This window comes from Bos grunniens, chromosome 8 (genome assembly GCF_055505025.1).
Source record: "Bos grunniens cultivar Pamir isolate PY7600 chromosome 8, Bosgru_T2T1.0, whole genome shotgun sequence".
NCBI lineage: Eukaryota > Metazoa > Chordata > Mammalia > Artiodactyla > Bovidae > Bos > Bos grunniens.
The window spans coordinates 2,061,022-2,133,110 of NC_141172.1; positions in this window are offsets into that span (position 1 = coordinate 2,061,022).

Sequence of the window (72,089 nt, forward strand, 5' to 3'; positions counted from 1 at the left end):
TTTGTGTCATTTATTTCTAAGGAAATTTTTGTTTCTATTTTAAAAGCAACTATTTGCTCTTTTACTAATTTTGGCTCTGTAAATGAGGGATCATGAATTTCTACACAGGAGTCACTAAGAATATGGAAGGTAGAAACTTGATCATATATTTTCACTAAGAAGTTTTGACTTATAAAGAAAGTGAAGTCACTCAGTCATGTCTGACTGTGACTCCATGGACTGTAACCTACCAGGCTCCTCAGTCCATGTGATTTTCCAGGCAAGGGTACTAGAGTGGGTTGCCATTTAATATTGTACTACAGAGTGCATCATCATCAATTCCAACTCCATTATTATAATCCTTTCCATTATTAATAATCATAATTATCTGATTATGTTCCATGGCTAGAAACTATATTATCAAGAGGGCTTCCCTGGTGACTCAGTGAGAAAGAACCCACCAGCCAATGCAGGAGACAAGAGTTCAACCCCTGGAGGAGGATCCCCTGGAGGAGGAAATGGCTACCCACTCCAGTATTCTTGCCTGGGAAATCCCATGGACAGAGGAGTCTGGAGGGGCCACAAAAGAGTTGGACATGACGTAGAGACTAAACAAACATACAATTAAGAAATCGCCATCTAAATTAACCTGAAGCAAAATATCTATGGAGTTCAATGGCATAGACATTCACAGATACAAAAAAAAAAAAAAAAAAAAATCTTGCAAATAGTACAGCGTGTGTTTCAGTCCAGATATCTTGGATTCCAATGTTTGTATAATTCCAGTAAAATATTATCTGCTAGAAGAAAATGTTAGCAATAAATATTGGATTTCATCTTTATAATCAGTTTATCCAAACATTAACTTATAAACAATAAAAGCTTCATCCTCAGAAATGTTTAGAAGCAAACATAAAGGTATAGCTGGACTAAAAATTCTACAAGAAAATTTCTGCTTTGCTATTCCAATTGAGTAGAGAAGGGAATCAAATGCACTTTAGGGGAATAAAAAGAGTAAGAAGGGAGGTAAAACTGATTGAAAGGCTATGAGGCAAATTCAGTGTGGTCAGTCATAATATTGTCTGAAATAATTTGTATGCTAAGTATATTTATATACATATGTGTGTCTCAGTCCTCCTCAACTTTATTTGCTTCATATACAGTTATTTACAAACAATACACAATGTGTAAAAGTATTAAAAATCAGAAATTAGTCTTGTTTTGGTGCATCCCTTAAACCAGAATATAATCTAAATAAATAGCACTTCACAGTATTTTATAAAAGGCATATTTAACTCTGTGAAGTGTAGGATGTACCTAATATTGGGCCATTTACAAATCACCTTTGTACATTTATGTTTATATTTAGACTTTTCTACCACTTTGATTCTAAATTTTATGATTATGATTTTACAAAAATATCATTGACATATTTTCTGGAGAGAAAAGAGAGATTAGAAAAATAAGGCATTGTTTTGTTGCTCAGTCATGTACAACTCTTTGAGACCCCATGGACTGCAGCACACCAGGCTTCCCTGTCCTTCACTATCTCTTGGAGTTTGCTCAAACTCATGTCCATTGAGTTGATAATACCATCCAACTGTCTCATCCTCTGTTGCCCCCTTCTCCTGCCCTCAATCTTTCCCAGCATCAAGGTCTTTTCCAATGAGTTGGCACTTCACATCAGGTGGCCAAACTATTGGGGCTTCAGATTCAGCATCAATCCTTTCAGTGAATATTCAGGGTTGATTTCCTTTAGAATTGACTGATTTGTTTCTCCTTGCTGTCCAAGGGACTCTCAAGAGTATTTTCCAGCACCACAGTTTGAAAGCATCAGTTCTTTGGTGCTCACCGTTCTTTATGGTCCAACTCTCACATCTGTACATGAGTACTAGAAAAACCATAGCCTTGACTCTACAGACCTTTGTTGACAAGTGATGTCTCTGCTTTTGAATATGCTGTCTAGGTTTGTCTTAACTTTTCTTCCGAGGAGCAAGCATCTTTAAATTTCATGGCTGCAGTCACCATCTGCAGTGATTTTGGAGCCCAAGAAAATAAAGTCTGTCAATGTTTCCACTGTTTCCCTATCTATTTGCCATGAAGCGATGGAACCAGATGCCATGATCTTCGATTCTTGAATGTTGAGTTTTAAGCAAGCTTTTTCACTCTCCTCTTTCACCTTCATCAAGAGGCTCTTTAGTTCCTCTTCAATTTCTGCAGTTAGGGTGCTGACACCTGCATATCTGAGTATATTGCTATAGATACAATTTATTTGCCTTAACAATTCGGTGAGAACACTGATAAGGAGCAAAACATATTAATTGAAAGTATGTCGTTCAAGAAAGATTTTCAAAAAGGCTTTGGTGAAAACCACATGCATACATGAAGCACTAATGCTAAAAGAGAATTCTATACTAAAATGTAGGCTGAACTGATTCTAGTCAGTTTAAAAAGGATGAAGAGGAAATAAAAGAAATGTTGAATAAAAAGAGAGAAAACATAAATGTGAATTCTCTGTATAAGTAGATGAGGATCAAATTGTTGCCTAATGAACCCAATGCCTACAATTATTCCCAGATAATAAGAAGGGTTTTAGAGGCACATTAACTCTTTCAAACCACTAACCACCTAATTTGCAATTAGGGAATATTTCACAGAAGATATAACAGAAGCTGTTAAATATTTTTAGATATTTCTTGAAATTTGCACTATAAAACTTCATGGAAGACTGAAAAGCTGGGTTTATAGATGATTGTAACTATGCAAATTAAAATAAACCATGAAACACTTGGAATTTTAGTACTTAATAGGATATGTTTTCTTTGTAAGACGTGGGGGACTTTTAGACTTTATGATATTTCACTCTAGCAAACATTTTACTTTATGATCTATTTAAGTATAAAAATTTCTTGTTGTTTTTTCTTTCTTGACCTCAACTACATTTCAAAGCATCATTTGCATGTTATGGAGATAAACCTTAAGTACTTGAGTTGGATAGAGAGTTCTAAAGTAGAATATGAGATCCACTACTAAGACTCATATGTCATCAATGAGAATTCATGATATGCTAATCATTTAATGAGGACAACTTAAACAATATTTATAACTTAGTTAATGGATACTGTATGTTCAGTAATGTTATAACATAAGATTCTCTAGAGATAAAGAATAATAAAACAAACAAATATAAATTTATTTACTATTTTTTCCTTAATTTTGATTGTTTCTTCTTATTATTTTATGGCTTATAATTATTTTATTTACAAACCATCCATTATTCTGATGGTTTGCAATTATTTTTAAGACTATATTTAAGCTAGAAACAACACAGATTAATTTGAGTTTGAGTTTGAAGCAATGTCTATTAAAAACTAAACTTGTTTTCAACAAAACATGTTTTGTAAAATGTCTCCAGTTTTTCTCACATTTGAACTACCATAAGAAAGGTATATTCAAAGCCTTAAAATTGCTGCTTTCATGATATTTTCTCAGCAGAAGAGATTCATTTTTATTTATTCCAATTTCTTCAATATTTATTTTGAAATTTTAAGAAGACTTAGAATTTATTTAAGCAGATTTCCTACCACTTCATATTTACTAAGCCTTTGAAATATAATTTGAATTTGATTCAATCTTCTATATCTTAAGGAAAAAAATATTTTTAGCTGCTCAAATATTTTTTTTTCATACTGTTCATGGGGTTCTCAAGGCAAGAATATGGAAGTGGTTTGCCATTCCCTTCTCCAGTGGACCACATTCTGTCAGACCTCTCCACCATGACCCGCCCATCTTGGGTGGCCCCACAGGGCATGGCTTAGTTTCACTGAGTTAGACAAGGCTGCAGTCCTATGGTTTTTCCAGTGGTCATGTATGGATGGGAGAGTTGGACTGTGAAGAGAGATGAATGCCAAAGAATTGATGCTTTTGAACTGTGGTGTTGGGGAAGACTCTTGAGAGTCCCTTGGACTGCAAGGAAATCCAACCAGTCCATTCTGAAGGAGATCAGCCCTGGGTGTTCTTTGGAGGAATGATGCTAAAACTGAAACTCCAGTACTTTGGCCACCTCATGCGAAGAGTTGACTCATTGGAAAAGACTCTGATGCTGGGAGGGATTGGGGGCAGGCGGAAAAGGGGACGACAGAGGATGAGATGGCTGGATGGCATCACCGACTCAATGGACATGAGTTTGAGTGAACTCCAGGAGATGATGATGGACAGGAAGGCCTGGAGTGCTGCAATTCATGGGGTCACAAAGAGTCGGACACGACTGAGCAACTGAACTGAACGGAATATATTTTTGAATGAAAGAGAAACTCTGTTTTGTGTCCAATGAAATTAAAACATTGATTAATTTCTAGCATCTATCACAATGCTCTGAATATCCAGTAACTCCTTTGTCAATTGATCCAGAAGATAAGCATATGTGATTGTAAAACTGTATAGTGTAGCCCCTAAGAGTAGAAGCTCTAAAGTGACAAAAATGAGAACATGAACTTCTCCTTCTACCCTTCTCATTACTTATCTTAAAAATTACATTTCTAATTCTCAGTTCTCTCTCAGAAATTCCAACTATTTCTCAGAGGGTTACTCTCAACATTAAAATTAAATTTTTGCTAATAAAGTCTTACCTGCAATTCTTAGTAGAAATTGAATGTGAAGAAATAGTTATTATTTTCATTACAAAATTATTTTACTTCATTTTTCCCACTGAAAATATATGATTAATCTACCATAGAATTCTGTAACTTAGAAAATAAGATAAATATCTTTTAACAGAAATATTTTTTGAACAACAAATAAATTCAAAATTCAACTGGACATGATGCTGTCATCCTTAGTTTAAATTTGCTAAATTCAAGTGTCAATCCTCTAATATAAAGCATACTCTACTTTTTTTTACATCATTCTCAATTGTCAATGAAATTGATGTTCTATTTCGAACGTGAAGAATATTAGTCTGACAACATTTTCAATTATGTCGAGACAAAAAATTCTGATATTAATTCAAATGTGCCCATTCCTATTTTCAAACATATGCTTCTATAAACTCTTTTTCTTTGTTCTGTGTGGCATAGATACATATATATTGCACATTACATTTTTTTCAAACAATTTAAGGTTGATTTTTTTTTCCCCTTTGAGTGTAGAGCTCTTGCTAAAGTGAAATACAGTATAAAGGGTAAAATTCTAAGCACTGAGCTCTTTGACTTCATGAGATTTATATTTGAGTCATTTAGCTATTTGTACCCTTATTGGCCTTGGAGTACAGAATGAAGCAGGGCAAAGGCTAATAAAGTTTTGCCAAGAGAATGCACTGGTCATAGCAAACACTTTCTTCCAACAACACAAGAGAAGACTCTACACATGGACATCACCAGATGGTCAACACTGAAATCAGATTGATTATAATCTTTGCAACCAAAGATGGAGAAACTCTATACAGTCAGCAAAAACAAGACTGGGAGCTGACTGTGGCTCAGATCACGAACTCCTTATTGCCAAATTCAGACATAAATTGAAGAAAGTAGGGAAAGCCAGTAGTCAATTCAGGTATGACCTAAATCAAATCCCTTATGATTATACAGTAGAAGTGAAAAATAGATTTAAGGGACTAGATCTGATAGACAGAGTGCTTGATGAACTATGGATGGAGGTTCATGACATTGTACAGGAGACAGGGATCAAGACCACCCCCAAGGAAAATAAATGCAAAAGAGCAAAATGACTGTCTGAGGAGCCTTTACATACAGCTGTGAAAAGAAGAGAAACAAAAAGCAAAGGAGAAAAGAAAAGATATACTCATTTGAATCCAGAGTTCCAAAGAATAGCAAGGGGAGATAAGATAGCCTTCCTCAGTGACCAATGCAAAGAAATAGAGGGAAACAATAGAATGGAAAGACTAGGCACCCCACTCCAGTACTCTTGCCTGAAAAATCCCATGGATGGACAAGCCTGGTAGGCTGAGTCGGGCATGACTGAGCAACTTCACTTTCACTTTTCACTTTCATGCATTGGAGAAGGAAATGGCAACCCACTCCAGTATTCTTGCCTGGAGAATCCCAGGGACAGAGGAGCCTGGTGGGCTTCTGTCTATGGGGTTGCACAGAGTCGGACACAACTAAAGTGACTTAGCAGCAGCAGTAGAGATCTCTTCAAGAAAATTAGAGATACTGAGGGAAATTTTCTTGCAAAGTTGGGCACAATAAAGGACAGAAATGGTATGGACTTAACAGAAGCAGAAGATATTAAGAAGAGTTGGCAAGAATACACAGAACTGTACAAAAAAGATCTCATGAACCAGACAATCACGATGGTGTGATCACTTACCTGGAGCCAGACATCCTGCAATGGGAAGTCAAGTGGGCCTTAGGAAGCATCACTACGAAAAAAGCTAGTGGAGATGATGGAATTCCAGTTGAGCTATTTCAAATCCTAAAGGATGATGCTGTTAAAGTCCTGCACTCAATATGCTAGCAAATCTGGAAAACTCAGCAGTGGTCACAGTACTGGAAAAAGTCAGTTTTCATTCCAATCCCCAAAAAAGGCAATGCCAAAGAATGCTCAAACTACTGCACAACTGCACTCATCTCACATGCTAGTAAAGTAATGCTCAAATTTCTCCAAGCCAGGCTTCAACAATATCCAAACCGTGAACTTCCAGATGTTCAAGCTGGTTTTAGAAAAGGCAGAGGAACCAGAGATCACATTTACAACACCCGCTGGGTCATCAAAAAAGCAAGAGAGTTCCAGAAAAAAACATCTATTTCTGTTTTATTGACTATGCCAAAGCCTTTGACTGTGTGGATCACAGTAAACTGTGGAAAATTCTGAAAGAGAAGGGAATATCAGACCACCTGACCTGCCACTTGAGAAATCTGTATGTATGTCAGGAAGCAATAGTTAGAACTATACACAGAAAAACACCTGTACATGGAAAAACTGTACATTTGGTGACTGATTCCAAATAGGAAAAGCAGTATGTCAAGGCTGTATATTGTCACCATGTTTATTTAAGATATATGCAGAGTACATCATGAGAAATGCTAGGCTGGATCAAGCACAAGCTGGAATCAAGATTGCTGGGAGAATTATCAATAAGCTCAGATATGCAGATGGCACCATCTTTACGGCAGAAAGTGAGGAACTAAAGAGCATCTTGATGAAAGTGAAAGAGGACAGTGAAAAAGTTAGCTTAATGTGAAACATTCAGAAAATTAAGATCATGGCATCTGGTCCCATCACTTCAAAACAAATAGATGGGGAAACAGTGGAAGCTGCACAGACCATTTTTAGGGGCTCCAAAATCACTGCAGATAGTGATTGCAGCCTTGAAATTAAAAGATGTGCTTATTCCTTGGAATAAAAGTTATGACCAACCTAGACAGCATATTAAAAAGCAGAGTCATTACCTTGCCAACAAAGGTCCATCTAGTCAAAGCTATGGTTTTTCCAGCAGTCATGTATGGATGTGAGAGTTGGACTATAAAGAAAGCTGAGTGCAGAAGAATTGATGCTTTTGAACTATGGTATTGGAGAAGAGTGTTGAGAGTCCCTTGGACTGCAAGGAGATCAAACCAGTCAATCCTAAAGGAAATCAGTTCTAGGTGTTCATTCGAAGGACTGATGTCGAAGCTGAAAGTCCAACACTTTGGCCATGTGATGTGAAGTACTGAATCATTTGAAAAGATTGAGGATGGGGGGAGAGGGGACGACAGAGGTTGAGATGGTTGGATGGCATCACCAACTTGATGGACATGAGTTTGATGAAGCTCCAGGAGTTAGTGATGGACAGGGAGGCCTGGCGTGCTGCAGTCCATGGGGTCGCATAGAGTCAGACATGACTGACCAACTGAATTCAACTGAACCCTATTATAAAGTTATAGCCCTTTTCAGCAGATGCAAAGAGAATGGCACTTGAATTGTTCTGTTTTGCATTACCCTTCTGTGCAATAACCTATTAATCCCAGCCACAGTCTGCCCACACTATATCATGTCCTTCTCTTCAGAACTAACCCTGATTAATGAACTAGGTACATTTCCAGTGATACAAAAAGAAGGAAGAAAGATTTTGGGGTATGGATTTTGTTTGTTTGTTTGTTTGTTTTACTTTCGCGATTCACTAGTTGGTTTTATTTTGGGTATTTCTTTTTTTTTGGGGGGGGAGTTATTTTGTTTGTTTATTTATAGAATATTCCAAAATTACATCTTTGCTTTCACATGGATTGAAATCTTTATAAGTTTTAAGTGGCTAATTCATGCTGATGTACGGCAGAAATCAAACCAATATTGTAAAGTGAAAGTCGCTCAGTCGTCTCCTACTCTTTGCGACCCCATGGGCTATACAGTCCATGGAATTCTCAAGGCCAGGATACTGGAGTGGGTAGTCTTTGCTTCAGCTGTCCGAGCAAACTAATACACATCATCCATAAGATGGGCGAATCTTAATATCATCTTCACTTAGCTCTTAAGGTTGTCCTGAGTCAAACAGACATAAATTCCTTTGTAGACTATGAGGTACTATAAAAATGTAAGTAGTTGTTATTCACAGGGTCCCTGAGAAACCTGGAGGAATGGTGGCTCGGTGGTAAAGAACCTGCCTGCCAATGCAGGAGATAGGGGTTCAATCCCTGGTCTGGGAAGATCCCACATGCCTCTGAGCAACTAAGCCCATGTGCCACATTTATTGAGCCTGTGCTCTAGGGACCCAGGAGCCGCAACTACTGAGCCCTCGTGCTGCAGCTACTGAAGCCTGCTAGCCCTAGAGCCCATGCTGTGCAACAAAGGAAGCCACCATAGTGAGAAGCCCAAGTGCCACACCTAGAGAGTAGCCTCCACTCTCCACTACTTGAGAAAAAGCCTGCACAGCAACCAAGACCCAAAACAGCCCAAAACAAAATAAATAAAATGAAATTATATATATATATATGTATAAGCCTCTGATTCATGTTGATGTTTGACAGAACATAACAAAATTCTATAAAGCAATTATCCTTCAATTAAAAAAATTTTTTTTAAAGAGTCAGACACAACTTAGCAACTAAACAACAATCTTAACAAAAAAAAATTATCTTGTTAAAATGGAACTTTTTGGGAGTTTTGATCTTTTTTTAATTTTTAAATAAAATTATTTAATAATGATAATCAATTAATTAGTGATAAAAATGAGAACATAAATTCTGTGCTTTGGCCTATCTGTTATTTTTTTCTTTCATCAGAATTTCTATTTTCAAATTTTAAACTTTTTATTTTGTATTGAGTTATAGCCAATTAACAATATTATGGTAGTTTCAGGGATATGGATTTTAAAAAGGTTGTCTGATTAAAAAAAAAGAAAGACATGAAAAGCAATGGCATAAAGCCAAGGAATTCTGTTTTATGACTTAAATAAATGAGTTTGGGACTATTCATTAAATTAAATTTTCCCTAATGTATTTAATGATTTAGGATAAATTCAATATTTTGAATGAAAATAACCAACTTAAGATTTTTTATTCTTTGTTTTAAGGTTGTGTATTTGTTTAGACAGCATGCTCACTATCTAAATATCCCCAAATATTTCACAGAGAGGAAAAAAGCACATTTATCCTAAATAGCTCACATGTTTCAAAGATTCATTGTTGTTCAGTCCCTCAGTCGTGTCTGACTCTTTGCCACCCTATGGACTGCAGCACACAAGACTTCGCTTGACCTTCACTATATCCCGGGGTTTGCTCTGACTTATGTCCATTGAGATGATGCCATCCAACCATCTCATCCTCTGTAGCCCCCTTCTTCTCCTGCCCTCAATCTTACCCAGCATCAGAGTCTTTTCCAATGATTTGGCTCCTTGCTTCAGGTGATCAAAGTATTGGAGATTCAGATTTAACATCTTCCAATGAATATTCAGGGTTGACTTTCTTTAGGATTTACTGGTTTGATCTCTTTGATGTCCAAGGGACTCTGAACAGTCTTCTCCAGCACCACAGTTCAAAAACATCAATTCTTCAGTGTTCATCCTTCTTTATTGTCCGACTCTCACATCCAGACACGACACTGGAAGAACTATTGCTTTGACTATATGGACCTTTGTTGGCAAAGTGATGTCTCTGACTTTTAATATGATGTGTGGGTTTGTCACAGCTTTTCTTCCATAATAATCTTTCCAGAGATTATTAGGTGCTAAACATTGCACTGTGGACATTACATAGGTTATTTTATATAATCATTAACTTAATGGAATAATGATATTATCCCACTGTTATGTTTATTTTTAAATTAATAAACTATATTTTAGAGCAGATTTCAATTTATAGCAAAATTGACTGGAAAGTACAGTTTCCATAAATACCTTGTATTCCCCTCCCCTTTTGAACAACCTCCCAATATATCAACATTCCAAATCAGAGTTCTACATATGGCAACCCACTCCAGTATTCTTGTCTGGAGAAGTCCATGGACAGTGGAACGTTGAGGGCTACAGTCCATAGGATCACAAAGAGTCAGACACGACTGAGGGACTGACACTTTCACACACTTACAAATGTATAAAGTTCATAATTTATGATAGGTGTTCACTCTTGGTGTTATAATATATTTGTTTTTGGATAGGTTTATAATGCATCTATCCACTATTATGGTATCATAAAATATCTGCCTGATAATGTAATGCCATAAAAATCATCTGTGCTCTGATTCATTTCTGCTGACCCTCAACTCCTGGAAACCACTGATTTTCTTACTGTCTCCATAGTTTTGCTTTTTTCAGAAGTAGTGTAGCTGGAATCACACAGTACAGATCCTCTTCAGATTCACTTCTTTCACTTAATAACATGCATTTAAATTTCCTTTATATCTTTTCATAACTTAGTAGCTCATTTCTTGTAGGCATCAAATACTATCCCATGGTCTGGATGGACTACTGATGACCCACTATTCCTAGTGCAGGACATCCTGATGATTGTGTTTCTGTGTTCAATTTCACTGACTTCTGCTCTACATTTTTTTTTTCTTCCAATTTGATTGAGACACAATTGGCATACAGGGTTGTATACGTTTTAAGATATATAACATAATGACTTGATTTACATCATGAAGTGATGGTCACAGTTAGTTTAGTGAACATCCAACCATCCTATAAAGATACAAAGCAAAAGAAAAAATATTTTTCCTTGTGATGAGAACTCTTAAAATTTACTGTTGACAGCTTTAATATTTGTACATACATACATATAACATATAACAGTGTATGACTTGTGTTGAATCCATAGAACATATTTATATCATAACTGGAAGTGAGTACCTTTTGACAACTTTCATCTAATCCTCCCTCCCCCACCCTTGGTAACCAGCCACAAATCTGATCTTTTTCTATGGCTTCACTGGTTTGTTTGAAGCATAAGTGACCTATACCACTGTGTTAATTCCTGTTATACAACGAAGTGATTTACTATTTCTGTACATTACAAATTATCACCATGTTAAGTCGAGTTACCATCTGTATCTGTACAAAGATATTACATAATTACTGGCTATATTCCCTAAGATGTATATTTCATCCCTGTAATTTACTTATTTTGTAACTGGAAATTTTTGTCTCTTAGCTGTCATCACTTATTTCACTCATTCCACCCAGCTCCTCCCTTCTGGCAATCACCTGTTTGTTCTCTGTATTTATAACTATGTTTCTGTTTTGTCATATTTGTTCATTTGTTTTTGTTTTTTTTTTAGATTCCACATATAAATGAAATCATACAGTATTTGTCTTTCTTCTCTGTCTGACTTATTTCACTTTAACATAATACCCTCTAAGTCCATGCATGTTGTCACAAATGACAAGATTTCATTACTTTTATTGCTGAGAGTTATTCCATTGTGTATACCACATCTTCTTTATCCATGTCTTGATGAGGACTTATATTGCTTCAGTATCTTGGTTATTTAAATAAGGATGCAGTGAACTTTGTGTGTGGTATATATATGTCTTTTTTAAATTAATGTTTTCATGTTCCTTAGAAAAATACATGGAAGTTGAATTGCTGGATAGTGTGGAATTTCTTGCTTCTATTGTTGACTTCCACTCTTCCTCTGCATTTTGTGCTTTTAACTGAATATTTTGTATGATGCCATTTTCTCTCCTTTCTTAATATATCAGTTACTATTCCTTTGTGTTTTTGTTTCTTAGTGGTTTCTTTTTTGATTTTGAAATATATACCTACAATTAATCTGAGTCCAAATTATATACCACTATAGACTGTTTTGAGCATTCTTTGGCATTGCATTTATTTGGGATTGGAATGAAAACTGAGAAACCAATACGCAGGTCAGGAGGCAACAGATAGAACTGGACATGGAACAACAGACTGGTTCCAAATAGGAAAAGGAGTACATCAAGGCTGTATATGGTCACCCTGCTTATTTAACTTATTTGCAGAGTACATCATGAGAAACGCTGGGCTGGAAGAAGCACAAGCTGGAATCAAGATTGCTGGGAGAAATATCAATCACCTCAGATATGCAGATGACACCACCCTTATGGCAGAAAGTGAAGAGGAACTAAAAAGCCTCTTGATGAAAGTGAAAGAGGAGAGTGAAAAAGTTGGCTTAAAGCTCAACATTCAGAAAACGGAGATCATGGCATCTGGTCCCATCACTTCATGGGAAATAGATGGGGAAACAGTGGGAACAGTGTCAGATTTTATTTTTTTGGGCTTCAAAATCACTGCAGATGGTGACTTCAGCCATGAAATTAAAAGATGCTTACTCCTTGGAAGGAAAGTTGTGACCAATCTAGATAGCGTGTTGAAAAGCAGAGACATTACTTTGCCAACAAAGGTCCATCAGTCAAGGCTATGGTTTTTCCAGTGGTCATGTATGGATGTGAGAGTTGGACTGTGAAGAAAGCTGAAAGCCAAAGAATTGATGCTTTTGAACTGTGGTGTTGGAGAAGACAATCTTGAGAGCCCCTCGGACTGCAAGGAGATCCAACCACTCCTTCTCTTCTCTACCCAACTCTGTGAATCTCTGTGTGTTCCATACTGTGGAGAACACTCAGGGAACTGATTACTGGCTGAATCTGTCTCTCTCCTTTTGATTCCCCCCTTTTATCCTCCTGGCAACTTCTGTCTCCTTCCTCCCTCTTCTCTTCTCTGTATAACTCCATGAACATCTCTGAGCAGTCCAGACTGTGGAGTGCACATAAGCAAGTGATTACTGGCTAGCTTGCTCTCTCCACTTTTGATTCCACCTTAGAGTTCAGGTCACCTCTAACTCCCTCCTCCCTCTTCTGTTCTCCATGTAACTCTGTGAACCCCTCTGGGTGTCCCTCACTGTGGAGAAACTTTTCATCTTTAACCTAGATGTTTTGTCAACGGTGCTGTATAGAAGGAGAAGTCTTGAGACTACCGTAAAAATAAGACTGAAAACCAGAAGCAGGAGGCTTAAGTCCAAATCCTGAAAACACTAAAGACCTCCTGACTCCAGGGAAAATTAATCAACAGAAGCTCATCAAACACCTCCATACCTACACTGAAACCAAGCACCACCCAAGGGTCAACAAGTTCCAGAGCAAGACATACCATGCAAATTCTCCAGTAACACAGGAACACAGCCATGAGCTTCAATATACAAGCTGCCCAAAGTTACTCCAAACTCATTGGCATCTCATAACTCATTACGGGACACTTCACTGCACTCCAGAGAGAAGAAATCCAGCTCCACCCACCAGAACACCAACACATGTTTCCCTAACTCGGAAACCTTGACAAACCACCCATACAACCCCACCCACAGTGAGGAAACTCCACAATAAAGAGAACTCCACAATCTTCCAGAATACAGAAAGTCCACCCCAAACACAGCAATATAAACTAGATGAAGAGACATAGGAATACCCAGCAGGTAGAGGAACAGTATAAATGCCCACCAAACCAAACAAAAGAGGAAGAGATAGGGAATCTACCTGATAAAGAATTCCGAATAATGATAGTGAAAATGATCCAAAATCTTGAAATCAAAATGGAATCACAGATAAATAGCCTGGAGACAAGGATTGAGAAGATGCAAGAAAGGATTAACAAGGACCTAGAAGAAATAAAAAAGAGTCAATATATAATGAATAATGTAACAAATGAGATCAAAAACACTGTGGATGCAACAAATAGTAGAATAATGGAGGCAGAAGATAGGATTGGTGAATTAGAAGATAGAATGGTAGAAATAAATCAATCAGAGAATAAAAATGAATTAAAAGAAATAAGGACAATCTCAGAGACCTTCAGGACAATATTAAATGCTACAACATTCAAATCATAGGGGTCCCAGAAGAAGAAGACAAAAAGAAAGACCATGAGAAAATACTTGAGGAGATAATAGTTGAAAACTTCCCTAAAATGGGGAAAGAAATAATCACCCAAGTCTAAGAAACCCAGAGAGTCCCAAACAGGATAAACCCAAGATGAAACACCCCAAAACACATATTAATCAAATTAATGAAAATCAAACACAAAGAACAAATATTAAAAGCAGCAAGGGAAAAACAACAAATAATACACTAGGGGATTCCCACAAGGATAACAGCTGATCTTTCAATAGAAACTCTTCAGGCCAGGAGGGACTGGCAGGACATACTTAAAGTGATGAAAGAAAATAACCTACAGCTCAGATTACTATTCCCAGCAAGGATCTCATTCAAATATGAAGGAGAAATCAAAAGTTTTACAGACAGGCAAAAGCTGAGAGAATACAGCACCACCAAACCAGCTCTCCAACAAATGCTAAAGGATATTCTCTAGACAGGAAGCACAAAAATGGTGTATAAACTCAAGCCCAAAACGATAAAGTAAATGGCAAAGGGATCATACTTATCAATAATTACCTTAAACGTAAATGGGTTGAATGCCCGAGCCAAAAGACAAAGACTGGTTGAATCGATACAAAAACAAGACCCCTATATATGTTGTCTACAAGAGACCCACCTCAAAACAGGGAACACATACAGACTGAAAGTGAAGGGCTGGAAAAAGATATTCCATGCAAATAAAGACCAAAAAAACACAAAAAACAAAACAAAAAAACAGGAACAGCAATACTCATATCAGATAAAATAGACTTTAAAACAAAGGCTATGAAAAGAGACAAAAAAGGACACTAAATAATGATCAAAGGATCAATCCAAGAAGAAGATATAACAATTATAAATATATATTCACCCAACAAAGGAGCACCACAATATGTTAAGATAAATGCTAACAAGTATGAAAGGGGAAATTAACAATAACACAATAATAGTGGGAGACTTTAATACCCCATTCACACCTATGGATAGATCAACTAAACAGAAAATTAACAAGGAAACACAAACTTTAAATGATACAAAAGACCAGTTAGACCTAATTGATATCTATGGGATATTTCACCCCAAAACCATGAATTTCACCTTTTTCTCAAGTGCACATGGAACCTTCTCCAGGATAGATCACATCCTGGGCCATAAATCTAGCCTTGGTAAATTTTAAAAAATAGAAATCATTCCAAGCAACTTTTCTGACCACAATGCAGTAAGATTACATCTCAATTACAGGAGAAAAACTACTAAAAATTCCAACATATGGAGGCTGAACAACACGCTTCTGAATAACCAACAAATCACAGAAGAAATCAAAAAAGAAATCAAAATATGCATAGAAATGAATGAAAATGAAAACACAACAACCCAAAACCTGTGGGACACTGTAAAAGCAGTGTTAAGGGGAAAGTTCATAGCAATATAGGCATACCTCAAGAAACAAGAAAAAAGTCAAATAAATAACCTAACTCTACACCTAAAGCAACTAGAAAAGGAAGAAATGAAGAACCCCAGGGTTAGTAGGAGGAAAAAAATCTGTAAAATTAGGGCAGAAATTAATGCAAAAGAAACAAAAGAGACCATAGCAAAAATCAGCAAAGCCAAAAGCTGGTTCTTTGAAAGGATAAATAAAATTGACAAACCATTAGCCAAACTTATCAAGAAACAAAGGGAGAAAAATCAAATCAATAAAATTAGAAATGAAAATGGAGAGATCACAACAGACAGTATAGAAACACAAAGGATCATAAGAGACTACAATCAGCAATTATATGCCAATAAAATGGACAACGTGGAAGAAATGGACAAATTCTTAGAAAAGTACAACTTTCCAAAACTGAACCAGGAAGAAATAGAAAATCTTAACAGACACATCACAAGCACAGAAATTGAAACTGTAATCAGAAATCTTACAACAAGCAAAAGCCCAGGACCAGACAGTTTCACAGCTGAATTCTACCAAAAATTTAGAGAAGAGCTAACACCTATCCTATTCAAACTCTTCCAGAAAGTTACAGAGCAAAGTAAATTTCCAAACTCATTCTATGAGGCCATCATCACTCTAATAAAAAAAAAACGGATAAAGATACCACCAAAAAAAAAAAAAACAAAACAAAAAAACTACAGGCCAATATCACTGATGAACATAGATGCAAAAGTCCTTAACAAAATTCTAGCAATCAGAATCCAACAACACATTAAAAAGATCATACAGCACGACCAAGTGGGCTTTATTCCAGGGATGCAAGGATTCTTCAACATCTGCAAATCAATCAATGTAATACACCACATTAACAAATTGAAAAATAAAAGCCATATGATTATCTCAATAGATGCAGAGAAAGCCTTTGACAAAGTTCAACATCCATTTATGATAAAAAAAAAATAACTCTCCAGAAAGCAGGAATAGAAGGACTATACCTCAACATAATAAAAGCTATATATGACAAACCCACAGCAAACATTATCCTCAATGGTGAAAAATTGAAAGCATTTCCCCTAAAGTCAAGAACAAGACAAGGGTGCCCACTCTCACCACTACTATTCAACATAGTTTTGGAAGTTTTGGCCACAGCAATCAGAGAAGAAAAAGAAATAAAAGGAATCCAAATTGGAAAAGAAGAAGTAAAACTCTCACTGTTTGCAGATGACATGATGCTCTACATAGAAAACCCTAAAGATTCCAGCAGAAAATTATTAGAGCTAATCAATGAATACAGTAAAGTTGCAGGATATAAAATCAACACACAAAAATCCCTTGCATTCCTATACACTAATAATAAAAAAATAGAAAGAGAAATTAAGGAAACAATTCCATTCACCATTGCAATGAAAAGAATGAAATATTAGGAATATATCTACTTAAAGAAACTAAAGACCTATATATAGAAAATTATAAAACACTGGTGAAAGAAATCAAAGAGAACACTAATAGATAGAGAAATATACCATGTTCATGGATCAGAAGAATCAACATAGTGAAAATGAGTACACTACCCAAAGCAATCTATAGATCCAATGCAATCCCTACCAAGCTACCAATGGTACTTTTTACAGTTAGAACAAATAATTTCACAATTTGTATGGAAATACAAAAAAAAAAAAAAAAAAAAAAACCTCGAATAGCCAAAGCAGTCTTGAGAAAGAAGAATGGTACGGGAGGAATCAACCTGCCTGACTTCAGGCTCTACTGCAAAGCCAGTCATCAAGACAGTATGGTACTAGCACAAAGACAGAAATATAGATCAATGGAATGAAATAGAAAGCCCAGAAATAAATCCACGCACCTATGGACACCTTATCTATGACAAAGGAGGCAAGAATATACAATGGATTAAAGACAATCTCTTTAACAAGTGGTGCTGGGAAAACCGGTCAACCACTTGTAAAAGAATGAAACTAGAACACTTTTTAACACCATACACAAAAATAAACTCAAAATGGATTAAACATCTAAACTTAAGACCAGAACTATAAGACTCCTAGAGGAGAACATAGGCAAAAGACTCTCTGACATAAATTACAGCAGGATCCTCTATGACCCGCCTCCCAGAATATTGGAAATAAAAGCAAAAATAAACAAGGGACCTATAAAATTAAAAGCTTCTGTACAACAAAGAAAACTATAAGCAAGGGGAAAAGACAGCCTTCAGAATGGGAGAAAATAATAGCAAATGAAGCACCTGACAAACAACTAATCTCAAAAATATACAAGCAACTCCTGAAGCTCAATTCCAGAAAAATAAATGACCCAATCAAAAAATGGGCCAAAGAACTAAATAGACATTTCTCCAAAGAAGACATACAGATGGCTAACAAACACATGAAAAGATGCTCAACATCACTCGTTATCAGAGAAATGCAAATCAAAACCACTATGAGGTACTATTTCACTCCAGTCAAAATGGCTGTGATCCAAAAGTCTACAAACAATAAATGCTGGAGAGGGTGGGGAGAAAAGGGAACCCTCTTACACTGTTGGTGGGAATGCAAACTAGTGCAGCCACTCTGGAGAACAGTGTGGAGATTCCTTTAAAAACTGGAAATAGAACTGCCTTATGACTCAGCAATCCTACTGCTGGGCATACACACCAAGAAAGCCAGAATTGAAAGAGACACGTGTACCCCAGTGTTCATCGCAGCACTGTTTATAATAGCCAGGACATGGAAGCAACCTAGATGTCCATCAGCAAATGAATGGATAAGAAAGCTGTGGTACATATGCAAAATGGAGTATTACTCAACCATTAAAAAGAATACATTTGAATCAGTTCTAATGAGGTGGATGAAACTGGAGCCGATTATACAGAGTGAAGTAAGCCAGAAAGAAAAACAACAATACAGTATACTGCTAAATCACTTCAGTCATGTCTGACTCTGTGCAACCCCATAGATGGCAGCCCACCAGGCTCCCCTGTCCCTGGGATTCTCCAGGCAAGAACACTGGAGTGGGTTGCCATTTCCTTCTCCAATGCATGAAAGTGAAAAGTGAAAGTGAAGTCGCTCAGTCTTGTCCGACCCTCAGCGACTCCATGGACTGCAGCCTTCCAGGCTCCTCCATCCATGGGATTTTCCAGGCAAGAGTACTGGAGTGCGGTGCCATTGCCTTCTCCGATACAGTATACTAATGCATATAATAACCCACTACAATGTTCTTGCCTGGAGAATCCCAGGGATGGGGAAGCCTGGTGGGCTGTCGTCTATGGGGTCGCAAAGAGTCGGACACACTGAAGCGACTTAGCACCAGCAGCAGCAACGCATATAATGGAATTTAGAAGACGGTAACGATAACCCTGTATGTGAGAGAGCAAAAGAGACACAGATGTATAGAATAAACTTTTGGACTCTGTGGGAGACAAAGAGGGTGGGATAATTTGGGAGAATGGCATTGAAACATGTATATTATCATATAAGAAACGAATCGCCAGTCCAGGTTTGATGCAGGATGGACCTAACAGAAGCAGAAGATATTAACAAGAAGTGGCAAGAATACACAGAAGAACTGTACAAAAAGGATCTTCACGGCCCAGATAATCACGATGGTGTGACCACTCACCTAGAGCCAGACATCCTGGAATGTGAAGTGGGCCTTAGAAAGCATCACTATGAACAAAGCTAGTGGAGGTGATGGAATTCCAGTTGAGCTGTCTCAAATCCTGAAAGATGATGCAGTGAAAGTGTTGCACTCAATATGCCAGCAAATTTGGAAAACTCAGCAGTGGCCACAGGACTGGAAAAGGTCAGTTTTCATTCCAATCCCAAAGAAAGGCAATGCCAAAGAATGCTCAAACTACCGCACATTTGCACTCATCTCACATGCTAGTAAAATAATGCTCAAAATTCTCCAAACCAGGCTTCAGGTTTAGGAAGGGGAACACGTGTACACCTGTGGCGGATTCATGTTGATGTATGGCAAAACCAATACAATATTGTAAAGTAAATAATAATAATAATATAATAAAATGATAAATGTTTAAAAAATTAAAGTAAAAAAAATACCACTTGCAAAGAATTCTTGCTCGGATAATTTCAACATTCTTGCCAGACCTTTCTGGGGTTCAGATGTTTGCTTAAGCTCTTCAAGAAGACTCTACCACTTCATAGTAAGTATCTTATAACAACAAGAACTGCAGTTTCCAATTTTTCTTTTCTGTCCTGTAGATTGCTATAATTCATTTCACTTATAGATAAGCATATGCAAGCATATGTGTGGAGTTGATCTTTGAAGAACAGAGAGATTTCAGAAGTGACACTCCCTTTGTCGAAAATACCTGTATATCTTTCTGGTATGCCCTTCATATCAGCAGCTGCACTTCCTTGGATTTAATCAACTATGTGTTATGTAGTTTTGTAGCACATATTTTGTGGAAAAAAAAAAAAAAACCTGTGTGTAAGTGGGCCTGTGCAATTCAAGCACAGGCTGTTCAGGACATGTGTTTTGGTGTGTCATTAATTTGGGGGAAATTATCAATCATTATGGCTTCAAATATTGCTTCTGTTCCTTTCCGTCTTTCTTCTCTGTCTGGCATTCCTTTTATACATGTCATAATTTTGCAGTCACTGCACAGTTCTTGGCTATTCTGCTGTATTTTATTCAGTTGGTCACCTCTGCTGCTTAGTTTTGGAAGTTTCCGGCTCAGAGGATCTTGCCTGAGTAATGTACACTTTGCTGATGAGCCCATCAAAAGGATTCTTCATTTCTATCACAGCATTTTTGTTTCCTAGCATCTTTTTGGTTCTTTCTTAAACTTTCCATCTCTCTGCTTACATTGTCCATCTGTTCTTGCATGTTGTCTACTTCTTGCATTCAAAATCCTTTAGCATATTAATCAGAGTACTTATAAAAAAATTCTTGTTCTGAAAATGTCAATGTTCTTGCCATGCCTTTCCTGTGCTTCTGCTGTTTGTTTGGCTTCTTCAGACTGTGTTTTTCACATTTAATCTGTGTTGTAACTTTTTATTGAAAGATGGACATGTTGTATTTGGTAAAAACAATTGTGATAAATAGATCTTTAGTCATATAGGCAAAGGGCTTCCCTAGTGACTCAGTGGTAAAGAACCCGTCTGCCAATGTAGAAGACACAAGTTTTGTCCCTAAGTCAGGAAGATCAACTGGAAAAGAAAATGACAGTCCACTCCAGTATTCTTGCATGGGAAATCCCATGGACAGAGGAGCCTGGTAGGTACAGTCTATGAGGTCTCAAAGAGTCAGACATGACATAGTGACTAAGCAACAACAAGAAAAGATTTGGAAAAAAAAAAAAAAAAAACAGAAAGCATGTTTTTTAAGGCAGCTGCTTCATCAGTAGCATGATCTATTCTGCCTGTTTCATATAGTTTCAAACATACAAAAATATATCAATTCATGACACTGATGCTTCTGTAACTATTTCTGATAGAATAATGATCATATTTCTTCTAAACATCTCCTCATAAATGACTATATAAGTATGCCTTGAGTCTTGAATTGCATGGCCTATTTAAAATAGAGTTTCATTTTGAAGAGATAATATAGAACTTAAATCATGTATTTATAAGTGTCTCATTTTTTATTATTGTGTTTCTTCTTATAAATAAAATTTGCCCCCAATGTTGAGATGTCAGAGGTTTGTGAGGAATAAATACATTTTAAAAAGCATGGCCCTTAAGAAATGTGATCTAAAATCTTGGGCATCTTACTTCGCTGTTGGGAAATAAACATCCATCCATGGCAGCATCCCAGAGCACAGCAGATGGAATGCTGCCTGCATCTGCTAGGATCTGGTCAAATCTCTCCTCTTCCTTTCCATCTCTCCTTCTAAGTTAGGGATTCCCTAGGTATGGAGTAATTACAACAGTCAGATCCACAGATACTTACATTGGTATTTACACAAGACACACATGATTTTCTTCTAGCCTGAAGGTTTCTTTTTTAAAAACTAATGTATTTATTTTAATTGGAGGTTAATTATTTAAAATATTGTAGTTTTTTTGACATACATTGACATGAATCAGCCATGGGTGTACATGTGTTCCCCATCCTGAACTCCCTAGCCTGTAGGTTTCTACTTATGATTTTCCTCACTGAAACTAGAAAAGGGTTGATGTGCCATTGGTAGGAATGTGGTCCAGGGTGACACAGCTAGAGGGCTTGCTGCTGCTGCCACTTCCGGTCTTTGAAGACAAAGCCACTACCTCTCCTGATGAAACTGAACTGTTGAAGACAAGCCTTCCCCTCTTCTTCCCTTCCCAGGAAACTTAGCATCAGTGTCACCCAGTCCCTAAGTTGTGTCAGAATCTTTGGGACCCCATGGACTGTAGCCTGCCAGGCTCCTCTGTCCATGGAATTTTCCATGCAAAAATACTGGAGTAGGTTGTCATTTCCTACTCAGGGGATCTTCCTGACCCAGAGATCAAACCCACATCTTCTGTGTCTCCTGCATTGCAGGTGGATTCTCTACCACTGAGCTACCTGGGAAGCCCAGAAGCTTAATCACGGATGAATCATCTCTTGTTGCCCTGTGCCTTCTGTATACAGCACTTTTGCTTATACAACTTGTTGTTCTCAGGACACAAATCCACCACCAAGATGAGGTGGCCAGGGGACCTCTGATTGCTGTTTCAATCACAGATGTGCAACTCCAATATCTCCCTTTCTGGTACAGGTCATAGAGCTAAGATCAGATTACTGCTTCTGCTGTTTTACATGTTTATAAAGATTTATTCCAAACAGAATATTATAGTTCCTAGGTAACTTCTTTGATCTGAGTCAATTAAAGTTTTAAATATCCTTTAAATTTAATGGAAAAGGAATATATATATTTATATATATTCTCATGAGACCTCTTGGCTCCTTATAAGAAGTGCAGCACTTTCGGTTAGCCTGCCAACTCTACACTAATTTGTTTCACAAAAGTATTTAATTTAGATTTCACTAAGTACTGTCATATGTGTACATGGGTAACACCTTGGCTATTCAACAACAGGTATGCATGACAGAGACACTAGGGACCAAGTGATGCTTAGGGTAAAGGAAAACAGCAGTGAACAGATGGAAAAGCTTTGGCCCTGAGGGACTTCGCATTATTTTGAAACCAAATAAACAAACACTATTGTTTAACTTACAGTCGAGTATTTCAAAGCATCCCTTTGGTGTGGAGAACAGGACACGAGGATGAAGTGGAAGTAGGGAAACTCTTTGGAAGGCTAACGATGTGGTACAGACAAAGGACAGTGGTGGTCTATACTAAGATGCTAGAGGAAGTGAAAAGTACTCGGATTCAACACCTGTTTTGAAGCTAGAACAGATAAAATGTGTTCATAGTATGTGTTTGTAGGAAATGAGTAATCTTGGGGCTATAATGCCTACAATCTTCTATACATTTTAAAACTTATAACACTGTGATATCGGTTCTCTCCAGCAACTTGTTTCTTTAAAAATGTGATTTTTAAGAGGTTGTAATGCTCATCAGATGTCTGAGCATCTCCCTTTGTTGAATTGAAAGTGATGGGAAGTTTATATTGTTGTCTGAAATTTAGAATAGGCAGTGGACAGGTATAATGAGCTAAGGACTTTTCATAAACCCTGTCTGACAGATTACCCATGACCGCTTTTTTGTTGTTGTTCAGTTGCTCAGTCGCGTCTGATTTTGTGAAACCATGGACTGCAGCATCCCAGGCTTCCCTGTCCTTCACCATCTCTCAGAGCTTGCTCAAACTCATGTCTATTGAGTCGGTGATGCCATCCAACCATCTCATCTTCTGTCATCCCCTTCTCCTCCTGTCTTCAATCTTCCCCAGCATCAGGGTCTTTTCCAATGAGTCAGTTCTTTGCATCAGGTGGCAAAATTATTGGAGCTTCAGCTTCAGCATCAGTCCTTTCAATGAGTATTCAGGACTGATTTCCTTTAGGATTTATCAGTTTGGTCTTCTTGCAGGCCAAGGGACTGTCAAGAGTCTATCCTAACACTACAGTTCAAAAGTATCAATTTTTTGGTGCTCACCCTTTTTATGATCCAACTCTTACATGATTACTGGGAAAAAACATTACTTTGACTATATGTAACTTTGTTGGCAAAGTAATGTCTCTGCTTTTTAATATGCTATTTAGGTTTCTCATAGCTTTTCTTCAATGTAGCACGTTCTTTTTAATTTTATGGCTTCAGTCACCATTTGCAATGATTTGGAGCCCAAGAAAATAAAGTCTGTCACTGTTTTCATTGTTTCCCCATCTATTTGCCATGAAGTGACAGGATCAGATGGCATGATCTTCATTTTTTGAAGGTTGAATTTTAAGCCAGCTTTTTCACTCTCCTCTTTCACTTTCATCAAGAGACTCTTTAGTTCCTCTTCACTTTATGTCATAAGGGTGGTATCTTCTGTGTATCTGAGGTTATTGCTATTTCTCCCAGGAATATTGATTCCAGCTTGTGATTCATCCATCCTAGCATTTTGCATGATGTAATGTGCATATTATTGTGTGAATCAGAATAAACTGTGGAAAATTCTGAAAGAGATGGGAATACCAGACCACCTGACCTGCCTCTTGAGAAATCTGTATGCAGGTCAGGAAGCAACAGTTAGAACTGAACATGGAACAACAGACTGGTTCCAAATAGGAAAAGGAGGCCATCAAGGCTGTATATTGCCACCCTGCTTATTTAACTTATATGCAGAGTACATCATGAGAAATGCTGGACTGGAAGACGCACAAGCTGGAATCAAGATTGCAGGGAGAAATATCAATAACCTCAGAAATGCAGATGACACCACCCTTATGGCAGAAAATGAAGAGGAACTAAAAAGCCTCTTGATGAAACTGAAAGTAGAGAGTGAAAAAGCTGGCTTAAAGCTCAACATTCAGAAAACGAAGATCATGGCATCCGGTCCCATCACTTCATGGGAAATAGATGGGGAAACAGTGGAAACAGTGTCAGACTTTATTTTTCTAGGCTCTAAAATCACTGCAGATGGTGACTGCAGCCATGAAATTAAAAGACACTTACTCCTTGAAAGGAAAGTTATGACCAACCTAGACAGCATATTGAAAAGCAGAGACATTACTTTGCCAACTAAGGTCCATCTAGTCAAGGCTATGGTTTTTCCAGTGGTCATGTATGGATGTGAGAGTTGGGCTGTGAAGAAGGCTGAGCACTGAAGAATTGATGCTTTTGAACTGTGGTGTTGGAGAAGACTCTTGAGAGTCCTTGGTCTGCAAGGAGATCCAACCAATCCATTCTGAAGTAGATCATCCCTGGGTGTTCTTTGGAAGGAATGATGCTAAAGCTGAAACTCCAGTACTTTGGGCACCTCATGCGAAGAGTTGACTCATTGGAAAAGACTCTGATGCTGGGAGGGATTAGGGGCAGGAGGAGAAGGGGACGACAGAGGATGAGATGGCTGGATGGCATCACTGACTCGATAGACGTGAGTCTGAGTGAACTCCGGGAGTTGGTGATGGACAGGGAGTTAGTTAGTGATGGACAGGGAGGCCTGGTGTGCTGTGATTCATGGGGTCCCAAAGAGTCTGACACGACTGAGCAACTGATCTGATCTGATCTTGACCTGCATACAGATTTCTCAGGAGGCATGTCATGTGGTCTGGTATTCCCATCTCTTGAAAAAATTTTCACAGTTTGTTGTGATCCACACAGTGAAAGGTTTAGAGTAGAAGTTTTTCTGGAATTGTCTTGCCTTTTCTATGCTCCAATGGATGATGGCATTTGATCTCTGGTTCCTCTGCCTTTTCTAAATCCAGCTTGAAGATCTGAAAGTTCACAGTTCACGTTCTGTTGAAGCCTGGTTTTTAGAATTTCGAGCATTACTTTGCTAGTGTGTGAACTGAGTGCAATTGTGCATTAGTTTGAACATTCTTTGGCATTGCCTTTCTTTGGGACTGGAATGAATGCTGACCTTTTCCAGTCCTGTGGCCACTGCTGAATTATCCAAATTTTCTGGAGTATCAAGTGCAGCTATTTCACAGCATCATCTTCTAGGATTTGAAATAGCTCAGCTGGAATTCCATCACTTCCACTAACTTTTCATAGTGATTCTTCCTAAAGCCCACTTGACTTCACACTGCAGGATGTCTGGCTCTAGGTGAGTGATCACACTATCATGGTTATCTGGGTCACAGGGTCTTTTTTTATAGTTCTTCTGTGGATTGTTGCCACTTCTTAGTATCTTCTGCTTGTGTTAGATCCATAACTTTTCTGTTCCTCTTTGTGCCCATCTTTGTATGAAATGTTCCCTTGGTATCCCTAATTTTCTTGAAGAGATCTCTAGTCCTTCCCATTCTGTTGTTTACCTCTATTTCTTTGTTTTAATCACTGAGGAAGGCTTTCCCATCTCTCCTTGCTATTCCTTGGAACTCTGCATTCAGATGAATTTGTATTTCCTTTTCTCCTTTGCCTTTAGCTTCTCTTCTTTTTTCAGCTCACTGAAAGGCCTCCTGAGACAACCATTTTGCCTTTTTTCATTTATTTTTCTTGAGGATGGTTTCGATCACAGCCTCCTATACAGTGTTATGAACCTCCATCCATAGTTCTTAAGGCACTGTCTATGAGATATAATCCCTTGAATCTATTTGTCACTTCCACTGTATAATCATAAGGAATTTGATTTAGGTCATACCTGAATGGCCTAGTGGTTTTCCCTACTTTCTTTAAGTCTGAATTTTATAATAAGGAGTTCATTATCTGAGCCACAGTCAACTCCCAGTCTTGGTTTTGCTGACTGTATAGAGCTTCTCCATCTTTTGCTGCAAATAATATTTTCAATATGATTTCAATGTTGACCAATTCTAAATGTATCTTGTGGGAAAGGTAAAGTCTGATACTGTAATGAACAATATTGCATAGGAACCTGGAATGTTAGATCCATGAATCAAGACAAATTGGAAATGGTCAAACAGGAGATGGCAAATGTGAACCTTAACACTTTAAGAATTACTGAGCCAAAATGGACCAGAATGGGAGAATTTAATTCAGATGACCATTATATCTATTACTGTGGATAAGAACCCTTAGACAAAATGGAGTAGCCTTCATAGTCAACAAAGGAATCCAAAATGCAGTACTTTGGTGCAGTTTCAAAATCACAGAATGATCTCTGTCCATTTCCAAAGCAAACCATTCAATAACACGGTAATCCATGTCTCTGCCCAAATCACTCATGCTGAAGAAGCTGAAGTTGAACAGTTCTATGAAGACCTACAAGACCTTCTAGAACTAACAACAACAACAAAAAAAGATGTCTTTTACATCATAGGGGACTGGAATGCAATAGTAGGAAGTCAAGAGATACCTGGAGTAACAGGCAAATTTGGCCTTGGAGTACAGAATGAAGCAGGGCAAAGGCTAACGGAATTTTGCCAAGAGAAAGCAGTTATCATAGCAAACACTCTCTTCCAACAATATAAGAGACAACTCTATGCATGAACATCACCAGATGGTGATATTGAGTTGGTTGATTCCATTAGCAGTCAAATAGTCAATACCATCAAATTGATTATATGACCACTTTGGCAAACCCTGTAGAGATTTGTAGAGGAAGTTTAACAGGTGTTAATAAGATGCATGAAGCTCCAGTTTTCACAGAAAGACAAGGGATCTTGAAGACAGACCAAGGACAGGACTTGGGTGTCTCCACTCTGGCATTGCCTCCCTTGCACCCTTGAACAGCCCTGCCTGATGCCGTGACATGTTCCTTTAAACATAGTGCAACCTGAACATGTGTAGGGTGGGTGGAAATTCTAGGCTTCCCTAACAGAATATGAATATAGGCTCTCTGACTTCCAAATTTCTGTGGCTCCCAATCTTGAATGGGTTTTAATGTTCATTAAACTGTTCTTAACAAATGTTAAAGTACTTTTCGCATTTTCATATCAATCCTAGCACTTTTTCCTCTATTAAATGTGCTCATTCATGTCCAGTTTCTGTGACCCTGTGGACCGTAGCCTGCTAGGTTCCTCTGTCCATGGCATTTCCAGGAAAGAATACTGGAGCAGGTTGCCATTTCCTCCTCCAGTGGATCTTCTGGACCTAGGGATCAAACCCAAGTCTTTGTTATCAAATGCATTGCAGGCAGTTTCTTAATTACAGCACCACTGGGAAGCCTTCTATTAAATGGTAAGATGATCTGATATTTTTTTGTTCTTATCATTTCTTCTACCCATTTTCACTTATAAGATTGCGTCTCAGTTTTATGTGCCATCATTCTTAATTTCAAGACATTTTGCATTTTTTTCTGTTCTCTCATCTCGTTTTAAAGTATCTATCCTTTAAAAAATATCTCTTCTCAGATTTCAATAAATAGCTCCATCTGAAACTGACTGATGCCAAATCAATTAGACTAATCTTCTGATCTGGGTATGATGCATATTTTAAGTAGTTTGCTGTAGGTGGTACAGTGGTAAAGAATCCACCTGTAGTGCAGGGAAGATGAATTCAGTCCCTGGGTCAGGAAGATCCCCTCTAGGAGGAAATGACAACTCACTCCAGTATTCTTGTCTGGAGAATTCCATGGACAGAGGAGCCTGGCAGGCTACAGTCCAGGGGGTTGCAAAGAGTCAGAAAAAACTCAGCGACCGAACACACAACAACAGCACACATAAAAATAGCATATGGACTTGTAGGACAAATTGTTGATCCCATAAAAACTGCTGCTGGGAATTAAACTCCCAAGGGTCCCCTTGCAGGATTTTACTGTTTGGGATGGGAGTTAATGCACAGTGATGAGGTGATTTCATCAGATGCTATGTGCTGCATCCATAGGAACCGTTTTTGGCATAGATATGTAGCTCATATCCAAATTAACAACATTCTAATGGTATAAAATTTCAAAAAATGAAAGCAAGAATTAAAAAACATTTTCATTCATTTAACAGATCTATGACTGAATGTGAGCATAAAGATTGCCACATCATATATAAATTTCTAGTCAAGAAATAATTTAAAGTTACCTTGTATTACCATCACTGTCTTTTTCCATTCCCATTGCCAGGCTCATAAAATCTTGATATAAGATTTCATAAGATATCTTGATATGATATCTTTATAGGATATCTGATATGGCAAGATAAATCATAAGTCCTGATAAAGTCACACAGAAGCAGTTTCCTAAATTACTCCCCTGGTGACCCCTTGATATTTTTCAAAGTTAGTTATGTCTTTCAAATTGAGTTTACACATACCACATGAGTGATTTATTCCTATTACAACTTTGAATATTGAAAAATAAGCATTAAAGTCAAAATATAGGGTTCAAATTTCCATTTGAATATTCCTTTGAGCTTCAATTTCCTTCTCTCTGTAAAATGATGAAATCATTCCCCAAAAATGGCTTTAAAAATTGCATTGATATGCACATACACATGATCTGTGTATTTTATCTCTATCAGACTCTAATCAATCTACCTATCCATCTAGCAGATAGTTCCTTGCCCTTCTTTAAGATTGTTAAATGCTTATTACATATATATATATATATATATATATATATATATTTCTTTTTGAGAAAAATAACATCATTATTAAGGTTGTTGCTGTTAAGTTGTGTCCGACTCTTTGCAATCCCAGTGATGTAGCCCGTGAGGCTCCTCTGTCCAGAGTGGAGTGGGTTGCCATTTCCTTCTTCAGGGGTCTTCCCAACTCAGGGATTGAACCCAGGTTTCCTTGGTCTCCTACATTGGCAGGTGGGTTCTTTACCCACTGAGCCACCACCTAAGAAGCCCTTACTAAAATTCTCAAGCAAAACATAATCTTATGCAGCATAAATCAACATTTCTTACCTGGTGACAACATAACTTTCTGGCCTTATCTACTACTTATTTTTCTCCATCCAAATTGAGTTTTTTTTTAGTGACAGAACTCCATTTTACCCTTTGTTTCTTTTAACATTCTTTTCCTGTTTTTTTTTTTTTTTTCCCTGCAAATAATGCTTTTCTCCATCCTTTATGCCATCAATATTCTGTTCATCTTTACTAAAGTTCTTTGTGTAATTGTCATTATAAACCTCACGTCATTTCTTAACCTTTTGCTTTGATTCTTATTTCCAAACCATTTTTCCCTCATCTCCTTACTCGGTTATTTGAGTATGTCTTCCTCATTTGAAAGGTGAGAATAGGAGAGACAAAAGCTGAGTGTTTAACAAAAAGCTTTGTTAAATGTATAATCTGTTAGCATACCATGTATATGTATACACATACACATGTGAACACATGTAAACCTTGTGAAAATTTCAAGTGTTGTGTTTGACCCTTCATCTCCTAAGACTCCATCTTAAATATTTATTAAATGCTTCAAAGATTGCTCCTTCATTGTTTAATTAATTTAACTTAAATGCCCTTGTGCTGAAAATATACTACTGGTTTAGCACTGCATTATGTTTTAAAGTTTCAATTCTTAGAGGTTTCTAAGTGCAAAATGATTTACTTTTCTAATGAAGATTAAGAGAAATTTAAATCCCTTAGAAAAATTTCTACCAAATATACTATTTCTCTGCAAATGAAAAAACTTAACTATATTAAAGCTAAAACTCATAGAAAAAGTATTCTTTATCAATGGAACATCTCTGCCATCTATGAAAATAACCACAGTGCAATGTTAAAAAATTGACAAAAAATAGTATTTGAACCAGAAACTTATTTTGTTGTAATAATTTATTTATAAAAATATCTATTAGATGAAACAAAACTATCTTCTTAAAATTTAACTGAAAACAATTCAGGTTGTATTGACTTCTAGGAGAAAATGCAAATTTTAAGACATGAAAGAGTAAAATAGGTTTATGCCATGCTCAGTCGCTTCACTTATGTCTGACTCTTTATGACCCCATGAACTATAGCCCTCCCGGCTTCTCTGTCCATTTTTTCACAACTATTGTCAACACTGCAAAACACCTGTCTACCAAGTTGGTGAAGGTAAGAATAAAAGGTGGGCTTCAAGAATGTTAAGCCCCGTTATATTATCTTAAAATTCAGATACAAAGGTTTTAGGTATATTGACCAGCATGCACAAACTTGCACCTTAGGGTAAATAAGCACAGTTCAGTTCCCCAATTAAACACCCTAAGTTACTTTGTATTTTAAAGCTAGACAACATAAAGATGAACTAAAATAAGCAGTGGATGTGTGGTGACACCATGGTTAGATGGTAAACGTCTAGTCATTGAATATAAGATGAAGAGTAAACAACTGAAATTCTCTTCAGTGACCAAACAGACATTTTCTAAAGCTGAACAATAGTGATATAACTGAATTGCGTTGAGAAGTAGAGAAGGAGAAGTATATGGTATTAACTTCTTCCTTCTTCAGAGCAGGAAGTTAGCAATATAAAATGTCATTTAAAGATGAATCCAGTTCAACGTGTGCTGTAATCTCCTTTCTTAATTTACAGGGATCTAAATTTTAGGAAGGAAATTTTATCCTGCATAGTGAGGAAAATGGATCTGAAATAAGTCTTCTGATTTTACTTTGGCTTCTTTTTTTCTTTTGTTCATTTTATAAATAAGATAATTTATTACCTTTAAATATTAAAAATAATGTGCTTCATTTAAAAATTCAAGAATTTTGAAGCTAATTTGAATTATCTATTAACATGTGCTTATTTGTATTTATGTCTGCAAGTATCATATAAGGTCACTGGTTTTGTGGAGAGCTTATGGAAGTGGTATAATTACCTTAGAATCAGAGTTCATACACCATATCTCACTCACTATGTATAGTTTGACATAAGAAAATTTTAAAGATTATATAAAATGGTTTTTAATGACATAACTAGTTCTAAAAATCTCACTACATCCCTCATGTTCCAAAATATATAATCCAATGGTATTTGAATCTGATTTTTTTTTCCAGCTTTTTAGTTCTTCTCTTACTCATGTGAATCAAAGGAATATACACAGCATGTCTTTGTGCATCCAGAAGAAAGAAAATCTTAGATTTCTGTGTGTAGCTGTTTTAGCAGCCTGTGCTTTTGCAACCAGGATATAAACTTCATTTCAGTGAGAACATTGGAGGAGATATGGTTTCTATGACATTTCTGTATCTATATCTGGTCTCTGCTTCTAAGCAGAAGTTGAAGTCATCTTTACAGGAAGTAAAGGAAGGACAAGTTGACTTGAAGAGGATCTATTGCTTCCTCGTTCAAGAAATATCTTTAAACATTTAAAGATTTAACATTCTTTATCCTATAATCATACGTTTTTTCCAGGTCCAAATCTCCTTCCTCATAGAGTGGCTCAGAAAGAATTGAACATTTCCTAGTAGATCGAAATGTTAACTATAGCAAAGTGTTAAGTTTTGAATTAATTCTCACAATCTAGTTTTTGTTCAGCCTAAGGAATGAGGTTTGTTTCAAATAGGATGAAACCTATGAAGCACACTGTAGCATAAATTTCTGACTTCTCACTGAAGGGATCAATTCTGTTCTTATTGTCTCAATTAAATTGCAAGATTGAGGGAGTCTGGGGGCTTATTTCATGTCTAAAGTAGCTATAAATCAGTTTCTTTCATATAGTGATTAAATTATATTAACCTAGATTTTTCTAAGTCCTGTTATGATATGTTATAATGAAGTTTCTGGCTCCCATGGTTCATCATAAACTCAGACATGGGGAATTTAATCTTCCAGATGCCGTCTATTGCCATGAGTTTTGTTTTATACATTTTTTAAGTGCTTTTTGTTTTTGTCTTTGTCTTACATTCTTTTTGTCAAGTAAATGTGTGGCAAGTGTGTTACCAAGGAATTTGGACAGCCTTTGTAGAAATAAAATGTAATTAAATGCACTGTTGCAAGAAACAGTTTCTGGAAGAGCTAACTGTAGCATACACTAACAACAGTGTGTCAAAGATATTGTCAAATGTACTACATATTCACTTAGTATACTGTGGAGTCTGCATAGAAAGCCTGAGGTTTTTAAAATCTGAAACTTAGAATGTTTACATTGCATTATTAATTGATCACACTTCTGATTGGCTTGTCTTCCAACTGAATTAAAATAATACTTTCATTTAATGTATTTCCTATAAAGTATATTGATATTCATATATAGACATGATTTATTTTCCATAAATAGGGCTGTATTGATGGGAACTTCACTTTAATCTAAAACATAGGACAGATGATACCAGTCACATTGCATGCACTCCATCTTCGGATCCCTTTGGCTACATATCAAGATAGGTTAATTGAAACATTTTATTTTGGAAAAATGTAAACACACGGATTACAATTAAGTCTTTTACAACATCAGTTTGAATTGTAGTGGTCCATTTATATGCAGATGAACTATGGACTTTGTACAGGAGACAGGGATCAAGAACATCCCCAAGAAAAAGAAATGCAAAAAAGCAAAATGGCTGTCTGAGGAGGCCTTACAAATAGCTGTGAAAAGAAGAGAAGCAAAAAGCAAAGGAGAAAAGGAAAGATATACCCATTTGAATGCAGAGTTCCAAAGAATAGTAAGGAGAGATAAGAAAGCTTTCCTCAGTGATCAATGCAAAGAAATAGAGGAAAACAATAGAATGGGATACACTAGAGATCTCTTCAAGAAAATTAGAGATACCAAAAGAATATTACATGCAAAGATTGACACAATGAAGGACAGAAATGATAGGGACCTAACAGAAGCAGAAGATAGTAAGAAGAGGTGGCAAGAATACACAGAAGAACTGTACAAAAAAGATCTTCATGACCTGGATAATCACAAAGCTGTGATCACTCACCTAGAGCCAGACATCCTGAAATGTGAAGTCACGTGGGCCTTAGGATGCTCAAACTACTGCACAATTGCACTCATCTCACATATTAGCAAAGTAATGCTCAAAATTCTCCAAGCCAGGCTTCAGCAATACATGAAAAATGAACTTCCAGTTGTTCAAGCTGGTTTTAGGAAAGGCAGAGGAACCAGAGATCAAATTGCCAACATCCGCTGGGTCAGGGAAAAAGCAAGGGAGTTCCAGAAAAACATCTATTTCTGCTTTATTGACTATGCCAAAGCCTTTGACTGTGTGGATCACAATAAACTGTGGAAAATTTCTTCAAGAGATGGGAATTCCAGACCACCTGACCTGGCTCTTGAGAAACCTGTATCCAGGTCAGAAAGCAACAGTTAGAACTGAACATGGAACAACATACTGGTTCCAAATAGAGAAAGGAGTATGTCAAGGATATATAATGTCACCCTGTTTATTTAACTTACATGCAGAATACATCATGAGAAACACTTGGCTGGATGAAGCACAAGCTGGAATCAAGATTGCCAGGAGAAATATCAATAACCTCAGATATGCAGATGACACCACCCTTATGGCCAAATGTGAAGAACTAAAGAGCCTCTTAATGGAAGTGAAAGAGGAGAGTGAAAAAGTTGGCTTAAAGCTCAACATTCAGAAAACGAAGATCATGGTATCTGGTCGCATCACTTCATGGCAAATAGATGGGAAGCAGTGGAAACAGTGGCTGACTTTATTTTGGGGGGCTCCAAAATCACTGCAGATGTTGACTGCAGCCATGAAATTAAAAGATGCTTACTCCTTGGAAGGAAAGTTATGCCCAACCTAGACAGCATATTAAAAATCAGAGAGATTACTTTGTCAACAAAGTTCTGTCTAGTTAAGGCTATGGTTTTTCTGATAGTCATGTATGGATGTGAGAGTTGGACTATAAAGAAAACTGAGTGCTGAAGAATTGATGCTTTTGAACTGTGGTGTTGGATAAAACTCTTGAGAGTCCCTTGGACTGCAAGGAGATCCAACCAGTCCATCCTAAAGGAAATTATTCCTGGATGTTGATTGGTAGGACTGATGTTGAAGTCGAAACTCCAATACTTTGGCCACCTGATGCAAAGAGGTGACACATTTGAAAAGACCCAGATGCTGGGAAAGATTGAGGGCAGAAGGAGAAGGGGACGACAGAGGATGAGATGGTTTGATGGCATCACCGAGTCAATGGACATGATTTTGTGTAATGTCCCGGAGTTGGTGATGGACAGGGAGGCCTGGCGTGTTGCGGTTCATGGGGACACAAAGAGTTGGACACGTCTGAGTCAATGAACTGAACTGAATTTCAGTAAATATAGTTACTTTTATTTTTATTTTACAGATTTTTCAGTTAATTAAATATGGGGAAAGTTTTGTTCCATTAGATATTACATTAAGTTTGTGTGCACGCTAAGTCACTTCAGTTTTGTCTGACTCTCTGTGACCCCCATGGACTATAGCCCACCAGGCTCCTTTGTCCATGGGATTTTACAGCAAGAATACTAGAGTAGGTTGTCATGCCCTACTCCAGGAGATCTTCCCAACCCATGGATTGAACCCACATCTCTAATGAATCCTCATTGGCATGCGGTTTCTTTACCACTACTGCAACCTGGGAGAAATCATATTATATGATGCCAAAAGAACTAAGATTTTTGAATCTTCTTTCTGCTCAAAATGTTTCAGCTTTCTGCCCATGGGTGCTTTATTTCTCCTTTGTTTTTGAGACAGAGAGAGCCATAGTATATAGATTTTCTAGGGCATGTGAGTTACTGCCCCCACCCCTGTCATTTACAAGGCTCAATCGTGTTTAAAATCCTGCTTCACATTTTATGAATCCCTTCAGTAATAGATGATCTAGTACCATGCTGATAAATTTTGTTTTCTTTCATAACAAAATTCAATGTATTAATAATGTTCAGGAGAACACATTTTGACCCAGCAAAATCATCTTTGTTATGCCTAACAAATGTGTCACACAGTGTTCTACTTGGCTAATGTTCTACATCCTCTGCAATGGAGAAAGTTTTGCATTATCCATATAGGACTCTGAGTGCCCCCCCCCCCCCAAAAAAAAGCCCCCCAGGAGATAGATCTCTGAATGTGCAGTCTACCTGCCTGGGTTAAGTCCTGCCTCTGCTAGTTTTTACTGATCGTGCCACCTTCCATAATTCATAAGCATATTGATATCTTTAAAATGAGACTTTTCTATGAAATGGTACTTACATTGTAGAACAGTTGTGAAGATTTTCTGTGATGAGTATGCAAAGATTGTAGCAGAATGTCTGGAGCATATTATGTGCTCCATTACTAACTGGTCAGTTTTTTCAATTTTACCATGCAAGCTTGCAGTATGTTGTTTTATCACCATACAGTAGATTGTGAAATGGAGAAGACAGTCCAAAATAAGAAAGAATCCTCAATGTCAGTTGCAGAACAGGATTTACCAGGTTCTTCTCCATTTAACGCATCACATCATGTTTAAAAATAGGAATTACTGTAACTCCTATTTTCTATGGACTTTCCTGGAGCATTTTCATCCTCATTTGAGTTACAGTTTATCTGACAAACTAGTGAACAGTCAAGGCGTTCCAATTGATTGACCTAGTTTTTGGTAATTTTGTTTCCACATGTTAATTCATGGCTAGGATTAATGTTGTTAGAAAAGGACTTTCTTGTTATTTAAGATTATGCATTAGGCCTGCATATACTAATGATATGCATACTACTAATGCACTGAGCCCAGGGGCTCAGCAGTAAAGAATCTGCCTGCAGTGTAGGAGGCTTACAGGAGACCCAGGCTTAGTCTCTGAGCTGGGAAGATCTCCTGGAGGAGGAAATAGCAACACACTCCAGGATTCTTGCCTGGAGAATTACATGGACAGAGGGGCCTGGAGAACTATAGTCCATGGGGTCATAAGGAGTTAAACAAAACTGAGTGACTAAACAACAATAACAACGTGATTAGTATACAGCAACACTTGGATGAATTGTAATAGAGGACCATTTGTGGGCTTACATTATTTGGTAATTAGAATTTTTAATAGTTATAAACATTTAGAAGTATCTAATGAGACTGCTTATATTACCTACTTGAGCATAATCCATCAGTACCACCAAGGAAAGGAAATACTGTTAGTTTTCTGCATTCCACAACTGCTGAACTAAAATCTCTGTATTTCTCCTCTCACCTGTATTTCGCAAATTAGCCCCCTATTCTTCCTATTAATTAGGCTTCCCTCATGGCTCAGATGGTAAAGAATCTGCCTGCAATGTGGGAGACCTGGATTCAGTCCCTGGGTTGGGAAGACCCCCTGGAGGAGGGCATGGAAAACCACTCTAGTGTTCTTGCCTGGAGAATTCCCTTGGATAGAGGAGCCTGGCTGGCTATAGTCCATGGGGTCACGAAGAGTGGGACACGACTGAGTGACTAAGCACAACACAGCACTTCCTACTAATTAGGGATATCCGAGAATATTATTAGTCATTCAAGAATGTGCTCATCTTTACTGGTAGTATTTTCATTTTCTTTGCTTTTTGGAGTCCTAAGTGCATTTCTTTAGGGGGATCACAGGGGAAGAAATCTTATTTCCAGGGAGGATACTTTTTGAAGCTTTGCTTAAATGACCCATCTGTTGCAGTCCCAGCATCACTTCAGCTCACTTTTGTTCAATCACTCAGTCGTGTCAACTACTTATGACCCCACAGACCACAGCACGCCAGGCCTCCCTGTCCATCACCAACTCCTGGAGCTTCCTCAAACTCATGTCCATTGAGTTGGTGATGCCATCCAACCATTTCAACCTCTGCTGTCATCTTCTCCTCCTGCCTTCAGGCTTTCCCAGCATCAGGGTCTTTTCCAGTGAGTCAGTTCTCTACATCAGGTGGCCAAAGTACTAGAGTTTCAGTTTCAGGATCAGTCCTTCCAGTGAATATTCAGGACTGATTTCCTTTAGGATGGACTGGTTTGTTCTCCTTACAGTCCACGGGACTCTCAAGAGTCTTCTCCAACACCACAGTCCAAAAGCATACTTCAGCACTCAGCTTTCTTTATGGTCCAGCTCTCATATCCATAATGACTATTGGAAAAGCCATAGCTTTGCCTAGACAGACCTTTGTCAGCAAAGTAATTTCTCTCCTTTTTCGTATACGGTCTAGGTTTGTCATAGTTTTTCTTCCGAGGAGCAAATGTCTATTAATTTCATGGCTGCAGTCACCATCTGCAGTGATTTTGGAGCCCAAGAAAATAAAGTCTGTCACTGTTTCCATTGTTTCCCCATCTATTTGCCATGAAGTGATGTGACTGGATGCCATGATCTTCGTTTTTTGCATGTTGAGTTTTAAACCAGCTTTTTCACTTTCCTCTTTCACTTTCATCAAGAGACTTTTTAGTTCCTCTTCACTTTATGCCATAAGGGTGGTATCTTCTCTGTATCTGAGGTTATTGATGTTTCTCCCAGCCATCTTGATTCCAGCTTGTGCATCCTCCAGCCCAGCGTTTCTCATGATGTACTATGCATGTAAGTTAAATAAGCAGGGTGACAATATACAGCCTTGATGTACTCCTTTCTCTATTTGGAACCAGTCTGTTGTTCCATGTCCAGTTCTAACTATTGCTTCTTGACCTGCATACAGATTTCTCAGGAGGCAGGTCAAGTGGTCTGGTATTCCCATCTCTTTCAGAATTTTCCACAGTTTGTTGTGATCCACACAGTCAAAGGCTTTGTCATAGTCGATAAAAAAAAATGTAGATGTTTTACTAAAACTCTCTTGCTTTTCCTATGATTCAGCAGATATTGGCAATTTGATCTCTGGTTCCTCTGCCTTTTCTAAACCCAGCTTGAACATCTAGAAGTTCTCGATTCATGTACTGTTGGAGCCTCACTTGGAGAATTTTGAGCATTACTTTACTAGCATGTGAGATGAGTGCAATTGTGCAGAAGTTTGAACATTTTTTGGCATTGCCTTTCTTTGGGATTGGAATCAAAACTGACCTTTTCCAGTCCTGTGGCCACTGCTGAGTTTTCCAAATTTGCTGGAGTATTGAGTGCAGCTCTTTACCACAGAATAAGTGTGTTCAAACTCCTCTTAATGTAGGAAAACCAGGTGAGGTGATGGAAAACGAGTAGGAAATATTAGAGTTATTGGAATGCTAAGAACAAGATAATAGTAAATGGTGCTGGTATCTGCTGACAATCCTAACAATATGATGAAAGATCAAGATGTGATTTGGGTTTCTTCCATATTACAAAACTTTGATTGAAAACTAGGCCTGACTCCAAGTTTTCATCCTCCAAGGATCTGACTTCTCATCAAACATGATTAATAGACAGATGCTTTATTGCATCACTTCATGCAGTGTGTTATACATTTAAATAAGTTATTAACTTTTCATTGTTAAACCATGAATATAGCAATTTTCCTCTTCCCATGGCTGGCTGCAGGCTATATTTTTGAGGAAAATGACTGCACTCAAACCCATATAGATTTATACCCTTGGGTATAAAAATCACTTTTCTATTCTAATACCTACCTACAGTGGTTCCTTCACCCTCTAATATCTGTTCATTAATTCAAAATAACACAAGGACACTTTAGAAACCTCCCAAGGTGCTGTGCAGCACTATAAATAGCATATTAACACTAAATATTTCTAAAATGAACTAAGTTATTTGTTTCCCTGAAATCTCTATTATAAGGTAGTGTGAATTTAGCTACTTAATTTTATGCTATCTAATTTTATAGTGATTTAGGCTTCTGAGGAGTAATTTCATAAGACTTGGTATAATAAGATGTATAAAATGTTTTAATAATTGTTTTCATCTATTAAAACTCTGATTCAACATTACTCCCACAAACTAAACATTTCTACTTATAAACCTTGAGTTTAAGTTATAGATTAAGTGGAATTCCCAGGCGGCACTAGTGGTAAAGAACCTACCTGCCAATGCAGGAGACATAAAAGATCCTTTGATCCCTGGGTCAGAAAGATCCCTTGGAAGAGGGCATGGCAATCCACTCCAATATTCTTTCTGGGAGAATCCCTATGGACAGAGGAGCCTGGTGGGCTATAGTTCATGGGGTCGCAAAGAGTCAGACACGACAGAGGCGACTGAAAACACACAAATAGATTAAGTATTTCAGTTACATAAATAGGGAAATATTTGCCCTTAGCTTTTAAACATATGCTAATGAAACCAGGAATAATAAATTATAGTTATGTTATTTAAGAATAGTAATGACTTGAGAGGACTTCACTGTGGTTCAGATGGTAAAGAATCTGCCTGCAATTCAGGTGATGTGAGTTCAGTCCTGGGTTGAGAAACCCTTGGAAAAGTGAATGGTTACCCACTCTAGTTTCTTGCCTTGAGAGTTCTGTGGACAGAGGAGTCTGGTGGGCTACAGTCCATGTAGTGCAAAGAGTCAGATACAACTGAACTTCTAACAGTTTCATTTTCAAGGACTTGAGAAGTAAGCACATATTATATAATATATGTTTCATCTTGACTTTAATAAGCATGCTCTGATTCTATGACTCTCATCAAATAATGTCACTCTGAGTTTTATTTATTTATTTATTTATTTATTTTTTCACTCTGAGTTTTAAATCCATTTTTATCACCCGGAAGATCACATCTGCCAATATTTGATTAAAGGATCTAGCTACCCTAAGACAGATTTTCTCAGTTTGATAGATAAATCTGGAGCTTCAAGGTTATTGATTAAAGCTGCATTCAAAAAAAAAAAAAAAGTGGCATATAACTTTGGTTACACACTTTAACTTCTATTTTGCTGCCTTGAATCCAAACAGCACAGTGTGTTCCCATTTCATCACCACCAGCAGATTCTTCTACATTGACTTGAAAATAAACTTCAAATGAGTTCCAGATTGATGAAAATTTTTAAAATCTCATTTAAAAATAAATAAAGAATACTTGATTCTCTTTATTATATTTTTATTGGAATAAAATAAACCCAAATCATCTGAAAGGGAACTAGTACCTTGAAATCATTTGCTATAATTTAAACTGTTCCAATAAACCAACTATATGTGCATGCTCAGTTGCTTCAGTGGTGTCCAACTTTTTGAGACTCCATGAACTATAGCCTGTCAGGCTCCTCTATCCAAGGAACTCTCCAAGCAAGTATACTGGAGTGGGTTTCATGTTAAGTTTATGAAAATAGTTTTGAACTGTGGAATCTCACAAAGAAAACAATTCTATAAATTTATGCCATATCATTTTATAGATAAAAAGTTCAGGTTGAATCCTTGATTGGGGAACTAAGATCCCACATACCTAATGGCATGGCCAATGATAATAATAATGTTCCTGTCATTAAAAAAAAAAAAGCACATGCATTATTCTAATTTTTTAAAACAAGAGAATTACTTTATTTTTTAACTTTTTTTTTAAGCTGCATGTGTCAATAATTTTCTTCTCTGAGATTGAACTACTGTTAGCACTAGGGAAAATAAATATTTCAGATAACAGTTTAAAATTTTAAATAGCTATGGACTTTGTTGGAGAAGGCAATGGCACCCCACTCCAGTACTCTTGCCTGGAAAATCCCGTGGACAGAGGAGCCTGGTGAGCTGCAGTCCATGGAGTCACTAAGAGTCGGAAACGACTGAGTGATTTCATTTCACTTTTCACTTTCATGCATTGGAGAAGGAAATGGCAACCCACTCCAGTGTTCTTGCCTGGAGAATCCCAGGGACGGGGGAGCCTGGTGGGCTGCCATCTGTGGGGTCACACAGAGTTGGACACGACTGAAGCGATGCAGCAGCAGCATGCACTTTGTATATATGAGAATCTCCTTAAGTCCAAAGACAAATTTTTCTGTTACCCCACTGGACTAGGAGTAAGTTCTAACAAGGCTTTGTCATGACTCCCAAATTCTTAGAGGAGTAGCATATCTCTCCAACAAGGAAGCTAACAGTCTTCCTCTAAATCACACTGTCTTAGCTCACATCTTTTATATTTTCTCTAAGTAGACTTCTAATCTACTGAATTTAACTTGAACCTCTTAAAAGGAATGAAGAAGATAAAGAAATTTCATCCATTGGTCATTCATTTTGTGAACACGATTCTCAAGGTCTTCTACACAGTTTCCTCCAATACTGAATGATTCTTTGATTTAGGAATTCCCCGGTGGCTCAGCTGTTAAAGAATCCACCTGCCAATGCAGGCAATGCAGGAAACATGGGTTTGATCCCTGGCTCAAAAGATCTGCTGGAGAAGGAAATGGCCACCCACTCCAGTATTCTTGCCTGGAGAATTCCAGACAGAAGAGCCTGGAGGGCTACATCCATGGGATCACAAAGAGTTTGACACGACATCCTGCATGCACACACACATTCCAATTTTAAATATAAGCAGAGGTAGTATCTTTCTTTGGGAGCTGAACAGCATGTCCACATTCCTATTGCCAAACCCTCTTTTCTTAAGAATTTGTGTTCCATGTAAGTGGAATAGGATTAACTCTCTCACCTCATCACCTCCAAAGCAGACAGGTTGAACATGAGCAAGATCTAGCCAACCGTTTTGTCTCAGTCTCTGGATAAAGGGTGTTCTCAGAGTGCGCACATAAGCCTGTGAGATTTCCAGCTTTTTTACTTACCACTTTTAAAGATAAGTCTCTGTTTTCTCTTTTCCCAAATATGTATTAATTTATCTGGCCACACTGGGTCTTAGATAGAGCATACAGGATCTTTAGTTTTGGCTTGTGTGATCTAGCTCCCCTGACCAAGGATTGAACCTAGGTCTCTTGTACTGGAAGCATGAAGTCTTAGCCACTGGAGCACCAAGGAAGTTCCAGAGAACAGACTCTATCTTCAGTTTTCCTCAGTTGATTAGATGTCAGAGGCAGTGATGATTAATCTGTGACTAGAAGCCTCCCCACATTGTGAGAAGCAAGGAAAAAGCCATAGTGATGTTGTTACTGGAATCCCTGGATTTAGCAACTCCAAAAGCCAACCCTCTCCTGAACAGTGAGGTCAAGTAAGACAAGGCATTCTTTCTCTTTGTAACTGAAGATGGTCTAATTTAGACAGATTTGTGTGCATGCCTAAAAACTCAGTGTATGGCTGGCACAAACATTTATACGTACAAATAGGACATTACAAATGCAAAATAATTAAGTCAGAAATTGATGAGTATGGTCATGTGGTAACAAAGCAGTAGATAAATGTGAATATTTTGTTTTCTCTTGTATATCCCCACCATGTCCTAACTGAAGTTCAAACACTGATGAACCTAATAAAGTGGCAGGATATTAGATTTTGTTATTCCTTGTAATTTTCTGTAAAATTCTACAAATTACAAAATAAATTAAAAATAGTGATGAAGAGCATCAGTACCCATAATATCAATTTTACTGGAAATTGACTCAATGGAAAGCACATAGGCAAGAGGTTATGAACTGCAAAGACATTTGCAGTGGAAGCTGAAAGTCTTAACTACCAGGGAAGTCCCCTTAAATATACTTTTATGCTCAAAGAGTATAAATGTTTAGTCCAATAAAATCAAGATAATGTGTGATATTATTTCAGAGTGAATATTTCAAACAAGGATGATGCACAAAAATGTAAAAAAAATGTTAAAACTATTAAGTTCTGAAAAATATTTCATAAATGAGAACAAGTATTAAGATAATTCTTAAAATATTCAAAATATATTGTATAAAGTAATACTGTTCTTACATTTAGATCTTTAATCCATTTTGAGTTTATTTTTGTGTATGGTGTTAGAAAGTGTTCTAGTTTCATTCTTTTACAAGTGGTTGACCAGTTTTCCCAGCACCACTTGTTAAAGAGATTGTCTTTAATCCATTGTATATTCTTGCCTCCTTTGTCAAAGATAAGGTGTCCATAGGTGCATGGATTTATCTCTGGGCTTTCTATTTTGTTCCATTGATCTATATTTCTGTCTTTGTGCCAGTACCATACTGTCTTGATGACTGTGGTTTGTAGTAGAGCCTGAAGTCAGGCAGGTTGATTCCTCCAGTTCCATTCTTCTTTCTCAAGATCGCTTTGGCTATTCGAGGTTTTTTGTATTTCCATACAAATTGTGAAATTATTTGCTCTAGCTCTGTGAAGAATACCGTTGGTAGCTTGATAGGGATTGTATTGAATCTATAAATTGCTTTGGGTAGTATACTCATTTTCACTATATTGATTCTTCCAATCCGTGACCATGGTATATTTCTCCATCTATTAGTGTCCTCTTTGATTTCTTTCACTAGTGTTTTATAGTTTTCTATATATAGGTCTTTAGTTTCTTTAGGTAGATATATTCCTAAGTATTTTATTCTTTTCATTGCAATGGTGAATGGAATTGTTTCCTTAATTTCTCTTTCTATTTTCTCATTATTAGTGTATAGGAATGCAAGGGATTTCTGTGTGTTGATTTTATATCCTGCAAATTTACTATATTCATTGATTAGATCTAGTAATTTTCTGGTGGAGTCTTTATGGATTTCTATGTAGAGAATCATGTCATCTGCAAACAGTGAGAGTTTTACTTCTTCTTTTCCAATTTGGATTCCTTTTATTTCTTTTTCTGCTCTGATTGCTGTGGCCAAAACTTCCAAAATTATGTTGAATAGTAATGGTGAAAATGGGCACCCTTGTCTTGTTCCTGACTTCAGAGGAAACGTAAAACTCCTAGAGGAGAACATAGGCAAAACACTCTCCAACATACATCACAGCAGGATCCTCTATGACCCACCTCCCACAATATTGGAAATAAAAGTAAAAATAAACAAATGGGACCTAATTAAACTTAAAAGCTTCTGCACATCAAAGGAAACTTAAGCAAGGTGAAAAGACAGCCTTCAGAATGGGAGAAAATAATAGCAAATGAAGCAACTGACAAACAACTAATCTCAAAAAGATACAAGCAACTCCTACAGCTCAATTCCAGAAAAATAAATGACCGAATCAAAAATGGGCCAAAGAACTAAATAGACATTTCTCCAAAGAAGACATACAGATGGCTAACAAACACGTGAAAAGATGCTCAACATCACTCATTATCAGAGAAATGCAAATCAAAACCACTATGAGGTACCATTTCACGCCAGTCAGAATGGCTGCAATCCAAAAGTCTACCAGCAATAAATGCTGGAGAAGGTGTAGAGAAAAGGGAACCCTCTTACACTGTTGGGAATGCAAACTAGTACAGACACTCTGGAGAACAGTGTGGAGATTCCTTAAAAAACTGGAAATAGAACTGCCTTATGATCTAGCAATCCCACTGCTGGGCATATACACTGAGGAAACCAGAAAGGAAAGAGACACGTGTACCCCAATGTTCATCGCAGCACTGTTTATAATAGCCAGGACATGGAAGCAACCTAGATGTCCATCAGCAGATGAATGGATAAGAAAGGTGTGGTACATACACACAATGGAGTATTACTCAGCCATTAAAAAGAATACATTTGAATCAGTTCTAATGAGGTGGATGAAACTGGAGCCTATTATACAGAATGAAGTAAGCCAGAAAGAAAAATGCCAATACAGTATACTAATGCATATATATGGAATTTAGAAAGATGGTAATAATAACCCTGTATACAAGACAGCAAAAGAGATACTGATGTTTTGGATTCTGTGGGAGAGGGAGAGGGTGGGAAGATTTGGGAGAATGGCATTGAAACATGTATAATATCATATATGAAACGAGTCGCCAGTCCAGGTTCGATGCACAATAGTGGACGCTTGGGGCTGGTGAACTGGGATGACCCAGAGGGATGGTATAGGGAGGGAGGAGGGAGGAGGGTTCAGGATGGGGAACACATGTATACCTGTAGCGGATTCATGATGATATTTGACAAAACCAATACAATATTGTAAAGTTAAAAAATAAAATAAAATAAAAAATTATAGAGAAAAAAAATAAAATAATACTGTGACAAGAAACAACACATGTAAGATACATATTCAAAAGAAAATAAACTATGCTCATCCCATGCCAGGTGAAAGAATCCCAACAGATATATCTGTACAATACTAAAATAAATTATTTTGGAATTAGAAAGACTGAATTTCATATTTATAAGAGAGAATAAAGAATTATAATATCCAAAAGAAGAATGTAATGATGTAGAACAAGCCAAATAAAAGCTAAAATCATTAAAATGCTACAATAAATAGTAATTTCAGTGAAATAAATAGAAAGAATAACAATAAACATAATTGCATGTAAGAATTCAGTGCAAGGTAGAGCTGCCTTTTCAAATCAGTATCACAAACATATAATATTGAAAAGATGTAGCTGTAAATACTGAGTAGCCACTAGGAAAAAGACCATGAGTATTCGTCTCTTCTTAAATTTTTCTGGGCCCATAAGATATTTAAAAGTAGAATGAAATTGTTAAAGTTCAGAAAGAAATATTGGAAGAATTTTTACTGTGACACAAAAGTCACACATTATCATATATATAGTAAAATAATGTCAAAAGACAAATGACCAGTTGGTTTAACAAATGAAATTCATATGACAGACACAAGATTGATTCTGTTAATTTCTAAAGAATTCTTAAAAATCAAAGTTCAGTAAAATAAAAAAAAAAATGATAGTATGAATTAATGAAAGCAAATGCAAATCACTCTTAAATATATATTTCAAAATGAGCAATCACAGTCCTGGTGAGAGAAATGGAAATCAAAACTACTTTGAGATATCATTCTTTACACCAATTTGAAAAATCACAAAAAGGTTTGATAACACTATTTTTTTCAAGCTTGAAACTTTTTATTTTGTATTGGGGTATAGCCAATTAATGATTCTATGGTAGTTGCAGGTGAACAGCAAAGGGACTCAGCCATAGATGTATATTATCATTCTCCCCTGACACTTTCATGAGTATGTCAAAAGTGAAAGTATTAGTCACTCAGTTGTATCTGACTCTTTGAGAGCCCATGGACTGTAGTCCACCAGATTTCTCTGTGCATGGGATTCTACAGGCAAGAATACTGGAGTGGGTAACCCCTTCTCCAGTGGATCTTCCCAACCCAAAGTTCATTCCCAGGGTCTCCTGCATTACAGGCAGGTTCTTTACCATCTGAGCCACCAGGGAAGCCCATATATATAGTAAATGTGCAGATGTACAGCATTCACAATTTTTAAAGTTATACTCCATTTACAGTTATTATAAAATATTGGTTATATTTCCTGTGTTATGCAATATATCCTTATATATACATTGTTTTGAGAATATGCTTTGGAAATTCATTAAGATACAAGACCACTTTTTTAAGCATTAAAATCTTCAGAGTATTATTCACAGATGTTTTTCCTTGATGTCTAAAAATGAATGTAAGGGATCAGTTTTCCTAGTTTGAGAGTAGATTTTCCAAAAACATGGTTAAAATAGAGTTGTTTTAGAATAGCATAAAGAGTGTGGCCAGAATAAGGGTACACAAGTTCTAGACTTACCCTTAAAACTATCTCTGGGAACTCAGTTAAACTCTCTGAATCTCACTGTTTTTTTTCCAGAAATATGAGAGGTTTCCTAGGTTATCTCAGAGAAGGCAATGGCACCCCACTCCAGTAGCCTTGCCTGGAAAATCCCATGGATGGAGGAGCCTGGTAGGCTGCAGTCCATGGGGTCCCAAAGAGTCAGACAGGACTGAGCGACTTCACTTTCACTTTTCACTTTCATGCATTGGAGAAGGAAATGGCAACCCACTCCAGTGTTCTTGCCTGGAGAACCCCAGGGGCGGGGGAGCCTGGTGGTCTGCTGTCTATGGGGTCGCATAGAGTCGGACACGACTGAAGCGACTTAGCAGCAGCAGCAGCAGCTAGGTTATCTAGGTGCCCACTTCCTAAAAACAATATCAAATGATGAGCTGACTTTTACAAGTTACTTCTAGAACCAGTGTCTGTAATTTTATGATATTTCTGTGTATTATCAGGGGACAAAATGAATGATTTGTTTATATCTATCCCCTATTGTTTTAGGATCTGATAATGTGAAGCAGTAATAAAAGAGTGTTTGCTCATAAATTATTCCTAGGGATTTTTCACACTCTTAGCTTGGAAGTTGCCTCTGCATAATATAGTGTACATTGTTTGACTACCAAAGCTGGGCAAATCATGACTTCATTTGGCTTCTCTCATTTGTATGTACAGCAACATAGTTAATCAATAATACGTAAGTCAAGAATCATTCTACACATTACAGTATAAAGTAATAGTTTTAGTTTCCTGAGGGATTTCCAACCACGGAGGCAGAGTGCAGTTGAAAAATGAGACATTTAGGGTACAGGTTTCCTTTAGACTTTGATTAACTGAATTTTTCCAACTAAAACATGCACACATATATGTGTGTGCACACACAAACCCCCATGAATATTCTCATGTTTGGGACATAAATTAGTCATCATGTGTGACTCTTAACAAACTTGTTAAGAGTACGAAAATACTTGCTGAATTGACATCCGGTGCTTTTAGCTATGAAACTGAGTGCATCATGTAAATGATTTTTTTTTTTTTTTGCTAGTTTCTTTTTTTTTTTTTTAATCTTTTTTTTTTTTCTAATTTTATTTTATTTTTAAACTTTACATAATTGTATTAGTTTTGCCAAATATCAAAATGAATCCGCCACAGGTATACATGTGTTCCCCATCCCGAACCCTCCTCCCTCCTCCCTCCCCATACCATCCCTCTGGGCCGTCCCAGTGCACCAGCCCCAAGCATCCAGCATCGTGCATCGAACCTGGACTGGCAACTCGTTTCCTACATGATATTTTACATGTTTCATTGCCATTCTCCCAAATCTTCCCACCCTCTCCCTCTCCCACAGAGTCCATAAGACTGTTCTATACATCAGTGTCTCTTTTGCTGTCTCGTACACCGGGTTATTGTTACCATCTTTCTAAATTCCATATATATGCGTTAGTATACTGTATTTATGTTTTTCCTTCTGGCTTACTTCACTCTGTATAATAGGCTCCAGTTTCATCCACCTCATTAGAACTGATTCAAATGTATTCTTTTTAATGGCTGAGTAATACTCCATTGTGTATATGTACCACGGCTTTCTTATCCATTCATCTGCTGATGGACATCTAGGTTGCTTCCATGTCTTGGCTATTATAAACAGTGCTGCGATGAACATTGGGGTACACGTGTCTCTTTCCCTTCTGGTTTCCTCAGTGTGTATGCCCAGCAGTGGGGTTGCTGTATCATAAGGCAGTTCTATTTCCAGCTTTTTAAGGAATCTCCACACTGTTCTCCATAGTGGCTGTACTAGTTTGCATTCCCACCAACAGTGTAAGAGGGTTCCCTTTTCTCCACACCCTCTCCAGCATTTACTATTTGTAGACTTTTGGATTGCAGCCATTCTGACTGGCATGAAATGGTACCTCATAGTGGTTTTGATTTGCATTTCTCTGATAGTGAGTGATGTTGAGCATCTTTTCATGTGTTTGTTAGCCATCTGTATGTCTTCTTTGGAGAAATGTCTATTTAGTTCTTTGGCCCATTTTTTGATTGGGTCGTTTATTTTTCTGGAGTTGAACTGCAATATCACTGATGAACATAGATGCAAAAATCCTTAACAAAATTCTAGCAATCAGAATCCAACAACACATTAAAAAGATCATACACCGTGATCAAGTGGGCTTTATCCCAGGGATGCAAGGATTCTTCAATATCCGCAAATCAATCAGTGTAATACACCACATTAACAAATTGAAAAATAAAAACCATATGATTATCTCAATAGATGCAGAGAAAGCCTTTGACAAAATTCAACATCCATTTATGATAAAAACTCTCCAGAAAGCAGGAATAGAAGGAACACACCTCAACATAATAAAAGCTATATATGACAAACCTACAGCAAACATTATCCTCAATGGTGAAAAATTGAAAGCATTTCCTCTAAAGTCAGGAACAAGACAAGGGTGCCCACTTTCACCATTACTATTCAACATAGTTTTGGAAGTTTTGGCCACAGCAATCAGAGCAGAAAAAGAAATAAAAGGAATCCAAATTGGAAAAGAAGAAGTAAAACTCTCACTATTTGCAGATGACATGATCCTCTACATAGAAAACCCTAAAGATTCCACCAGAAAATTACTAGAACTAATCAATGACTATAGTAAAGTTGCAGGATATAAAATCAACACACAGAAATCCCTTGCATTCCTATACACTAATAATGAGAAAACAGAAAGAGAAATTAAGGAAACAATTCGATTCACCATTGCAACGGAAAGAATAAAATACTTAGGAATATATCTACCTAAAGAAACTAAAGACCTATATATAGAAAACTATAAAACACTAGTGAAAGAAATCAAAGAGGACACTAATAGATGGAGAAATATACCATGTTCATGGATTGGAAGAATCAATATAGTGAAAATGAGTATGCTACCCAAAGCAATTTATAGATTCAACGCAATCCCTATCAAGCTACCAACAGTATTCTTCACAGAGCTAGAACAAATAATTTCACAATTTGTATGGAAATACAAAAAACCTCGAATAGCCAAAGCGATCTTGAGAAAGAAGAATGGAACTGGAGGAATCAACCTACCTGACTTCAGGCTCTACTACAAAGCCACAGTTATCAAGACAGTATGGTACTGGCACAAAGACAGAAATATTGATCAATGGAATAAAATAGAAAGCCCAGAGATAAATCCACGCACATATGGACACCTTATCTTTGACAAAGGAGGCAAGAATATACAATGGATTAAAGACAATCTCTTTAACAAGTGGTGCTGGGAAATCTAGTCAACCACTTGTAAAAGAATGAAACTCGACCACTTTCTAACACCATACACAAAAATAAACTCAAAATGGATTAAAGATCTAAACGTAAGACCAGAAACTATAAAACTCCTAGAGGAGAACATAGGCAAAACACTCTCCGACATACATCACAGCAGGATCCTCTATGACCCACCTCCCAGAATATTGGAAATAAAAGCAAAAGTAAACAAATGGGACCTAATTAACCTTAAAAGCTTCTGCACATCAAAGGAAACTATTAGCAAGGTGAAAAGACAGCCTTCAGAATGGGAGAAAATAATAGTAAATGAAGCAACCGACAAACAACTAAGCATCATGTAAATGATTTTTAAAGATGATTTCTAAGTTCTAACACTTAGGAACCTTTGCAAGCCATCTATAGGGTAGTTCTAGGGTTCTCGGTTTTTCTGTACATGAGAAGAATGGAAATGCATAAAATCTACTCTTGGGATACCTAGGAATAAACATGTGTAAATTTTTAAATGAAATATTGGTCACTTTTGATTTCATTGCTGAGTCTTGTAGAGTTTTTATTCCATCTTGTTTTGATCTTCTTTTTAAATCAGAGAGCTTAGTTTATCATACTTACAGTTCATAATACAGTAGAATTATTGGTCATTTCATAACTTTCTGGTTTTTTAATTTTGTTTTATCTTCATTCAACTTCCATGATTCACTACAGAATGACAAACATCTCAGTATGTTTAATAACTTACTTTTATTTAATGCACTCTTTCAAAATCTGTTTGTTTTTGCTATGTTGATTTTCATAAATTTTGTTGATGGTTATTATACACTGAGAACTGCACACATGGAAAGTGTATAGCTGAGTGAACTTTCATCACATGAGCATGTCTGACTAATCTGTGCAAGGTAAAAACATAGAACATTCCAGGATCTTAGAAGATGCCCTGTGTCCCTTCTGGTCATTACTGCCTTCCAGAGCAAGCCTACGACGTCTCCTGTTTGGGGGCTTTATATAAATGGAATCACACACTATGTACTCGTTTGGGTTTGACTTCTTATGCACATCGTTATTGTTAGTGAACTTATCTGTGTTGCTTTGCGATCTTATGGTTCAGTCACTCTGGTGACTTTGTGGCGGCCTTCCCAAGCATTTTACGTGGGGGCGGGGGGCACTCTTGCTTCAATTCAGGTCTCAGGGAACCCCTAAGTAAATATAATAACTATATCTCAAGGTTAGCTAACATGCTCCCTGAGTTCTCTATCACAATCTAAAAGGAAAAGGATATTTTGAGAGGTGAAAGATAATTTTTTGTAGATTTGCTTATCTTGGGCCAGCTTATTCCCTTTTCATTTGATTTCTCCTTCCTTGTAAGGATATTAATTCTAATCAAATCAATATTTTAGGTATAGGAAATTTGTTTTTTTAAAGTTTCTATTTTATTTTTTAACTTGCTGAAATGGCCTAAAATACTCATTATAGATTTCTACTGTGCAGTAGACACATGAGTTAATGAGGTGTGATATGTGAGATATAGTCTCTGAGTTTTGTTTTTTCCTAATTAAACTAAATGACTTTTAACTAAAAGTTACTAACTAAAGCAAAAACAACAAAATACAGATGAAGCAAAGTGTATCTTTCTTGAAATCAATCTCTTTCTTCCCTTTTTATAAAAATTTAAAACATTGTGTAGACATTTTCTGATAAATAACTGCTGTAATCCAAACAGCATTCAATTTTCTAAAGGTAACCTTGGTAGAATTAATTTAGTGAATGTGACTTGGTTTTAGTTAAGATCATTTATAATGTAAAAATTTATGACAGTGTTGAAGATTAAGTATACTAATACAATTATACTTTAAATAAAATATGAATAATATATGGCTTAAATAATTTTATTCAACACTGATATAAAAACATTTCTCCCTGAGTACGTGATATCCTTATACATTCAAATATAGGGATAGAATTTGCAAGTTTATTTTATATGCGTCTTAGTTTCCTGATCATTTACAGCTTTATGTAAACATAATTTTTTTCTTCTGCCCTGAAAATGAATGAATTTATATCTTTATTTATTTACTTTTTTTCTTGCTGCATAAAAGCTTAACTTTGCTTAACTGTGTAAATAAGCACAGAGGAACTTTAAGTAAACTGATAGAATTTCAACCTTTGCTCTTCTTTTTTTAATAAGGAAATTTTCTCACACATTGAAGATGTTAGACATGGTATCAAATGCTCGTTTCTTTCTTGTAAGCAGCAGTAACTCATCTTTTATAGAATCTGGAACCTGGTACAGTCAGGTTATGTCACTTTCACTGCTTTATTAGACGATCTTCTGTAAGGACCTTGCTTTTCTCTACATGTCAGAAGCTGAAAAGAAGATTCAGAGAAATATGTAGATGTTATAAGTACAGGAAATGCTGCTCTGCTGTGTTCTACATTTTTCCTACATGGTTTTCATAGGAGAGACTTTTTCATATCCTTTGTTACTTCCAAGTCAAAGGACTAGTGGAAATATTAAATATTTTATTTTGCAACATTTTCCAAACAATCCTGGAGAAGGCGATGGCACCCCACTCCAGTACTTTTGCCTGGAAAATCCCATGGACGGAGGAGCCTGGTGGGCTGCAGTCCATGGGGTCGCGAAGAGTCAGACACGACTGAGCGACTTCCCTTTCCCTTTTCACTTTCCTGCATTGGAGAAGGAAATGGCAAGCCACTCCAGTGTTCTTGCCTGGAGAATCCCAGAGATGGGGGAGCCTGGTGGGCTGCCATCTATGGGGTCACACAGAGTCGGACACAACTGAAGTGACATAGCAGCAGCAGCCAAACAATCCAGTTTCTTTTAAATCCAAGACTTTTGTCACTTAAAATCAAAACATTTTCTTCTTTCCACTGCCGAGATGTGTTCAACTAATTTAAAAATATCTGTTGAATTTCTGCAGACATGCTTCCTTTTCAAACCACTAAGTAAAATCTGACCTATTGTTTTTTTTTTTTTTTTTAAGTACTGCAATTCACCATTCAGATCAAACAGTTTGTCAAGGATTCTTCTTCTGTAAAGCTATTATATTGCTATATATGTAGATATCTGTGCATTTAGTCTTGCTTTCCAAAGTGTTTTAAATACTCTTGGTTAAACAAGTATTTGTTACTTAAAATTAACCATTTTGAAGTATCATCCAATAAATTAATGATTTGCTTCCAGAACCCAGCGTTTTCACTGACTGTGAATTAAAGAAGAAACACTATAGATTTGTTTTGTCTTTAGATTCCCATTTCCATCTAAAATCACCAGCGCCTTGTCAAGTAGCAGTCATTTGTACTTATCTGATAGCTCAGTTGGTAAAGAATGCACCTGCAGTGCAGGAGACCTGGGTTTGATCCCTGGGTTGGAAGACCTCCCGGGGAAGAGAAAGGCTACCCACTCCAGTATTCTGGTCTGGAGAATTCCATGGACTACACCCAGGATGTAGTCACAAAGAGTCAGACACAACTGAGCAACAATCACTTGCACTTTCTTTTCAGTTTGTTTGGTGACATTGCTATAGATTTTGAGCTGGAGATGATATACAGTAGAACAGGATAGCAAAAAGCTAATTTGCTTCTATTGTAATGCCCAACTCGTTTGTTATCTTTGTTGCAGTGCTGTAATAAATTACTTAGAGGATATTAATTCCTCATCTTTATCAGAATTACCTGTACGCCTACATCTAGAATCCTATTCTTCTATTTGACACCTCTGCTTAAAAACAGCCACCATGCATAGTCACATATATTGTAAACTACAATTCTAATGAAGCATGAAGCAAAGAGAGAAACAAAAGTTGAATGAGAAAATCATTAAAATACAGAATTATCACAATGCAGTTCACTTCTAACTTACAACATCCATGTTTTTGAATATTTACCAAAACATCAACACAACAGGTAGGCAGCCAATGAAGTTTTAGGAATTTTATTATCATGTAGTTGTTACTGAGTCCAAGCCCTTACTGCATAAAAATTCCTTTCACACATGAACATTTTCCCTGAAATTTTCTGCTGTAGATTAAAGCCTGTTCATGCCCATGAGTAGGTCCTTGATGTGTAAAAGGGAGTTGAGAGCAGTACTAGAGTGGAACTGACCTCACCAACTATTTTTCTCCCTGTGTCAGCTGTTTTTCCTGTGACGGGACCTAGCTGGTGATCCAAGTTTTTGTCACTCAGTTGCGTCTGACTCTTTGAGACCCCATGGGCTATAGCCCTGCTAGGTTCCTGGCCATGGAATTCTCCAGGCAAGAATACTGGAGGGGATAGCCATTCCCTTTTCCAGAGATCTTCCTGAAGCAGGGATCAAACCCTGGTCTCCTGCCTTGCAGGCAGATTCTTTAGGATTTGAGCTACCGGGGAAGCCCTGGGACATAGCTGAGGGCTAAGCAATTTGACTACACAATGGCACATTGTCCTTAAAAGGTAGGAAAGACCTGCCTCCCTCACCAGAGCACAAAAAGCATTTTTAGTCACCACGTCTAACACCTGTGTTGCTAGTCTTTTTAAGCTTTCCAGTTGAAATTATTTGTTAAGTTTTTGTATATCCCTGGTACATATCATTTAGAGATTTGGACATTGGAAACACTTTTATAGATTACATTACATACCTATTTAGTAAGTCAAAATGTCATCCATTAAAAAGAAAGTCTTATCTTTGCTGAAATAAAATATACTGTGCTTTGCCTTCTGAACTATTATTGTAACAAAAGAGTTAAAATTGACTCTTTTTAGGCTAGATCTGTTTTGTTGGCCACTTTTGTTATTATAATCATACAAAATGGCCTGCCTCGGAGAATCCTGTCCCTTTGCCCCCTTCGCCTGACTGTTAAGTTAAAGTTGCTTTATTCAGAACCCTGTGCACTGTAGATGGCTGGAAGAAAATTAACACATCCTCCTGCCTGAGGCTTGCCATTCTTGGAGATACTTGCAAGGCTGAATGGTCTTTTTACTTTGTTTTCTCACCTCGCCCAATCTCTGATACATAAAAGAACCTGGCAGCCAGACCCCCCAAAAATGATTATTTTGAGACATTAGCTGTCATCTTCTCGGTCACCCAGCTCTCTGAATAAAGTCATATTTCTTGTCTCAACATCTCATCTCTCAGATTCATTGGCCTCTCGTGCAGCAAGCCAAGGGATCTTGGACTCAGGAACATTAATATAAAATGTTGTTTATAATTGTTTCACATCATAGGTTACAAATAAGAATTAGTCACATTTGCTTTATAATTTCACCTCTGACCTTTAGCTCTGTGTTGTATTTTGAAGAATGTGTCCAATTATTGTGGGAAGTGTTAAGCATCAGAGAACAAATCAATGCTCTATAACTAGGCAAATAACTAACCTAAGAATTCCTTGTTATTTCCAACATATACAGGAAGTAATTAAAGCAAAGAAAAACATACTTAATCTTACAAAATAATCTGGATTCTTGAACTGGCCAATGAAGTTTTAAGAACTTTTATTATCATGTAGTTGTTGCTGAATCCAAGTTCTTACTTCATGCTTCCTAACAGGCCAATAAGTCAAGAGAATGAGGTGCTGGAGCAAAGAATACTGAGTGTATTTGGAAAGCCAGCAGACCCAAATGAACTAGTGTCCCAAAGAACCATCTTACCTGAATAAGATTGAAGGCTTCTCTCATACCAAAAGGGATGAGGGTGTGGCTGGTTGTTACAAATATCTTGAGGCTAGAATCCAAGTAGGTCTGGTCACACTGTTCCTGTAAACAAGCAATACAATTGTTATTTTCCATTCTACAACTTTTTTTATCTCTATATGAATACAGAAGTGTTACACCTTTAGAAGTCAAGCCTGGGAGGTGGAGCATTGAGAATGGACTATTACACATATTTCAAGATACTTGCCTCTTGGAAGGAAAGCTGTGACAAACCTAGACAGTGTATTAAAAATCAAAGACATCACTTTGCCTACAAAGGGCTATATAGTCAAAGCTATAGTTTTACCAATAGTCATGTACAGATGTGGGAGTTGGATCATAAAAAAGATTGAGTGCCAAAGAAATAATGTTTTTGAACTGTGGTGCTGGAGAAGACTCTGGCAAGTCCCTTGGACAGCAAGGAGTTCAAACTAGTCAATCCTAAAGGAAATCAATGCTGAATACTCATTGGAAGGATTGATACTGAAGTTGAAGCTTTGTCCACCTGATGTAAAGAGCCAGGTCATTGGAAAAGACCCTAATGTTGGGAAAGATTGTGGGCAGGAGGAGATTGGGGCGTCAGAGAATGAGATGGTTGGATGGCATCACAGACTCAATGGACATGAACTTGGGCAAACTCTGGAAGATAGTGAAAGACGGGGAAGCTTGGTGTGCTGCAGTCCAAGGGGTAATGACTAAGCAGAGACAACAGAACGCAAGGGTTATAGCTAAATGGATTCAATATGGAGTCAGGTCTGTTCTCTGTTACATAATGAAGTATCAACAACAGAATAAGTCACTGAGCTTGCAGATCGGGTGGCCATGACAGGAGGAGGTGTGGCCATTGATGTGAGATGACTTCATGACATGATCTCAGTTATTATGCATACCCTTTCTTCTTACTCCAGCTTCTCACTGGCTGAATGCATACCAGGTGACAGGGCAAAGTTACAGCAGAAATCCCAAGTCGTGGTCTGGCCAGGCATGTGTATGGGGAGAGATGCAAACGAGAAGGTGCCTGGAAACTTAGTTATCATGCAGTCACCCTTTTAACTATGAAATTTTGAATTTACTAGTATTAACAGAAATACAGTAGACAGAAATACCTCAAATTAAAAAATAAATCATATATTTCAATGGGAAAAAAGTGGCTCCACTTACTGCTGAAAATTGCAGCATATATTCTTATCTCCCAGGATCTGGTTAGAAAAAGTGGAATTAAAAACTTAAAATTAGTAGTTATTGTTTGGATTTTCATACTTAAATGATGTATTTACTTATCACTAACTTTTTATAAGAAGAAATGTTGTTAGTTGTGACTCTTATATGTTGGTTTTAGCCATGAGTATAAAAACTCATAGAGTAGTTAATAAAAATATATCACTTGGAATGTGCATAAAGAAAAAGCTGGAAAAGCATTTGCCATGTGACACAATTTAGGGCAAAACTAAAGTGGTATTTTGTCCATGTAATTCAGAAAAATAAAAGATTAAAGGGCTAAACAAAAGAAAGCAAGTCCAAATTGGATTTTAGCCAAGATTAAATAAGTCAGGTGTAAAAGAAAGATCTATTTCTATCAATTTATGAATATGAAATAAATTTTTATGATGGTGGACATAAAATTAAGACAAAAATAGCCTTTAAAATGAATAATATGACAAAAATCTTAATCCTTTTTAATTGCTTTAAAAAGAAATAATTATTTAGAGTAGCATATTGAATTTCATTGAATATAAACCAATACTCACAATAAGTAATGGCAGGTTAACTTAAAAGGACTAAACTGCTTTCATTAAGTAATGTCTGTCCTTTTTTGTTTTTGGAACTACAGTCTTTCAGAATTTTAGCTTACATCTCTGTTCAAAATCCCTGTTTTAACGTGGTAGATATTTGAAATGGAAATTATCTTGTCTATGTTTTATTATATATTTTTATAATGCAGATATGTGTTTTCCATTATAAACTTAATCATTAAAAAGTGACATAGATTCAGGAGAACAGGATAGGGACTCAGTCATACATATACTGTATCAGTTCTTTCCCAAAGACCCCTCCTGCCACATAACACTTAGCAGAACCCCATGTATTATTCAGTGTTAATCAACTATTCCCCAATACAATATAGTTTAAAAAATAATAATGATATTATTATGGATATTTAAGACACCATAGAATACAGAAATTTTTGAACAAATATTCACTTTGTAATATCAAAGGCATGAAAACACTTAGAGAAAAATAAAACAGATAACTTATGCAGATTTGTATTAAACATTTTGGTGCTTGGGAAAAAATAGAAACTTCCTACTTTTAATGGCTGAATATCATTCCATTGCAGCATATATACCAGTATATATACTGGTGTGTATATATATATATATATATATATATATTTATATATATATTCTTTATCTGTTCATCTCTTGATGGACATTTAGGTTGCTTCCATGTCTTGACTCCAGTAAATATTGCTGCAATGAACAATGAGAAATTTTGCCATTTGCAACAACGTAGATGTACTAAGAGGGTATTATAATAAAGGAAAAAGTCAGACAGAGGAAGATATTAAAAAAAAAAAAAACACCACAATTATTTTAAAAAAAAATTAAAAACACCAACAGATACAGACTCAGATACAGAGAACAAACTGGTGGTTGTAAAAGGGACTAGGAGTAAGGAATTGGGCAAACTAGGTGAACAGGATTAAGAGGTACAACTCTTAGTTGCAAATTAAATAAGTCACAAGAATATAATATAATATCACAGCACAGGGAAAATAATAGTCAATATTATAAAAATGCTGTATGGTGATGAGTCTATAAAAGTACTAAGTCACTATATTTTATACCTAACCTGATGTTAAACTGATATTGTAAGTCAGCATTACTATAAAAATAAATAACAAACAAACATTAGCAAAGATAAAGTAATGTGGCTCTTATGCATGTATGGAACATGGACTCATGCATCTGGAGCTTAACTGGTTTCAGTGGTTTAGAAGAGGTGTCCAATGTTGAAATACCTGAAGAGAACCACTAGCCCGTGAGACAGGGCAGGTGGAAGAGGGGCCAGTGGAGAGCGCAGACTTGTGAAGTGTAGGGACCAATCAGTGCTAATCTTGCCAGATGAGCCTATTTCAGACCTTATTTCCCATTTCTCTGGAAAAGTCCTCGTCAATATTTAAATGAAATCTCCACATGTTTAAATACCATTAAACAGTAAATTCCAGTTTTTGTTTTAAAATGGTAAGCTAGCTAAATGAAATCAGCATCTTTAAATCATCAGTTTGAAAAATTGGCTTAGAAAAAAAAATTAGAAAGCAACATTCACACACTGGGCTAAATTACGTACCTGGAGAATTCCTAAATTAAATCCCTATTCCTGAGTACCTCAGATTGTGACTGTTCTTCAAGACAGGGCCTTGAGGGAGTGATTACAAGGATGCTATTAGGTTGGCCTAGTGCGGTCTGCGGTGTGTCCTTAGAAGAGGGAGCGAGGACACAGAGAGACATCAAGGGACACCTGCACATGGAGAGAAGACCATGGGGACACAGCTGGAAGACACTCTGTGCCAGCGGAGGGGAGATGCCACCAAAGAAACCAGCCCCTCTGACACTTGATCCTGGACCTCTAGTTTCCAGAGTCTCAGAAAACAAATGCCCAGGGGTTTCCTGGTGGCCCAGGGGTTAAGAATCCACCTTCCCATGCGGGGGACTTGGGTTTGACCTCTGGTGCTGCAGGGCATCTAAGCCGGTGTACCACAGTTAGAAGCTCTGGAACCCCAGCTAGAGATTCCACATGGCCCAACTGCTACCCAACACAGCCAAATAAATGAATAAATATTGAAAGAAAAAGAAAATCAATGCATACTGATTGGGCTCTTCATCTGTGGAGTTTTCTTACAATCAGCCCAGCAAACTAATATACAGTCTTTTGTTAAGTATTCCAATTCCTGAAAACAGATAATCTATTAAGTGATCTCCTTTTGTGTAAAATAATGTAAACGTTTTCTTTAATCATTTAACTATGCTTGTTGCATATTTCTTTTTTTCTATTTTGCTTTGATCAGTAAGATTCATGAAGCATAGAGCCAATATCCATTTATATTGCAGATGAAAAATTATTTTAATGTTATTTAAGCAAGAACCTTCTATTGAGTAATATTTTCTGCAGGCGTGATTGTGAACTAGCATTATCAATAGCTGCAACACTTGTTTAGTAGATCACCAAGGTTGCCTACTAGAAAAATATGAATCAACCTAAATGAATATATTATCTTCCTTAGGTCATATAAATATCCACAATTATTAAATAATACAATTATCTACACAAACAATATGATAGAAGTTCATATGATTCTAATATTTATCCCATAAGAGGGTTTGTGGTTTAATTTTTCAACATTATACATATAGTAGATCATATAGGAATATATACTTCAGTTAAGACTGAATAAAGTAAGTTTTATTGAACAATATATGGGATACATAAAATACAATTTTAAAATATTTAAAACTGGACTAATTTAAAACTGGCTTTTTATTTTCCAGGCATAATTATGCATTACATGGTTAAATATTAAATATATATCAGAATAAAAATAAGAAAATGTAACTAAAACAATTTTTAGTTTGTATTGTTTACACATTGAGAAAGAGAATAAAATCATGAAGAAAGCATAAAGCAAGATAATTCATCCTCCTAAAGGAGCCAAGATTGAATCTGTGGTCATAGCTTTCAGTATTGAGCTTTATTAACTGTAAAAACTTAATTTTTATTTAAGTCACATGAAATAATATGTTATATGACTATTATATTTGTCAGAATAAAAATAGGAGACTTATAGCTATAGTAGCCAAGACTATTACATATTTATATATATATATATAGTGTATTAATATTTTCACTATCCACAAAAAAACACAAAACATTGAATATATTTTCTTTCTTTTATTTAGGTATTATTAATCTTACCTGGATTTAAATATCCCTAGAGTCTTCACATAATGACATGTTTTAATTATGCTTTTTCCTGACTAATTAATCTTTAAAGTTTACAGAGAGGGAAAAAGAGAAAGGAATAAAAAACAAAATAAAATGAGAAGTCAGCTTCAAACAAATATGACATTTTACTCTAAAAGACCAACTATTTTCTCTCTGAAAGTTGAGGGCATAGTAATCTTTAGAATCAGAAAATCCACATGGACACACACCCACAAATGAGGAGTCTTACAGTTGTTTTAATGACTCAGTTTCTTGTCATTAGCAAGTCGTGTGATTAAACAATGAAGGATTCCGCATGACACAACAATGATACCGTGTGCCACAACTAAGATCTGATACAGCCAAACGGATAATAAATAGATTTAACAAAATACTGATAAAAATTATTTTTAAAAGAAGGACATAAATTAACAATAGGGACAGAGTTTTCAAAAAATGAGTACCATATTTGTTTATAATAATGAGAGGCCATGAAACACTTGTATCTTTTGATGAACTATTGAAAGTGAAAGTACTCTTTGAGGCCCTGTGGACTTATACAGTCCATGGAATTCTCCAGGCCAGAATACTGGAGTGGATAGCCCTTCCCTTCTCCAGAGGATCTTCCCAACCCAGGGATCGAACCCAGGTCTCCCACATTGCAGGCAGATTCTTTACCAGCTGAGCTATCAGGGAAGCCCTAATGAACTATTGTATGATTCTAAAAAATGACAAATGAATGCCAGATGGCAGAGCACCCTGCCCTCGCTTTTATCTACACCAGCAGATGAAGAACATCCTGGGCTTGGCTGCATTCAGGGGTAAATAACCTCCCTTTCTTGGGGAAATGAAATTGAACAGAAATATGAACAATAGGGTCAGTGACAAACAACCCTGCCTCTCTTTAGCTTGTTAAGCCTCACTATGCAAAAATGTCTGAATAGTGTGCTATGCATAATAAATACTTTATTAGAATCCACCCCAAAGCATACAGTGGCAAATGCAAAATATTTCTTCATCTCTGTCCACCACCCAAAAAATGAAGTGTACTTACCAATTGAGGATGACCAAAGAACCTCAGAAATTTTATTTTTTAGAACTTCATTATATAGTTTCTCTTTCTCTGTGGAGACCATTTAATTCTATCACTCTAAATGCCTCAGTAAATAGGCTGTCTTTATCAATGTTTTTCCCTCACCTGAGTTCTGCAGTTTGTTGATTCCAAGGGTGTATTTTCTGTAGTTATTTGTGAAATCACTTTTTGGTTGCTACCCAGCAGTCTCAGTGGTTATAAATCAATTCCTTAAAGCAATTAATTAAAAAATTCAAGGCAGCTAATCCAGCCTAAGGCCTCCAAACTCATGGATCACCAGCTGGGTTTATGAAATCCATCTGGCATATACCGATTTTTCTTTTATCCTGTTTAAAATTTGCTGCATAGATTGTTCAATAAAGGTCTTTCCTTGAAAGATTTGGGACAAAGCATCTTCTTCCAAAAATCATTCGTATGTAGGCTAGTAAATATATATATATATTTATATATATATATAAAGTTAAAATAATGAACTCACTTGGGGCATAATATTGCATGTTATAACACTTGGAAAAAATGTCATTTTATGAATGTCCCCTTAACTTTTCCCTACCCCTCCTTATTCATTTTTCTAAGTCTCAGAAAAGTCCACATTTTAATTCAGATATTCTCAAACCTATAGGACCCAATGACATTTTTTAGAAACAAAGATTTTATAACATAGTTTCCTATATTAAAGTGAAATTCATATATTCTATATCTTACTTGTATAAGGAACATAAACCAAGATGATACCATCAGTGTAAGGAATATATTAAAATAATAATAAATGATAGTGCTCAGTGTAAACCTGTGAGACATAATTACATTAGAAGTCAGATTGAAGTAGTGAGATTCTTACAATTTAACGTGGAATCACTGTGAATGATGCAAATATAGAAAGAAAGCATAATAAAAAGATTCCATTTTTTATGTTAACAAGATGACGGTTTTCAGGTTACCACCCCTCCCCTTGTTCTGCATCTGGGTAATTGTATCAGAAACTGCCCCTCCTCCGTGCAGCCCCACACCTGGTGTCTGACGTCACAGGCAGATGTCCGTGCCACAGTAGAGCGCCCCATCCACTCCGCCCAGTGGTCACATCACAGACTGCGAGCCGCCCACCTCTCCCTGTTTCCGTTTGTCTCCACACACCACTTGAGCCTCTCTCTTTTAAGGAATCCATTTCCTGTTTACCATGTGAGCCATAAACTGGTTTCCCATCCAGGACTGCCTGTGTGTCATTAGACCAGATGTTCATAAATCTGGGGGCGGGGGGACGACATTTGCTGCCACCATGGGACTTGATAAATGTATAGTTGTGTGGTGATGATGGTTTAGTCACTAAGTTGTGTCAGACTCTTTGCAACCTCGTGGACTGTAGCCCGCCGGGCTCCTCTGCCTATGGGATTTCCCAGGCAAGAATGTTGGAGTGGGTTGATACTTCTTTCTCTAGGAATTGTGTACTATTGGTTATTTAAATACAAAAAGCTGCTATTTGATCATTGTGGGTATAGATTTTTGCAAAATGTTACATAAGGTTTAATAGAGTTTGAACAAAAGCTATAGGCTTGTCCTGATTTACCTATCCCTTCTCTATTAGAAATATTGGAAATACCTAAGATGTAGTGTTTACGGTCCGTGGGTCTATGAAGCACTGTGGCAGCTGCTTTGTTTACTCAGCACCTTCTGGTGTTCCCCTCCCTGTTTGACAAGGAGAGAAACTAGAGCCCAGGGGATGAAGTAACTCATCTAGGGTCACACAGCTAGTGAAATCAAACCACAGGTCCAGATTTCAATCCCTGGTAATCCAGGACATGCTCCCAACAAGCACATTGCATTGGTTCTTAGACAATTCTCATTTATGTGCAGGACAGTTAGAGTAAGTCTCAGGTAATTAATGATAAAAAAGCTACCCTCCACACATTTACAGAACAGTCGACAGCTGTACAGCATACAGGAGAGGGTTGAGGATTCACAGGGCAGGAGCAGGGCCAGCTCATCCCCACTGGCCCTCACTTGCCTGACCCCATCCAGCCCCACACCTACAGAAGCCGTGAAACCAAAGTGCCACCAGGATTTACAGAATATGCCCGCAGGTGGGAGTAGCTCCTCCACCAACATCCTCTGTGAAAATAGAAGTGTGGGATAAAAACACTTCAAAGTGCCCATTTTTATCTATAAGCATCAATAACGTATTTGTAGGACAAATAGGACAATGTATTTTTCCTATTTGTAGGACAGGTGATGAATAGAAGGAGGAAAGTGTGACCTGGAACAAGTCACATGAGTTCCCAGTATGTAAGTCAGCATTGCAGATCCAGAGAGTAGCTTTTTTATGTAAGTGTTTGCATTCTGGGCATTCAAGGCTTAGAAGACTCATGGTATTTTGAGAACCAAATATTGTGTGTGGGGGGGTTTCCACTTAATATCTCTAGCATTTTGTTGTTAAATATTGGTCTAGTTTATAGACCTATTTTTATCTTAGCTACTTTTGATCTCACATTTCTACTCTTCTAAGTCAGTAAGCTCTAGACAAAAGCCTTAGGGACTGATAAAGCAACTTACTATTCTTTCTTATTTTGCATTTATTTAAGCTTATGATCAAAGCATGTATATTTGCAATTTCCAAAGCAATTAATCTCAAATAACATCAGAGTTTTCTTTGTTTTATTTTAGAATTCCCCAAAGATTATTATTCTCCAAAATCATAAAAATTAGACTGTGACAAAGTCAAGTTCACCAAAATATATTTATAAAGGTCATATTTATTTCTGTATTTTTGCCATGAAGGACAAAGTAGCTTGACAGCTCATAAAATGCTTAAGTCATAACAGAAGGATATGTTAGTTTTTTAAAACTGTTCTATTTAGATTTTTAATGTTAATATTTTCTCATCCTTACATTTATTGTTTGTTCTGTAGGGTTTTGTATCTCTTTCAACAAAGTTGTCATTTCTATTTTTCTATTAAATTTTGACTTGGTAAAGTCTGAGTTGCTCTAATATTTTACAAAACCTTTTTCACAGTCTTATACTAACTCCTCTTCATCAGTATGTTTGGTCTTCAAGAGATGTAGAATTTTTGTTTGGCTTCTGAATTAATCTGGAAACAAGTCTTTGCATTCTAATACAATCAATGGATCAATTGATTCCAGCTTGTGCTTCATCCAGCCCAGCATTTCCCATGATGTATTCTGCATATAAGGTAAATAAGCACAGTGACAATATACAGCCTTGATGTACTCTTTTTCCTATTTGGAACCAGTATGTTGTTGCATGTCCAGTTCAAACTGTTGCTTCCTGACCTGCATATAGGTTCCTCAAGAGGCAGGTCAGGTGGTCTGGTATTCCCATCACTTTCAGAATTTTCCACAGTTCATTGTGATCCACACAGTCAAAGGTTTTGGCATAGTCAATAAAGCAGAAATAGATGTTTTTCTGGAATATGCTTGCTTTTTTGGTGATCCAGCAGCATATTAAATAGCAGAGACATTACTTTGCCAACAAAGACCCATCTAGTCAAAGCAATGGTTTTTCCAGTAGTCATGTATGGACGTGAGAATTGGACTGTGAAGAAAGCTGAGTGCCGAAGAATTGATGCTTTTGAATGGTGGTGTTGGAGAAGACTCTTGAGAGTCCCTTGGATGCAAGGAGATCCAACCAGTCCATCCTAAAAGAGGTCAGTTCTGGGTGTTTATTGGAAGGACTGATGTTGAAGCTGAAACTCCCATACTTTGGTCACCTGATGTGAAGAGCTGACTCTTTTGAAAAGACCCTGATTCTGGGAAAGATTGAAGGCAGGAGGAAAAGGGGATGACAGAGGATGAGATGGTTGGATGGCATCACTGACTCAATGGACATGGGTTTGGGTAACCTCCAGCAGTTGGTGATGGACAGGGAGGCCTGGCGTGCTGCAGTTCATGGAGTCGCAAAGAGTCAGACACGATGGAGCGAATGAACTGAACTGAACTGAGAAAAGAATAGCCTTAATTCCTTTGCCAGGCAAAGAGTGGGCTAATGTCCTGAAGACCATGTGACCCACCCTGGAGAGGGCAGTGAGGAGTTTTATACAGTTCAAGAGCAGGGTGTGATCAGCTCATTAGACAGTTCTTGGATGGGTTGGAGTCAAGGTGAAGTTTCAAGCATCATCAACCTTCTGGTTTCAACCAGTCTAGGGTCTGTGTTCTTGTGGTCAGCAGGTTCATCTTTCTGTAAAAACAACTTAGGAATCTGTGTCAGGCTTTTTTAAATCTATATCTTTCAGGAAACTGGGAGTTCGGTGATTCTGTTATATGGCAGAATTATAGTCTGAATTGTTACCAGTTCCTTAGCCCAACAGCTATTCTTTGTTTCTACATCTTCACCTTTCCCCATCGTTAACTCTTGAGTCAGCATTTTACTTCCAAAGACAATGACATGGGGGCTTGTCCATGGTTTCAAGAGTTATAGTGGGCTCTGAAATAAATAATTTGTCAGTTACCTTAACTGTGATTGCAACCCCTTTTCTCCCTGGACTCTAGACCAGCTCTGAAGATGTAAAATATTGTTATCAAGGATGTGTGTAATTGCATATCTGCCGGTACATTACCCCAGTCCTACAACTTGCGATTCTGCACTGCCTTTAACCTGCTTTATACACTATGTTTCTACTTTGAGATTCAAAATAACATGTGTTCCTCTTGAAACATTTATCTTCCTTTTCATGAAAGGAAATGATGCTGATAAGAACCAAAGACAGCATCAGAGATAAAGCAGCTTTAGCAGGAACAGGCAAGCAGTGCTTCTGGGCCACTAGAAGGAGGGCAGAATGAGTCACGATGAGTCTTTGCAATCGCTCAGAACTTATCTCTTGTACAGAGAGAACTGGAGGTTCCATTGCCAAAGAGTAAATATCAAGATATTCTCTATGGCATGCTGTAGGGATTTGTTTCCACTTTTTGCCAAACGCCTCTCCAGCTGAACACTTGAGGTTACACACTTTACTTACTTCTGTGGACTGTGAGTGTATCTCCCTACCCCTCTGTCCTTTTGCCATTTCCCAGTTTAAGTAGTAACAGTGACTGAGTGAAGCCAATTGCTTCAGTTGAAAATGAAAATATCATTCATATTAAAACACAAGAATTCACTCTCTGAAGATTGAGACACAGACTGGAGTTGGAGAGGAGATAAAAAATATAGGAATGTCTTACGTTACAGAGAAAAAAAAAGTCCTGACTTTTGAAAGCCTAATCACATGGGGGAGGGCGTTGGATGGGGTGTCAGAAAGGGATCTTGGAAGAGGGAAGAGGTGAAACATATTCTGGGAAATGGAAAGGGAAGCATGTTTTTCATGAAGACTTCAAGGAAGGAGGCCCATCAGTTCTTGAGTGAGCCCACTAACCATAGACGGAACAGAGGAGTGGGGAGGGGCATTCTGGGTGCTCTCTGTGACCAGGGGCCTCTGTCAAAATCATTTTTCTGGTACCTGCTCCCACTGGGCTAGGCTTCTAACATGCCCCAGTGATTGGAGCTGCTGTTCAGTTCATGCATTGCCTGGCAATTCTGACTCCTTCAGGTCAAATTATGGGTACATACTCATTCGCGTTTAACTCTTGGCAATAGCGTGCACTGTACTCACCAGTCTCCTCTGTCCATGGAATTTTCCAGGCAAAAATTTTGGAGTGAGTTGCCATTTCCTTCACCAGGGGATCTTCCTGACCCAGGGATCAAACCTATGTCTCTTGCATCTCCTGCATTGGCAGGTGGATTATTTACCACTTCACAACCCAGAAAGACCTCAGTTCAAATTACTTTTCTCTTAACAAGGAAAAAGATTGAAATGTGGGCAAATGCTTAGATAAAAAGAATTATGCTGATATTTGGGGCAAAGCTATTTACAAAATGTACATCCTCTCTTTGGGAGGTATGTTAAAATAGAGTTGAATTACCTAAGGATACAATGCCAGATAATATTACCTGCCTCCTGAGAAACCTGCATGCAGGAAAAGAAGCAACAGTTAGAACAGGGCATGGAACAACAAACTGGCTCAAAATTCGGAAAGGAGTACGTCAAGGCTAAATATTATCACCCTGCTTGTTTTAACTTACATGCAGGGCACATCATGCAAAATCCTGGGCTGGATGAATCACAACTGAAATCAAGATTGCCAGCAGAAATATCAACAACCTCAGATATGCAGATGATACCACTCTAATGGCAGAAAAGAGCCTCTTGATGAGGGTGAAAGAGGAGAATGGAAAAGCTGGTTTAAAACTTGACTTTCAAAAATATACAAGCAACTCCTACAGCTCAATTCCAGAAAAATAAATGACCCAATCAAAAAATGGGCCAAAGAACTAAATAGACATTTCTCCAAAGAAGACATACAGATGGCTAACAAACACATGAAAAGATGCTCAACATCACTCATTATCAGAGAAATGCAAATCAAAACCACTATGAGGTACCATTTCATGCCAGTCAGAATGGCTGCGATCCCAAAGTCTACAAGCAATAAATGCTGGAGATGGTGTGGAGAAAAGGGAACCCTCTTACACTGTTGGTGGGAATGCAAACTAGTACAGCCACCATGGAGAACAGTGTGGAGATTCCTTAAAAAACTGGAAATAGAACTGCCTTATGATACAGCAATCCCACTGCTGGGCATACACACTGAGGAAACCAGAAGGGAAAGAGACACGTGTACCCCAATGTTCATCACAGTACTGTTTATAATAGCCAGGATATGGAAGCAACCTAGATGTCCATCATCAGATGAATGGATAAGAAAGCCATGGTACATATACACAATGGAGTATTACTCAGCCATTAAAAACAATACATTTGAATCAGTTCTAATGAGGTGGATGAAACTGGAGCCTATTATACAGAGTGAAGTAAGCCAGAAAGAAAAACACCAATACAGTATACTAATGCATATATATGGAATTTAGAAAGATGGTAACAATAACCCTGTGTACGAGACAGCAAAAGAGACACTGGTGTATAGAACAGTCTTATGGACTCTGTGGGAGAGGGAGAGGGTGGGAAGATTTGGGAGAATGGCATTGAAACATGTATAATATCATGTATGGAACGAGTTGCCAGTCCAGGTTCGATACACGATACTGGATGCTTGGGGCTGGTGCACTGGGACGACCCAGAGGGATGGTATGGGGAGGGAGGAGGGAGGAGGGTTCAGTATGGGGAACATATGTATACCTGTGGCAGATTCATTTCGATATTTGGCAAAACTAATACAGTATTGTAAAGTTTAAAAATAAAATAAAATTAAAAAAAATAAAGCTTGACTTTCAAAAAATGAAGATCATGGCATCCAGTCTCATCATCTCATCACAAATAGGTGGGAAAAATGTGGAAACAGTGTCAGATTTCATTTTCTTGGGCTCCAAAATCAATGCAGATGGTGACTTCAGCCACAAAATTAAAAGACACTTGCTCCTTGGAAGAATACCAATGACACACCTAGACAGTGCATTAAAAAGCAGAGACATCAGTTTGCCAACAAAGGTCCATATAGTCAAAGCTATACTTTTTACCAGTGGTCATGTATAGATGTGAGAGTTGGATCATAAAGAAGACTGAGTGCCAAAGAATTGATGTTTTAAAACTGTGATGTTGAGAAAACTCTTGAGAGTCCCTTGGACTGCAAGATTAAACCAGTCCATCCTAAAGGAAATCAACCCTGAATATTCATTGGAAGGACTGATGCTGAAGCTGAAGCTCCAATATTTTAGCCATCTGATGTGAAAAGCTGACTCATTGGGAAAGACCCTGATGCTGGGAAAGGTTGAGGGCAAGAGGAGAAGGGGGTGACAGAGAATGAGATGGTTAGATGGCATCACTAACCCAGTGGACATGAGCTTGAGCAAACTCCAGGAGATAGTGAAGGACAAGGAAGTCTGGCATACTGCACTTCATGGGGTCACAAAGAGTCAGATATGACTTAGTGACTGAACAACAACATTTTGCTTAACAAGTAATGTTATCACTATGTGCAAACAAGCCAGAGACATCTCTTTAAAGTATTGACTGACTTATAATTACTTTTTTTTTTTGTCTCAAAAGCAGCCTAAATCACCATTTGTTGAATTTGGTAATTAAATTCAGAATGAAAAAAATATGTGGAAATAAGATACAAATGTACTGTATTTACTTAGAGAAGATTCGAGAAGTTTAGAATCTGATGCATACACTGTTGTGGTCATTTTTCCAGTTGCAATATTTAAAATAAACTTCCCTTGTATCAGTTTTGCCATACATCAACATGCATCCGCCACGGGTGTACACATGTTCCCAATCAATACAATATTGTAAAATAAAAAAAAATTAAAAAATAAAATAAACTTCTCTTATTTTTTAACACAGCATCGGAAGCAAGAATTCAGAATAAGAATTAAGAATATTCCCTCATAATATATGCAATAAATACAACATGTTAAGTTTTAATTTTAAGCAAAGCAAAAGTTGAAGTGTTTAAACTGACCAAAAATATAAATCTTGTTCCATCTAGTGTATTTATATTTATTTATTTTTATTCTTTTTCTGAATTTTATTTATTCATTTTTGACTGTGCAGGCTTTTCTCAGCTTGGAGTTAGCAGGGACTACTCTGTTGCGGATTCACTGGTGACTCAGACGGTAAAGCGTCTGCCTGTGTTATGGGAGGCTCAGGTTCGATTCCCAGGTCAAGAAGATCCCCTGAAGAAGGAAATGGCAACCCACTCCAGTACTCTTGCCTAGAAAATTCCATGGATGGAGGAGCCTGGTGGGCTACAGTCCATGAGGTCGCAGAGTCGGACACGACTGAGCGACTTCACTGACTGATTGACTCTGATACAGTGCTCGGGCTTCTCCTAGAGGTGGTTTCTCTTCCTGTGGCGCGCAGGCTCTGGGTTTTGCAGGCTTCAGTGCTCGCAGCATGTGGGATCTTCCTGGACCAAGGATCAAACTCAGGTCTCCCGCATTGGCAGGCAGATTCTTAACCACTGAGCCACCAGGAGAAACCAATCCCCCACCCCACTGTATTTAAAATAGAGTCAGTGCTATTAAAAAAAAGTGAAGTCTCTATAACCTATAATCAGGCTTTCATAGGCAAATGTCTTTCTTGATGAATTATTAAGGCTTGGATTCTTAGGTCTGTGTTCTACATGACAACCCGATTAGTTTTAAACTCTGTTAATTCACTGTTGATCACTGCTAACCTCCCTTGGTACCAGGTGGAGAACTCCTTTGGAATAATTTATGAGTATCCATGTCCAGTATGAACTTTCAAAGAGTCCTTATTCTTCAGTTTTTATGTTTGAACAGCTTGTATCCAGCGTGCCATATACGCGCCCTACCCTATTATTCATAGTTCGTCCTTATGGCTTTCGTCTTATTTGTTCTGTGAATAGTAGTTTCCTCTAAGATGGACGGGAATTTATTTATTTTGGATCTTTTCTTTTCCAATGTGTGTCTTTAAGGCCACGTCCTTTTGTGGATGAGTTTTCCATCTGCCTCCTAAGCAAGGCCCTCTTCAGTAGAGAAGAGCACTGCAGGATTCTGTTTTGCACATGAAGGTGGTGTTTCCCTGATGCTGGACTGCAGTGGTGCCCTCACTGCAGCCTTTCCTTGCACCAGCGTGTGTGTCCCTGCTCATTGCATCCGACTCATTGAGACCCCGTGGACTCTAGCCCACCAGGCTCCTCTGTCCATGGGATTTTCCAGGCAAGAATACTGGAGTGGGTTGTCATTTCCACTTCCAAGGGATCTTCCAGACCCTGGAATCGAGCCTCCATCTCCTGCATTGACAGGTGGATTCTTTACCCTACAGCACCTGGGAGGCCCCTTCCTTCAACCTTCAACCATAAGACACTAATTATCTATGTATACTTTCAGTTCCTGCCATGATAAGGTAGCCGAAGAAATTGAATCCTCATAATTAAAAAATAATATTCACTATAATACATGAAATCATTCTCTCTAAAATACCCTTGTGTATTTTACTCTTGTAACTGTTCTTTAATTAATAGAAGTAGTGGTCATACAAAAATTCATAGCAAACTAACATTAAATT